The sequence below is a fragment of the Mesoplodon bidens genome (genome assembly GCF_964165515.1).
Source record: "Mesoplodon bidens genome assembly, chromosome: 14".
NCBI classification, from domain to species: Eukaryota; Metazoa; Chordata; class Mammalia; order Artiodactyla; family Ziphiidae; genus Mesoplodon; species Mesoplodon bidens.
Window position 1 is genome coordinate 15223598 of NC_138170.1, and position 71292 is coordinate 15294889.

The window sequence follows — 71292 nt, forward strand, 5'->3', positions numbered from 1 at the left end:
GCCCTCTGCCCTCCCTGGAGCACATGGCCTGCGATTTTCCTTGAACACAGCACTTTGTGACTTTGACGTAAACTTCAAACACAGCCCCCTTTCCTGTCTTCGCATCAAGGAAATAAGCTGAGTTTCAGAGAAAGGCGCCTCCAAGAGCACATCAGGCCTTCCGGGCCAGTCCCTGCCCAGCTTGGCCGCTGTGCTCCGCTGGGGTGTCCAGGTGAGTGGCTGGCCTCCGGCCTCCTGCCTCTTTCTTGCCAGCACGGCCACCGCAGGGGCTTCCGGGGCAGCCGGCAGAGGGTGACTCAGATTCCCCACCCCCTCCACCCCGAGTGAGAGACCCTGGTGGGGTATGATCTCCTTACCCCTTGCCAGGGTGTGTGAGTGGGTGGTTAGCCGGTGGTGGCTTCAGGCTGGGGGCTCGGGCTGCAGAGAAGCCCAAGTTAGTTTCTCGGACCCCAGTTCTTCATCTAGAACCAGCTGTCTGTCGGCTTTGGGACCAGAGACCTTGCAGGTGGCCTGTGCCTCCACACCCGTCAGCACATCCCCAGGTAAGTCATCCCGGATGGAGCAGCACCCAGGGGTGGCCTGGGTCTGGTGAAGGATGACAGAGTCAGGAGGACACGGGTACCAGAAGGGCTGTAGGACCGTGGTGGGTGACATCCAGCTGGGAAAGGAAGCATACACGACCTGTGGCCACCCTGAGGGAAGGAGGTCTCCCTCCAGAGGTCCCGCCGAGTGGTAGTGGACGCCTATATCCAGGGGCCACAGAGGTGCCTGCTCAGTCCCTAGCCTCCTGCAGGGCCCCGTCAGTGCAGCAACTTTGACTTCAGGAAGCAGAGAAAACTCCAGAGAAAGCAAACATGGGCTCTGTCCCCCAGGCCTGTGAATATGAGGGTGGCTCAACAGGGCTGTGAACTTGAACATCAAAATGCCGGATGATCCATGAGGGGACCCAGGACAGGCTCCAGCCATTTTTAGGGGGAGCTCAGGTTAAAGGGGAAACAGAGATGTGAAGAAGGAAACAGCTCGAATCCTGCTCAACTGCTGTGTGTCCTTGGCAAGTTGCTTGGCCTCTCTGAATCTCACTTTGCCCATCTGTTCAATGCAGATGCAAATGTTGGCAACTAGTAGGTGCTTGGCTCCTGACTGTTGGGTGAGAGGTTGGGAAAGGTGTCCCAAGCAGGAAAGGGTCTTGGCAGAAAGGAACAGGGGTTCATGTGGTGAACGGCTCAAGATGAGCTTTGTTACTCTTGTCTTAGCCAGGGCAGCAAGCACACAGTAGGTGCTTAATAAAGCTTTGCTGAGAGATTAGGGTCGAGGACTCCTGTGATGGAAGGTCCTTGGGTGTCACCTGCGAGGGCTCTTCCCCTGCCAGTGCAGAGCTGCTTTTTCCTGTTGTCGCCTGTCTTCCAGCCTCGCCACACAGCCCTGGCAGGGACGCTGGGCAGGCAGGCGGCCCAGCTGGATGGTGTTTCGTGTACACTCTGGAGCCAGGAGACCGATTTGAGGCCTGGCTCTGCCACCTACTGTGTGTGCCGTGTGACCTTGGGCAATTTCCTCCTTCTCTGTGTCTTCAGGTGCCAAATCCACAAAACCTCTACACACAGCCTTCTCTTGAGGATTGGGTGAGTGAATTTCTCTAGAGTGCCTGGCACACAATAGGTGCTGTATAAGCGTATTGCTAAAGTCCTAATTATGATCACTAGCTCTGGGCGGCCTTATAGCGCCCGGAGACTCTCCTGGGAGCTGCAGCAACCAGACCTCTCCATGCTGGCTGCTCCCCGCCGCACCCCAAAGCATAGCGTTAAGGACGTGCTTCTTAACTGGAGCCAGTTTTGCCTCCCCCATGCCTGCTGGGGACATTCAGTGCCATCTGGAGACATTTTTGCTTGTGACTCAGAGGGTGTTACTGGCCTCTAGTAAGACAGAGGCCAGGGATGCTGCTAAACACCCTACAATGCACGGATAGCACCATGCGGTCCCCACTGTCAGGCTCTGTCCTCCTGACTCATCCCACGTTTTCTGTCCCCTAAGTCTTTTCCCATCTCCTTTTACACAGAGCCTGGCACCCAGAGAGGGATAGCTCCTTGCAGAGGTTACACAACCCTTAGAACCCCAGCAGCAGAGATTGAAATCGCTGGGGAGTGGTGGCAGTGGGGACTGATCTCGTGGCATTATTCAGTCAGTTGGTCAACAGATAGAGTCTGTTTGAGGCCTGAGGACCTGCTTCCAACCCCCAACAGGACAGCACTCTTTGCCCTGACAGCTGAAGGCAGCTCAAAGTGCAGCGACACCTGGACCAGGCAGGCGTGGGAGCCCCTGGGGACCCAGGTCAGAGCCGTGGATTCCATTCTCCTAATGGCCACGCACTAGAGTGGCTAGTGCTGGCTGCTGGTCAGAGAGACCTGAGTTCAAATGCTGACTGCCACTCACAGGCTACATGATTCTGAACATGACATTAACCTCTCTGAGCCTCAGTTTCTTTAGCTGAGGAATGGGGATAACAGTTCCCACTTGATGGAGTTGCGGTGAGGATTAGATTAAATGGATAATGCTCGGAAGAGGTGTCGTAAAGTCTGCGGTACAGAGGCTATTGTTATTGTCGCCTGCTTGACAAATATATGTCGGGAGGAAGCAGGGGCTATCGTGAAAACAAGACAGGCATAGGCTCTGCCTTGGGAAGCTCATGCTGGACAGAGACGGTGGAGCAAACAGACAGTGATCATACGTGGCCACCAGGGCTGTGATGCGGGAGGACGGGGCCCTGGGAGAACAGAGGAGGTGCCTGACTCAGCTGGGGAGGGAGGGGGGAAATCATGGAACACTTCTGGGTGGAAGGGACAGCTGAGGGGGCCCTGATGCATGTGGCCTGGAGAAGGATGGGGGCGCTGTTCCAGGCAGAGGGAACAGCCTGTGCGAAATCTCCTCCGATTGGTCCGACTGGTCCTCTCCTCTCCCACCACTGGTTAGTGGAGGAAGCCGCTAGGTCCTCCATTCACTCTTCTCTCCTAGGGAGGCCCCCACAGCCCCTCATCCCTCATCAGGCTGCCAAATTCCAAGGACCCGCAGAGGGGTCTCCACCCACCACAGCGGGCTGCATACCTTCCCAGGTACCCAGTATCAGTAGCCTCTGCCCACCACAGACATTTATGGGGCACCTACGATGTGCCTGGCTGCTATAGGCAGGGGAACGAGACCATATCCACTCTCACCGTGCTTACATTCTAGCAGGGGACAAAGATCCTGTGGCAACAAGTTGACAGTACATCACAGTTTCAGTGGTAAAGAGCAGTAACGCTGGGTCAGGGATAGAGAGAGAAGGGGAGGCGATTTTAGAGAGGGAGGTCAGGGAAGGCCTCTTGGAGGAGGAGGTGACATTTACACAGAGACCAGAATGAAGTGAGGGGTGTTGGGGGAAGTGTGTTCAGGCAAAGGGAACAGCCAGTGCAAAGGCCCTGAGGTTGGACCAGGCCTGATTTGTTCCAGTGCTCTGAACAAGTAACATAAGGAGGCCCGTGTGGCTGGTGGGGAGTAACTGAAGGCAAGGAGGTGATGGGGCAGACTGGGCAAGGCCACTGTAAGAACCTGGGCTTTAACCTTGAGTGACGTGGGAGTCCCAGAGGGCTGCGAGCAGAGAAGGAGGGCTAGGACAAGGGCGGGCCAGGCCCCATGCTCAGCGCTCGGTGAGCCTTATCTCACGGAATCCCCGCAGCCCTGCAGCGCTGGGTACCTTCACTGGTGCTGTGTTCCAGGTGGGTCTGGCGAGCATGACTCCCTGCCCAGGACCACACTGCTACTACCCAGTAGATCCATGATTCCATGATCAGATCTGACGCCCTGGTGTCAGGAACAAGATAAGGAGCCTGTTGCCATCCATGGCACAGTGCTAACTGCTGTCTTTGTGACTTGGAACGTAACCAAGATGGCATTTTGTTAGCTGACAAATGTCTGTGCTGCCTCTGTTGGTGGCCTGCGGACTGGGGAGCAGGAAGGGTGGCTTTAGTGGGGACTTGGGGTCTCGAGAGGAGGCATGGGCAGTGAGGGGCTGCACCCCCATTCCTTGGGTGGGGACACGATGTCTGGCTGTGGGTGGCACCTGGGGCCTCCAGACCTGCCAAGTCCAGTTGGATCGTCTCATTCTGTTGGCAGCCTGACTGCCTCAGTCTTCCCTCTGGTGTCTCATGGTAGACATTTCACTGGGGCTTTGGATGCTGAGTCTGTTCTGTGGAACAGCGGCACTTCCAGGCCCTGCTACTTAGGTGTGGGGCTTAAACAAAGCTAAAAAGCGTTGTCCTTTCGTGGCAGGTCTTCTCAGAGCCTTTAATATGCAAATATGCTTTCCACAGCTTTTGTAAATGTAGTTGATCTCTTGACCCATTTTTTCCTTCAAAGTATGTTTGGGGCGTCCTCTGTGTCTGGAACAGTATAATTTAACCCTGCCTGTCCCCAAAAAGGATGCTTGAAGGGTGGAATTTCAGGCAGATCCCTCTAGCCAAGGATCAAACTTTCCTCCCCTTTCCCCAGGGCCTGGGCTGTGAGAACAAGGCTGGGGTCCCGTGGTCTCTTTGTGGAGCTGCAAACCATGGGAAGGCCAAATGAGCATCTCTGAACTCACGAGGACCTCGCAAGCTTAAGGGGAGGATGGAGGGGGTCAGCCCAGGCAGGAGTGGGGTGGGGAAGTCTCATGGTGGGCATGTCTCTGAGGAAAGCCATGCATCCTGCAGGGACATGGCTCAGGACAGAAACATCTGATCCTCCAGGAGGCTGCAGACCGGCCAGGCTCCTCTGAAAGCTGTTGCTATTACTGTTGTCGTTGTTATTGGCAAAGGGACAGGGAAGTGGGGATAAAGCTGAGAATGCACGGGGAAGGCTTCTGCCTCTGGGACACCTTGGACTCAGGTCCGAGATGGCCAATCATGGCTTCTGGCCCTGGACTGGGTCTCAAGGGCCAGCCTCTCCCCACTCCCGCTTCTGCACTAATCTGCCTCCGGCTACCCAGGCTGCACCTGTGGCCACCACAGGGTGGAGCTTCTCAAACTGTGTTGTTGACAGTTTCCTGCCACAGCTTCCTGCCCCAGAGACCAGCTTCACTACCCCCACTCCTCCCCGTGGTCCCTGGACAAACCCTCTCTTCGCTGCCTTGTCTTAGGTCCTGATACCCTGTGGGGAGCAGGGCCGTGAGTCTGCCAGGCAGGGCTGGCTGGACTGGGGGAGCGGAGAGAAGTGGGGAGGGTATATCCGGTGGAGCACACTGCATGGATTAAAGCATGGAAGTGAATTTGAAGGAAGGCTGATAGTGCAGCCTGGCTGGAGCAGAGGGAGGGCCGAGGAATTTAGTTTGATTCAATTATGTAGGCAGGAGGGAGCCACAGCAGGTTTTTGAGCAAAGGAGGCCGTGGGGAAGAATCGCCTAAAAGCAACTTGGAGATCCCGGAGCTTCAGCTCATGTGGGAAACAGACTGTGGGGTTCAGCCGACCACAGTCACCTTGTGAGTTAGATCTGGATCTCAGGTTTTATTAATAGACACAGCAGGTGGAGATCAAAGGCTGCACAAACCGACCTCAGGGGAGAGATCTGGATGAGACAGGTGGCAGTGGCAACATGGGCAGCCACAGACGGGATGGCCCAAGTAGTGGACGGGGGTTGGAGAAGGAGAGAGAGCAGGAACCGTCAGAGGGGAAGGCGGCAAGCCAGGGGGCTGGCAAAGGACCCAAGAGTGTGGGGGTGGGTCACAGTGTCCATCACGCAGGCGACCCAGCCTGGAAGAGGGCATGAAGTGCTTGCCTGGTGCCCATCATGTGGTGATATCGTGCTCCCTGCAGCTGGAGGGCAACCTGGTGGAGGTGAGGGGAGCAGCCTGTGAGGCTGGATGAGACAGAGGGAATCAAGGAAGTGAGGCAGGAGTGCAGGCAGCTGTCTCTTTCCTATTTCAGTTAATATTTGTAGTGCCTGGTGTGTCTATACCTTCCAGCTCCCTTTCTCCCCTTTTATTTTATTTTTTATTTTTTTTATTATTTTTTTTTGCGGTACACGGGCCTCTCACCGCTGTGGCCTCTCCCATTGCGGGGCACAGGCTCCAGACGCGCAGGCTCAGCGGCCATGGCTCACGGGCCTAGCCGCTCCGCGGCATGTGGGATCCTCCCGGACCGGGGCACGAACCTGTGTCCCCTGCATCGGCAGGCGGACTCTCAACCACTGCGCCACCAGGGAAGCCCCTCCCCTTTTAATTAAAAAAAAATTAAGGTATCATTTACATACAGTAAAATTCACCCCTTTTAGTGAAACATTCTGTGAGATTTGACACATGCATACAGCTGAGACACTGCGATCTCAGTCAAGGTATAGGCTATTGCCCTGAATTCCCTCATACCCCTTTGCAGGGCATCCACATCCCGTCACCCCTGCTCCCCACCGGGACTGCCGCTTCCGGCAGCCACTGCATGGCCCTGCAGTTTTTTGTTTCGTTTTGTTTTTATCCCTTTTACGTTATTTATTTATTTATGTATACAGCAGGTTCTTATTATCTATTTTATACATATTAGTGTATACATGTCAATCCCAATCTCCCAGTTCATCCCACCACCACTGCCCCCTCCCCCGCTTTCCCCCCTTGGTGTCCATACGTTCGTTCTCTACATCTGTGTCTCTATTTCTGCCCTGCAAACTGGTTCATCTGTACCATTTTTCTAGATTCCACATATATGTGTTAATATACGGTATTTGCTTTTCTCTTTCTGACTTACTTCACTCTGTATGACAGTCTCTAGGACCATCCACATCTCTACAAATGACCCAATTTCGTTCCTTTTTATGGCTGAGTAATATTCCATTGCATCTTCTTTATCCACTTGTCTGTCAATGGCCATTTAGGTTGCTTCCATGACCTGGCTATTGTAAATAGTGTTGCAATGAACATTGGGATGCATGTGTCTTTTTGAATTATGGTTTTCTCTGGGTATATGCCCAGGAGTGGGATTGCTGGGTCATATGGTAGTTCTGTTTTTCGTTTTTTTAAGGAACCTCCATACTGTTCTCCATAGTGGCTGTATCAATTTACATTCCCACCAACAGTGCAAGAAGGTTCCCTTTTCTCCACACCCTGTTCTACAGTTTTGAATGGAATCATATGGTTTGTAGACTTCTGAGTCTGGCCCCTTTCACTTAACCTGACGCCTATGAGAGTCATTAATGTGTGTATCAGCATTTCCTTCCATTTCAGGCTGAGTAGTGTCCCACTGCGGGGATATACCACACTTTATCTATTCATCTGTTGGGAAACATTTGAGTTGTTCCTACATTTGGGCAGTCGTGAATAGAGCTGCTATAAACATTCCTGTGCAGGTGTTTGTGTGAACGTAAGTTTCCATTTCTCTAGGATGAATACCTAGGAGCCCTTCTGACTCTTTTAAAACACTCTTCTGGGATGGTGACCTGCATCTCCAGGTCCCCGATTAATCACCTGCCTGTAACTATCGTGACATCCAAGACCCCCACAGCCCTGGCTCTCCCAACCCCAGCATCAGACGCTATCTGGTTAGAACGCAGATTATGGCCCCTCCTCCAGCTGCGCTGATTCAGACCTCACCTGATTCCTGCTCTAGTATCTTCCTCTTGGCCCCAGTGCCCATCCTTGCATGTTCCTGAACGCCCAGGGAAAGGCAGCCTTTCTCAATCCACAAAAGCTTGCTTTGCACCCCCTGCTTACAATTGCTTAAGTAAGAAGGGTACCCAAGGACCCTTCCTTGAATGCAAAACTATGCCTGGGTGGCCTTAAGTGGGCCCATCTCAGTAGAGAAACGACCAGAAACTGTTAAGGGGAAATATTTTTTTTCAACATTATCTAAAAACTTACAAATATACAGAAAACGGGAACAATTAGTTGTACAAATTATCCACCCCCTAGATTCTACAATGGACATTTTGCTATATTTGCTTTATCACATACAGTTAATCCTCATTATTATTGGATTCCATATCTGCCAGTTCGCCTACTTGCTAAAATTTATTTGTAACCCCCAAAACCAATGCTCGCTGCGCTTTTGCGGTCATTGGAGGGCGTGTGCAGAGTGGTGTGAAATTTGAGTCAACCGACGTGCTGGTTCTGCGAGGCTGAGCAAGGTGATGCTTTGCTTTCTCCATTCAGCTCATACTGTAAATAAGTCTCTTTCTCACAGTGTATTTAGTGCCACATTTTTGTGCTTTTCGTCGGTGATTTCAGTTTAAATGGCCCCCAAGGACAGTGCTGAGGTGCTGTCTAGTGTTCCTAAGTGCAAGAAGGCTGGGCTGTGCCTCACAGAAAAAGTATGTGTTGGCTAAGCTTATAGTTATAGAGCTGCTGGCCAAGAGCTCAATGTTAATGAATCAACAATATAATTATGTTAAGTTGTCTTTAAACAGAAGTACATAAAACAAGGTTATGTACTGATCGGTTGATGAAAATATTGTGACCAGAGGCTTCAAGGAACCTAACACTGGATTTCTTCTAGAAGCAATGGCTCAGTACTTCCTAATTCAATACTTTATAGAAATACTGCGAATAGCAAGACTCAGCTTTATCAATCTGCTTATCCATCCATCCATCAACATTATTTTTTGGATGCCTTTCAAAGTGAATTACAGTCATCACTACCCATCACACCTAGATATTTCTGCACGCAGATCGTTGACCAGGGTTCAATATTTTATGGTTCTTTTTTTTACTGAGGGGCCCAAATACAATAAAATGAACAACTCAAGTTGGTACATTCTCTGAATTTTTTTTTTCATTTTCACATTAATTTACTTTTACATTCTCTGAATTTTGAGCAATTCAGACACCTGTGTAACACAACACTTCTCAAGATATTGGACATCACCATCACCCTAGAAAGTTGAAGGTGGATAATTTCAGGTTAGATATCTTCCCCCCCATATAGGGTCATACTTTCCAAACCTCATTTTGTTTAATGACTGTATCACAGTTCACATTGGAGTTAAATCCTAATGTATTTAACCAGTCCCCTATTAATGGATATTCAGATTAGTTTATGCTTTCTAGACACTCGTTCATGGAGGCAGAGGGGGCAGGGCTAAGGGGAATTTCTAAGGTTGCTGGGAAAGGGTCAGAGGAAAGAGTCGGGAAGGCTAATGGAGTCAAGGTCCTTTAATGAGCAAAGTTGTTCCAGCTTCCGGGCCCTGGCACTTGCTTTTCCTTCTGCCTGACGTGCTCCTCTCCATGCTTTTTTTGTGTGTGTGTGGTATGCGGGCCCCTCACCGCTGCGGCCCCTCCCGCTGTGGAGCACAGGCCCCGGACGTGCAGGCCCAGTGGCCACGGCCCACGGGCCCAGCCGCCCCGCGGCACGCGGGATCCTCCTGGACCGGGGCACGAACCCGCGACCCCCGCATCGGCAGACGGACCCTCAACCACTGCGCCACCAGGGAAGCCCCCCTCCATGCTTTTTGAGAAGTGGGCTCCGCCTTTTCCTTCGGATCTCAGCTCAAATGCTACCTCCGCAAAGAATGTGACCATCCCAGCTACAGTGGCTTCTTCCCTCTTGATCTCACTCTATTTATTTCCTTTAGAACACTGACCTCAATCTGTAATTATTTTTGTCTATCCTTGTTTATTGCATCCCCTCTCCCTCAGACTGTTATCTTCAGGAGGGCAGGGACCATGTCTCTTATTCACCCATATCTCCAGCCTGAAACACAGTAAGAATTCAACACGTGTTTGGGAGGTGGATGACTGGTTACAGGTGCTGTTGTGTGGTGGCGAGTGGGGCGCTCCGTACTAGGTCTGAGAAGTCAAAGGCTGGTTTGGGACTCCCCAGTCTGAGTCCCCTAGGCTGAGCCTCCTTTCCAAGTTGACTCCGGCACACATCAGGCTCTGCACGATCAGCACACTCAGCTGTGCCGCACGGATGCCCTTTAATGCGGGCTCTCTCCTACTATCTCTGGGTACAATGGACGGGTTCAGGAAGGGAAACCGAGGCCCTGACGTGCCCCCAATCCCGCTCTGAACCCGCAGAGTCTGAAGAGGCGCAGGGGCCCGCACCCTGCTCAGGGCAGCGGCGGCGATGCCGGACCCCGCGGCGCACCTGCCCTTCTTCTACGGCAGCATCTCGCGCGCCGAGGCCGAGGAGCACCTGAAGCTGGCGGGCATGGCCGACGGGCTCTTCCTGCTGCGCCAGTGCCTGCGCTCTCTGGGCGGCTATGTGCTCTCGCTCGTGCACGACGTGCGCTTCCACCACTTCCCCATCGAGCGCCAGCTCAACGGCACCTACGCTATTGCGGGCGGAAAAGCGCACTGCGGCCCCGCTGAGCTCTGCGAGTTCTATTCGCGCGACCCCGACGGGCTGCCCTGCAACCTGCGCAAGCCGTGCAACCGGCCGTCGGGGTTCGAGCCGCAGCCCGGGGTCTTCGACAGCCTACGCGATGCCATGGTGCGCGACTACGTGCGCCAGACTTGGAAACTAGAGGTGAGAGCTCGGGGCCGAAGGGGCGGGTCTTGGGAGGGCGGGGCCGGAGGGGCGGGCCTTGGGAAGGCGGAGCCGGGAAGGGCGGGCTCTTGGGGCCGAGGGAGCAATGGAACTGGGGGAGAGTGGTGGTCTTCGCCAGCCTGTATTATGCTGTGCTGCGCCCGTTTTAGATGCTGGAGGGTTGGGGCCTGACTGGGGGCGGGCCTGGGAGGAGGCCTCGGAGGCAGGGGCCTGAGCGATGCTATGGTGCTTGTCCGAGGCAGATGGCTAGGTGGAGGTCACGCTGAGTCCAGAGGAGGCGAGGCTTGGGCTGGGAGAGGGGCCTGAGAGGATGGTGGGGGCGGTGCTCTGGGGTAGGCTGGCCGGCAGGGGCGGTGGGTTGTGGTCTTCGACAGCATGCAGTCCACCACGGGGCACGATTACCAGTGTCAGATCTTCAAGCTGGAGATGAGCTTGGGGCCGGCTAGAAGGCGGGGCCTGGGCCGTGGCCCTGGATGGGCGGGGCCTGGATGGCTCGGGGCGGGACCATAGAGATGAGGGGGCGTGGCTTTCCTTAACAGCCTAAATGACTCACCCCCTAGGTGCCCTTGGGTGGGTGGCGTGTCTCATGTGGAAGAGGCAATTGGGAGGGTCCAGGAGACGGAAGAGGTGTCCTGTGGCCGCGAGACACAAGTCTCCACTCTCCCGTTCTTCCCTAGGGCGAGGCCCTGGAGCAGGCCATCATCAGCCAGGCCCCTCAGGTGGAGAAGCTCATTGCCACGACGGCTCACGAGCGGATGCCCTGGTACCACAGCAGCCTGACGCGCGAGGAGGCGGAGCGCAAACTCTACTCAGGCTCACAGACAGACGGCAAGTTCCTGTATGTGAGGCTTGGAACCTGGGGCTGTGGGGCGGTGAGGCTGGGGCAGATCTCAGTGTGCAGGTGGGCGGTGAGGGGTGTGCCTGCTCTCACAAGTGTGAGTGGGTAGTGCTTTTCTGAATGTGCGCAGGGACGTGATATGCGAAAGGGGCAGCAGTGGTGAGGACTTCAGAGTTGGGCGGCTTGGGTTGGAATCCAGCGTCTGCTACTTACCAGCTGGGAACGCTGGGCAGGTATCGGAGCTGCCTACTTGGATTTCCTCTCCTGCATTCACCAAATATTTGTTGAACAGTTACCACATGCACTGTTCCGGGCGTTGAGGACAGATGAATCGCTAAAACATAGAGTATGTCAGACGGTGGCAAGTGCTGTATGTGGAGCTGGGGAGGGGGCCTCCACGTTGAGCTTAGGTGGCCAGAAAAGGCCTCTCCGATCGGGTGGCTTCTGCGTAAAGAACCGAAGGAGGTGAGAAGTGGGCTGTGAGCTCTCTGGGAGAAGGTGTTCCTGGCAAGAACACAGACCAGGAGGAGGTTCTTGGCACGTTCCAGAAGCAGCAAGGAGGCCAGTGTGCTTGGAGCTTAGTAAGTGAGGACTGGAGTGGGAGGGGGAGAAGGCAGGGAGGTGACTTTGGCTTTGACCCTGAGTGAGGTAGGAGCGCTGGGAGAGCGTTGAAGCAACTCCCTCTAACTGCACTGTGGATGGTGGTAGTACCTACCCAAGGGTCTCTTATGGGATCGCAGGAATTAATATGTGTAAAGCAATAGTATAGTACCTGGCATATAGTAAAAATGCACTAAGTGTTATTCTAAGTGGGTGAATGTGTGTATCTCTGCCTGAGCATGAGCCACAGCTGAACCATGTGGCTGTTCGTGAGTTTGTTATTATGAAAGGGTCCGTCTAAAGCCCCCTGCTGGGGCTGCTGCTTTCTGGTCTGGACATGGGTTCGTTGTATAGCAGATGTTATCCAGATGTCAGCTGAGGCCACTCAGGCCTTGAGATATGGAGAAACTTGGTGCCTGTCTCTTTCCTGTGACCTCAGGAAGTCTAGCATCCTCCCCTTGAGATGTTAATTCTCAAGGGTCTCCCTTCTCATGGTTGCTTCTTGGCCTGAGATCCTGCCTGGCTGAATCCTTGCTCTCACCCACCTCCCCGCCGGGCTGTTCCCTCTCCTGGGGCCATCCCACTTGGAGGAACTGACCCCTTTCCCTTGACTTCTCCCACCCATGTGAGGTTTGAGCATGTGTACCAGATTACCTGCAGGTCTCCCACAAGATGCAGGTCCCTCTACAAGGCTCTACTGTCAGCTGATAAAATAATTTTTTTTTCACCCTGCCTAACAGATTTAGGCCGTAAATTTAGGCTGTAATTGCATGTTACAGATAATACTCAGCTGCAAGGACGGCTTGTGAACAAATTAAGATAGGTCTGTTTTCTCTAAGAGGGAAACTCAACTTTGCATTTGTATCAGTTAGCTTTTGCTGTGTAACAAGCTGTCCCAAGACTTACTGACTCAAAACAACAGTTTGTTACTTCTCATGATTCTGTGAGTCAGCTGAGTAGTCCTTCTGCTGTAGGTCAGCTGGGCCGGGACTGAATAGATTGGGATAACCATGGCTCTGGCTATTGGCTCAGCATCGCCTGGGCAATAGGGATGGGTAGGCTGCAGTACTGTCATCATCGAGCAGGCTAGCCTGGACTTGTTCACATGGTGGTGGTTGCAGGGTTCCCAAGGACAGTCCGAGAAGGCAAGTTACAATGCACAAGCACTGTTCAAGCCTCTGCTTGTGTAACGTTACTGATGTCCTCTTGGCCAAAGCAAGCCACTTGGCTCAGACCAGAGTCACTGTGGGGCAGGGACTACCCAAGGGAGAGGAATTGAGGCAGCCAGTTTTACAAACAGTCTATCAGAGGATTAGAACAAGGAGGCCATAATGAGGGTGATGCGCATCTCAAATGTGGGCATTTGGGGCATCTTTCCTTTGGGACTAGGAACTTGAAGGCAGAGCCTGCATCTGGTCCTTCTAGAGGGCTCCACCTTCTAGAACCTAGTGATGGCTGGTACTTGTCCAGATGTTTGTTACCTGCTTCATCAGGATGCTGCACGCTCCCCCCCTCAAGCGTGATGCTCACCAAGACCTTTTCGACCATTGGTCACACACCTCCCCACGTTCACATCTCACTTGCTCTTGCACAAGTTACCCCAGGTACCTGAGTGTCCAGGGGCTCTCCCCAAGCTGGACACAACGAAGGAGTGTCCTCCAACTTGCCTGTTGGTGCAGCCAATTCTTTCTCCTTGTAGCTGCTTTCTCCTTTGTAACATGTAATTTCATTTTTCTTTCTTTTTACAATCTAGGTTCCCTTCTCTGGTTTCATCTCATGTCCCCAATTCAGCCTTTCATCACCTCACGGTCTTTGCCTCTCTTTTGTCTTGGTTTTTCTTTCCTCCCCACCCCTCCCTTCCCCCATCTCTCCTTCCTACCTCACACAAACACACATACTCATAGAGATAATGATTCCACCATTCCAATGGTTTAAAACTTTCTCCCAGATTCCCTAAGGCCCCCGACAGTATCAAAAGATTCTGGGGGGAGGGGGTGGAAGAAGTGAGTAGAAGGTGGAGCAGGGGGGGGATTCTGAGCCCCATCCCAACTCAGCTTTTTTTTTTAATTAATTAATTAATTAATTTTTGGCTGTGTTGGGTCTTTATTGCTGCATGTGGGCTTCTCTAGTTGTGGCGAGCAGGGGCTACTCTTCCTTGTGGTGCACGGGCTTCTCATTGTGGTGGCTTCTCTGGTTGTGGAACATGGGCTCTAGGTGCGTGGGCTTCAGTAATTGTGGCACACGGGCTCCAGTAGTTGTGGCGTACGGGCTCTAGAGCGCAGGCTCAGTAGTTGTGGAGCATGGGCTTAGTTGCTCTGCAGCATGTGGGATCTTCCTGGACCAGGGCTCGAACCCATGTCCCCTGCATTGGCAGGAGAATTCTTAATCACTGCGCCACCAGGGAAGTCCCCCCAGCTCAGCTTTGACGTGTTTCATATCTTAAGTGTCTATGGAAGATGTTGCTTGACAAAGAATTCCACTGCCCAAAGGAAAAGTTTGCAAACTTTCTCCATTAACACAGCAGAGTTTATAACAGGCTTGGAGTTAACCAGTCTGTTGGGATAAGAGGAATCTCTGGAGAAGCAGGGCCAGCGGCTGTAGGTGCTTTGGATATCGAGGTGGCTTGAAGTCTCAGAGGTGGGTAGGACCAGCACTGGCCACAGAAGGCTGAGGCTGAGGGAGCTAGGATCTGGGTACAGTGTAGAGACTGGGGCTGATGCTGGGGTTCAGAAGCAGTTGGAGCAGTGACATTATATGAGGGACAGTGGCTCATGCAGGAAAATGTCAAGAGACCAGAAGCCACCACCATGAACCAGACTCCTGGAAAATTAGGCAGGGCATGCTTCTGACAGAAGTAGATTTTTCTTGTGGTTCCTGTTGTCAATAACTGCTTTCTCAGTCTCTGGGTAGTTAGGGGCTGAAGGTCAAAGCTGTAGGCGCAGAACCTCTCATGGGGCAGGGGTGAAGGAACATCCCTGATGCATCATGATGCCTGGGACAAGCCCAGGACTTGTCTAGTTCTGTGGTAAGGGTGCGGGTGTGATAGAAAGACACACCACCGTGGCCTGGAATGCTTACCAGTGACCACTGCTCAGAGCTGCTGATGAATGGATGGAATTATACCTAATGCTGTCAAAGCTCGCTTCCTTTCTGCATAATTGTAGCATCTGTGGGACTGGTTGATTCGACTTGAAAAGACACTTGAACCCTGGAAAGGGCCTTCAAGAACATATTGTTAATTGTTTCTTAATGGATCACTGACCCCTTTGGGAATTTTAGTGAAGCTGAACCCTTCTCACAATCCCCAAAACATTTTTACCCCAAAGATTATGCCTACAGTTATATGAGATCATGGTTGATCCTGAACCTCATCTTTGGAGCCCTAAAGTCTGGGTTAGTTCTGTTTTTTCATTTTACATGTGAGGAAACTGAGGCACACAGAGAAGAAGCAACGTGCTGTGTCTGGGCTGGGTGTCAGTCCCATGTAGCAATTAATTGGAGAGTCAGAAATGGATTTGCATCCTGGCTTTACCCATAATCAACTGTGCAGTTTAGGCAAGAGGTGTAGCGTTCTTGAGCCTCAGCTTCCTCCTCTGCAAAATGTGGATAATAATAGGACAAGGTAGGTATCTTGCGGAGAATGCTGTGAAGATTAAATGACAAATATGTGGAGAATTTAGAACCAGTATCTTAATAAATGGTAGCTCTTATTTTTTTCACTGTTATCAGGTTCTATATATTATTTTTAAAGTGGAGGGAATTCCCTGGCAGTCCAGTGGTTAGGACTGCATGCTTCCATTGCAGGGGGCACAGGTTTGATCCCTGGCTGGGGAATTAAGATCCCGCAAGTCTCATGGCATAGCCAAAAAAAAAAAAAAAAGTGGAGATACAAGTTGATTTCTTAGCCTGTACCTCTAGTTTAAGTTCAGGCTTGAACTCCAAGGATGAAGAACTGCCACCACCTGGTGGTTTTTTGGTAAATAAAGTAGAATTTGTGACATTGAAATATATATGATGACCACACCAGTATAGTAGTCTTTGCCTACGTGGGATTGGTGGCTGCTCTTTTGTGAACTCACATGTCTCTTTCCAAAGACAGTGTATCAGTTAGCCTTTGCTGTGTAACAAACCACCCTAAACTGTTGTATCTTAAAATAACATTCATTTATTCACCCTTGATTCAATGGTTTGGCTATTTGGGCTTAGTTCAGCTGGGTGGTTATTCAGCTGGTTTCTTTTGAGCTCACTCGTGTGGCCGCAGTCAGCTGAAGGATTGACTGGGTCTTGATGGTCTGGGATGGCCTCACTCACATGTCTGGCAAATGGCAGCCTGGGATGCCTTGGTTCTCCTTCATAGGGCTTCTCCAGCAGGCTAGTGTGGTCGTTGCAGGGCTGCTAGGAGAAGCAAGAAAGGGCAGGCAAGCCCCAGTGTCAACCACTTTTCCAGCCAATCCTTGTGTCCTGTTTGCTAATGTCTTTTTTTTTTTTTTTTTTTGCGGTAGGTGGGCCTCTCACTGTTGTGGCCTCTCCCGTTCCGGAGCACAGGCTCCGGATGTGCAGGCTCAGCGGCCATGGCTCACGGGCCCAGCCGCTCCGCGGCATGTGGGAATCCTCCCGGACTGGGGAACGAACCTGTGTCCCCTGCATCGGCAGGCCAACTCTCAACCACTGTGCCACCAGGCACAGTGCTAATGTCTTATTGACCAAAGCAAGTCACATGGTCAATCCCTGATTCAGGAGATATAGAACTAGATTCCACTTATTGATGGGAAGAAAGGTCTAATATTGTGCTGTTTTTTTTCAATATTCCACACACGTTTGCTGGTGAGCGGCTGAGCACTGAGTTTTTTTATTTTTTGTTTTTTTGAATTTTTGAATTTTATTTATTTATTTTTTATACAGCAACTTCTTATTAGTTATCTATTTTATACATATTAGTGTATACATGTCAATCCCAATCTCCCAATTCATCCCACCCCCACCCCCACCACCACTTTCCCCCCTTGGTGTCCATACGTTTGTCCTCTACATCTGTGTCTCTATTTCTGCCCTGCAAACCGGTTCATCTGTACGATTTTTCTAGGTTCCACATATATGTGTTAATACATGATATTTGTTTTTCTCTTTCTGACTTACTTCACTCTGTATGACAGTCTCTAGGTCCATCCACGTCTCTATAAATGACCCAAGTTCGTTCTTTTTTATGGCTGGGTAATATTCCACTGTATATATGTACCACATCTTCTTTATGCATTCGTCTGTCGATGGGCATTTAGGTTGCTTCCATGACTTGGCTATTAGAAATAGTGCTGCATTGAGCATTGGGGTGCATGTGTCTTTTTGAATTATGGTTTTCTCTGGGTATATGCCCAGGAGTGGGATTGCTGGATCATATGGTAATTCTATTTTTAGTTTTTTAAGGAAACTCCATACTGTTCTCCATAGTGGCTGTATCAGTTTACATTCCCACCAACAGTGCAAGAGGGTTCCCTTTTCTCCACACCCTCTCCAGCATTTGTTGTTAGTAGCTTTTCTGATGATGCCCATTCTAACTGGTGTGAGATGTTACCTTATTGTAGTTTTGATTTGCATTTCTCTAATAATTAGTGATGTTGAGCAGCTTTTCATGTGCTTCTTGGCCATCTGTATGTCTTCTTTGGAGAACTGTCTATTTAGGTCTTCTGACCATTTTGTGATTAGGTTGTTTGTTTTTTTTAATATTGAGCCACATGAGCTGTTTATATATTTTGGAGATTAATCCTTTACTATTGATTCATTTGAAAATATTTTCTCCCATTCTGAGGGTTGTCTTTTTGTCTTGTTTGTAGTTTCCTTTGCTTTGCAAAAGCTTTTAAGTTTCATTAGGTCCCATTTGTTTATTTTCGTTTTTATTTCTATTACTCTAGGAGGTGGATCAAAAAAAATCTTGCTGTGATTTATGTCAAAGAGTGTTCTTCCTATGTTTTCCTCTAAGAGTTTTATGGTGTCCAGTCTTACATTTAGGTCTCCAATCAATTTTGAGTTTATTTTTGTGTATGGTGTTAGGGGGTGTTCTAATTTCATTCTTTTCCATGTAGCTGACCAGTTTTCCCAGCACCACTTATTGAAGAGACAGTCTTTTTGCCATTGTATATCCTTGCCTCCTTTGTCATAGATTAGTTGACCATAGGTGCGTGGCTTTATCTCTGGGCTTTCTATCCTGTTCCATTGATGTATATTTCCGGTTTTGTGCCAGTACCATATTGTCTTGATTACTGTAGCTTTGTAGTATAGTCAGAAGTCAGGGAGTCTGATTCCTCCAGCTCCGTTTTTTCCCCTCAAGGCTGCTTTGGCTATTCGGGGTCTTTTGTGTCTCCATACAGATTTTAAGATTTTTTCTTCTAGTTCTGTAAAAAATGCCACTGGTAATTTGATAGGGATTGCATTGAATCTGTAGATTGCTTTGGGTAGTATAGTCATTTTCACAATATTGATTCTTCCAATCCAAGAACATGGTATATCTCGCCATCTGTTTGTGTCATCTTTGATTTCTTTCATCAGTGTCTTATAGCTTTCTGAGTACAGGTCTTTTACCTCCTTAGGTAGGTTTATTCCTAGGTATTTTATTCTTTTTGTTGCAATGGTGAATGGGATTGTTTCCTTAAATTCTCTTTCTGATCTTTTGTTGTTAGTGAATAGGAATGCAAGAGATTTCTGTGCATTAATTTTGTATCCTGCAACCTTACCAAATTCATTGTTTAGCTCTAGTAGTTTCCTGGTGGCATCTTTAGGATTCTCTATGTATAGTATCATGTCATCTGCAAACAGTGACAGTTTTACTTCTTCTTTTCCAATTTGTATTCCTTTTATTTCTTTTTCTTCTCTGATTACTGTGGCTAGGACTTCCAAAACTATGTTGAATAATAGCGGTGAGAGTGGACATCCTTGACCTGTTCCTGATCTTAGCAGAAATGCTTTCAGTTTTTCACCTTTGAGAATGATGTTTGCTGTGGGTTTGTCATATATGGCCTTCATTATGTTAAGATAGGTTCCCTCTATGCCCACTTTCTGGAGAGTTTTTATCATAAATGGGTGTTGAATTTTGTCAAAAGCTTTTTCTGCATCTATTGAGATGATCATATGGTTTTTATTCTTCAATTTGTTAATATGGTGTATCACATTGATTGATTTGCATGTATTGAAGAATCCTTGCATCCCTGGGATAAATCCCACTTGATCATGGTATACGATTCTTTTAAAGTGTTGGTGCATTCTGTTTGCTAGTATTTTGTTCAGGGTTTTTGTATCTGTATTCATCAGTGATATTGGTCTTTAATTTTCTTTTTTTGTAGTACTTTGTCTGGTTTTGGTATCAAGGTGATGGTGACTTCATAGAATGAATTTGGGAGTGTTTCTTCCTCTGCAATTTTTTGGAAGAGTTTGAGAAGGATGGGGGTTAGCTCTTCTCTAAAGGTTTGATAGAATTCACCTGTGAAGTCATCTGGTCTTGGATTTTTTTTTATTGGAAGATTTTTAATCACAGTTTGAATTTCATTACTTGATTGGTCTGTTCATATTTTCTATTTCTTCCTGCTTCAGTTTTGGAAGTTTACACCTTTCTAAGAATTTGTCCAGTTCTTCCAGGTTGTCCATTTTATTGGCATAGAATTGCTTGTAGTAGTCTCTTAGGGTGCTTTGTATTTCTGCAGTGTCTGTTGTAACTTCTCCTTTTTCATTTCTAATTTTATTGATTTGAGTCCTCTCCCTCTTTTTCTTGATGAGTCTGGCTAAAGGTTTATCAATTTTGTTTATCTTCTCAAAGAACTATCTTTTAGTTTTATTGATCTTTGCTACTGTTTTCTTTGTTTCTATTTCACTTATTTCTGCTCTGATATTTATGATTTCTTTCCTTCTGCTAACTTTGGGTTTTGTTTGTTCTCCTTTCTCTAGTTCCTTTAGGTGTAAGGTTAGATTGTTTATTTGAGATCGTTCTTGTTTCTTGAGATAGGCTTGTATTGCAGTAAACTTCCCTCTTAGAATTGCTTTTGCTGCATCCCATAGGTTTTGGATCATCGTGTTTTCATTGTAATTTGTGTCTAGGTATTTTTTTATTTCCTCTTTGATATCTTGAGTTATCTCTTGGTTATTTAGTAACGTATTATTTAGCCTCTATGTGTCTGTGTTTTTTACGTTTTTTTCCCTGTCATTGATTTCTAATCTCATTGTGTTGTGGTCAGAAAAGATGCTTGATGTGATTTCAATTTTCTTAAATTTACCGAGGCTTGGTTTGTGACCCAAGATGTGATCTATCCTGGAGAATGTTCCGTGTGCACTTGAGAAGAAAGTGCAATCTGCTGTTTTGGGATGGAATGTCCTATAAATATCAATTAAATCTATCTTGTCTATTATGCCATTTAAGGCTTTTGTTTCCTTATTAATTTTCTGTCTGGATGATCTGTCCATTGATGTGAGGTGTTAAAATACCCCACTATTATTATGTTACTGTCGATTTCCTCTTTCATAGCTCTTAACAGTTGCCTTATGTATTGAGGTGCTCCTATTTGGGTGCATATATATTTATAATTGTTATATCTTCTTCCTGGATTGATCCCTTGATCATTATGTAGTGTCTTTCCTTGTCTCTTATAACATTCTTTATTTTAAGGGTTATTTTTTCTATATGAGTATTGGTACTCCAGCTTTCTTTTGATTTTCATTTGCATGGAATATCTTTTTCCACCCCCTCACTTTCAGTCTGTATGTGTTCCTGGGTCTGAAGTGGGTCACTTGTAGACAGCATATATATGGGTCTTGTTTTTTGTATCCATTCAGTGAGCCTTTGTCTTTTGGTGGGAGCATTTAATCCATTCACATATAAGGTAATTATTGATATGTATGTTTCTGTTACCGTTTTCTTAATTGTTATGGGTTTGTTTTTGTAGGTCCTTTTCTTCTCTTGTGTTTCCCACTTAGAGAAGTTCCTTTAGCATTTGTTGTGGCGCTGGTTTGGTGGTGCTCAATTCTCTTAGTTTTTGCTTGTCTGTAAAGGTTTTGATTTCTCCGTCGAATCTGAATGAGATCCTTGCCAGTTAGAGTAATCTTGGTTGTAGGTTCTTGCCTTTCATCACTTTAAATGTATTGTGCCACCCTCTTCTGGCTTGTAGAGTTTCTGCTGAGAAATGAGCTGTTAACCTTATGGGAGTTCCCTTGTATGTTATTTGTCATTTTTCCCTTGTTGCTTTCAATAATTTTTCTTTGTCTTTAATTTTTGTCAGTTTGATTGCTATCTGTCTTGTTATGTTTCTCCTTGGGTTTATCCTGCCTGGGACTCTCTGCACTTCCTGGACTTGGGTGGCTATTTCGTGTCCCATGTTAGGAAAGTTTTTGACTATAATCTCTTCAAATATTTTCTCGGGTCCTTTCTCTCTCTCTTCTCCTTCTGGGACCTCTATAATGCAAATGTTGTTGCATTTAATGTTGTCCCAGCGGTCTCTTAGGCTATCTTTATTTCTTTTTATTCTTTTTTCTTTATTCTGTTCCATGGCAGTGAATTCCACCATTCTGCCTTCCAGGTCACTTATCCATTCTTCTGCCTCAGTTATTCTGCTATTGATTCCTTCTAGTATAGTTTTCTTTTCAGTTATTGTATTGTTCATCTCTGTTTGTTTGTTCTTTAATGCTTCTAGGTCTTTGTTAAACATTTCTTGCATCTTCTCGATCTTTGCCTCCATTCTTTTTTTTTTTTTTTTTTTTTTTTGCGGTACACGGGCCTCTCACTGTCGTGGCCTCTCCCATTGTGGAGCACAGCCTTTGGACGTGCTGGCTCAGTGGCCATGGCTCACGGGCCCAGCCGCTCCACGGCCTGTGGAATCCTCCAGGACCGGGGCATGAACCCACGTCCCCTGCATTGGCAGGCGGACTCTCAACCACTGCACCACCAGGGAAGCCCTGCCTCCATTCTTTTTCTGAGGTTCTGGATCATCTTCACTATCATTATTCTGAATTCTTTTTCTGAAAGGTTGCCTATCTCCACTTCATTTAGTTGTTTTTTGGTGTTTTGTCTTGTTCCTTCATCTGGTACAAAGTCCTCTGCCTTTTCATTTTCCCTGTCTTTCTGTGAATGTGGTTTTCTTTCCACAGGCTGCAGAATTGTAGTTCTTCTTGCTTCTGCTGTCTGCCCTCTGGGCACTGAGTTTTTGTTGTCAGTTCAAAACTTAAGGTTTTGACCTTATGAAGTATTTTCACTTCTCAAAAGAAGAGAACTCGTAGTTAGAGACAATCACCTCCAGGCCAGCCCACCAGTCTAGTTATGGAAGCTCCTTCCTTTCTGTGGGACATTTGCATTTCTTGGTTTGTTGTGGGATTCTCTTCCTTGCCTCTGGGGCTCCCCTGTTGCTCCCCACCCTGTTTCCTATCTCTCCACGTGTCCAGGTAGGCTGCCCTGGTCACTATGTCAGCCTTCACTGCATTGTTCTTTGGGGAACTTGCTGTCTGGCAATGGATGGGATATTCACAGCCACCCCTCCATCCCTCACTCATGTTTTGCCATGGAGATTTAAGGGACATTTCTCTGTCTCTTTGGCCTAAGGAAGGGTTGCAAGGTGGGCTCATGTCTGTCTTGTTCACCACTGTACTCCTGCCCTTAGAATAGTGCCCGACATATGGTCAACACTTAGTAAATATTTGTCCAGTGAATTAATATCCATGGGCAGGGCCCAAGCCCTGAGAGTTTACACTCTGATGGTGCCCACCTGTGGGTCATCCCATGGCTATTTCCTGCTGTGCGCTCCCAGCCAGCTCTTGTGTAACTTAGTTCAATCCCCTAGATTATTGGTCTGTTGTCTACAGTGTCCACAGAGCCTGAGACCACCTCCAGAAACAGCTGCCCCTCCCTCCTCCATTAAAAATCTACACTTAACCCTGGAATAGAAACTTGTGCCAGGAACTCAAGGCAAAACTATTTTGTGGGAGATGCTGACTAGTTTTACAATGGGATGGGAGGGTGCAGGTGGCCCTAAATTGGTCTGTGTGTGTGTGTGTGTGTGTGTGTGTATGTGTGTGTGTGCATGTGTGTGTGTGGTTGGACAGGTTCTTACTGCATGAAGGCACCATCTTTTAGGGGCTTAATTCTGATTGATAGACATGGAAGATTTATTTGTTTTGGCAAATTTCCAGAAGAGGACAATCAAGGGTTTCATTCTTTTAAAGGTCATCTGTTATGATAACTGGTGGGTCTCTTGTGATGGCAAGGTGACTTGTTCTGATGTGTACGAAGGTGCCCTGTGATCTAGCCATGGACTTGCACTTACCTTTATTACTCTACGTATAGAAACAGCTTTGTCTCCCCAAGAGAATGGTCTTAAGTCTGTGTGTCCCCCGTGAGTGGCTCTGTGCCCACCATAGATGAAAAAATATCCCTCCATGAATCGCCAACTGTCTCCCCGCCCCACACCTGTGGCAAAGTGTCCAGCCATGGGTGGCCTGGTATTCAGCCATGGAGGACCAGGTATCCCCCAGTGTACGGCCAGGTGTTCCCCCCTGAATGGCCAAGTGTGCAGCTGTGGGTGGCTGAGTATCAGGCCATGCAGGGCTGAATGTCCACCGTGGGTGGCCCAGTATTCCCCTGTGGATGGCCACATGCCTGCCCTTGGACGACTGTGAACATGGCCATTCTCCTCTCTGCTCACCCCAGCGCCCCCTCCGCCAGCCCCAAGCACGGCCTGTTACCAGTAGGTCTGGAGGTTGCGTGGGGCCTGACCTCAGCTCCCGCAGCCCCTGCCACTTCTCCATGAGGCTCTGGGGTACAGAGCCCATAGGGCGTGTGTGTGGGAACTGGGGCCTAAGTAGGAGGGCACCACGGGGGAGGGGGCCCATGTGGTTGTAGGGGTGACACCCCCTCCTTCCCCCGCCAGGCTGAGACCCCGGAAGGAGCAGGGCACCTATGCGCTGTCTCTGATCTACGGGAAGACTGTGTACCACTACCTCATCAGCCAGGACAAGGCGGGCAAGTACTGCATTCCCGAGGGGACCAAGTTTGACACGCTCTGGCAGGTAGGCCGCCCACACACCCTGTTGTGGGGAGAGGCTGCAGCGGGGTGCTCAGGCTCCTGGGGAGGAGGGGAGCCCCGGCCCTGACGCTCCTCCCTGCAGCTGGTGGAGTACCTGAAGCTGAAGGCTGACGGGCTCATCTACTGCCTAAAGGAGGCCTGTCCCAACAACAGCGCCAGCTCAGGTGAGCGGGGCAGCAGGGGGCAGGGGTGAGCGGGAGACCCCAGCCCCCACCCCCTCACTGTCCCTTCTGCTCCCCCAGAGGCCACTGCTCCCACACTCCCCGCCCACCCATCCACGTTCACCCAGGTGAGTGAGTAGCACGGTAGACTTGGGGCCTTGGGGATGGAGCTGGGTGGGCAATGGGTCCTGTTCCCAGGGTGGGGCTCTGGGCAGGAGATGGGGGGAGAGTGGGGCTGCCGTGGGCCAGAAGAGGGTACCCCCAGCACCATCTCTGCGAGTCCTCAGAGGATGTGGGTCTCATGAGAGGGGCTGGGTGCCCCCAGCTCTGGCCCTGCTGACCCTTGCTGACCCCATAACCTTTAGCCTCAGAGACGGATCGACACGCTCAACTCAGATGGATACACCCCCGAACCAGGTGAGTCGGCAGAGATGGAGGTATGTAGGGGTTCACGTCAGACCAAGAGCAGGGTCCTGGCTGGGCCCTGGGGTGTGTCAGGGGAGGGACGTGGGCCAGGCCTGACCTGTGGCGGTGGGCCTGGTTGCCCTGTGCATGCACTGTGCCTGCAGGTGTCCACGTGGGCACATGCATCATGCCCGCCTGTGAGCATGTGCCCGGGGGCATGCTGACATGCAGGGGAGTAGACCTGGCCGTGCCTGGGCCACCCCGGGTACAGACACACATCTGTTAAGCACCTACTATCTGCCAGTCGTGCTCCAAGCTCACTGGGTGTATGAGCTTTGCTGAATCCTCCCGACAAGCCACATGAGGCGGTCATGGTAATTATTCTCATTTTACAGAAGAGAAAGGAGGGCCGGGAACTGTCATGTCCCGCAGCTAGGCAGTGGTGGAGCTGGGGTTTGGACCCAAGGAGGCAGGCTCCAGAGCCCAGGTCCCTAAGACGCACTGTCGCAGATGCTCGTGTGTTTCATGTGTGGATGTAAGCCTGTGCACGTGTGTGCAGAGAACATACACGGTTGCCTGTGCACAGAGAGGCTCATCTGGAGCCCTTGTACACATGGCTGCGTGGTGCATACGTAGACCTGGGCAGGCGTGACACGGGTGCATACGTGTCAGTGCACGCACACCCATAGGTGTGCACGCTTCAGCTGGCACTATATTGGTTACTTGTGCAGACACGCCTTTGGACCTCCATCACACACCGAGACATGGGTGAGAGTGTATGTGGGTGTTATGTGTGAACACACAGGGGCACGTGTGTGCACACTCTAGCCAGTGCACACATGGTTACATGTGCACATTAGACTCCTCTTGGACATGACTTCCCAGCTCACCCACAGATGGGACCAGGAGCGCACACAAATGCACACACACACATGAACACACACGTGTGCCCGTGTGCCCATGCATGCTCTGGATGGTGCACCACGTGCCTTGCGGCACACGTGCCTGGGGGGCACTGAGGCTGCCCTGCCCTGCTCAGCCCCCATCCCTCTCCCCGCTCCTGACTTGGGAGCACACGCCTGTGTGTGTGCCCAGCATGCCTAGCGTCCTCAGAGAAGCCGCGATCGATGCCCATGGACACCAGCGTTTACGAGAGCCCCTACAGCGACCCCGAGGAGCTCAAAAACAAGAAGCTCTTCCTGAAGCGCGAGAACCTCCTCATGGCTGACATAGAACTTGGCTGCGGCAACTTTGGCTCCGTTCGCCAGGGCGTCTACCGCATGCGCAAGTAGGCTGCCCAGCCTTGGCTGGGGAACCACTGTGGGAGGGGCAGAGGGGGCGCTGCCTCCCAAGGCCTTGGGGGTTGGAGCCAGGATGTGACTTCAGGTTGCCTGGGAAACAGACGCTGGGACTGGAAATTGCCTGCTAGGCGGGGTTACCTGGGGGAGCCCAGGGTGGCACCCGAGAGGGAGTGAGAGGGGCACGTCTGGGGCAGGGAGAAGTTGGGCTGAGCTGCAGATGCAACAGAGTCCCCCTTGTCCACCCCATCGGCTGGTCATTGGATACAGGCTGGTCACTTGGTACAGGCTGCCCCTGGGCAGGGTGACACTTTGAGCCGGTTCTTTTCAGCGAGGGGCAGTTCCTGGGAGGGTCTTGGCTGTGAGCTGGGAGCTACAGGGAGGACTGGGCAGCAAACCACAGCATCTGCTACACAAGTCCAGGGAGAGGAGAGGCAGGTCGGGTGGGGGTGAGGGGGCCAGGGCAGGCCCGTGCCAGCTCACGCGTGTCCCTCCGTGCGTCACGGCAGGAAGCAGATCGACGTGGCCATCAAGGTGTTGAAACAGAGCACGGAGAAGGCGGACAAGGACGAGATGATGCAGGAGGCGCAGATCATGCACCAGCTGGACAACCCCTACATCGTGCGGCTCATCGGCGTCTGCCAGGCCGAGGCCCTCATGCTGGTGATGGAGATGGCGGGCGGCGGGCCGCTGCACAAGTTCCTGCTTGGGAAGAAGTGAGCCTCTGGGCCGGCCAGGTGTTTGGGGCTGGGGGTGGGGGGGAATGATCCTGTCCACCCACGGGTGTGTTCCACACTCATTTCCCCGCGTTTATAGACACACTTACAGCTGCTGCCCACACTCACGCCCATGACAGATCTGACCCCAGGTTTGACTTTTGGCTCTGCCACTAACCGGTGTGACCCCAGGTGGGTTTCTTAATTCATCTGTGCCTCAGTTTCCTCATTTGTACCACGGCGATGCACAGTATTTATGTCCAGGGGCTCTTGTGAGGGTCAAATGAGTTGATGTCTATCAATAGAAAGTGCTCAGGACGGTGCCTGGCGTTGCCTATAGGAGCTTTGTAAGTGTTAGCTGTGTCACAACTGCCACCTCTGTTCTCTCGGCCAATTCATGACGCACAGGAAGTTGCCGATGGTTGATGGTCTTTGACGTAAAGCAGGGTTGGAAAACTGCAGCCAGGCTTGTTTTGTACAGCCTGATTTCGCATTTTTAAAGGTCTATGAAAAAAACAAAGAGGACTGTGTGGCAGAGACCATATGTGTCCTGCAAAGGCTGAAATATTTACTCTCAGGCCCTATAGAGAAAAAGTTGGCCCATTTCGAATCCAAAGAAATTGGTTTCATTTGTGTTCCCTCGTGCCTCAAACTCTTACCCTGACGACACGATATTTTACACTCGCAGAGGCACGTGACCTTGAACCCAAGCTCTTGCTGGAGTGCGTGCCTTCACGGGTCCCAGCTCATGTACTCAGTTATCCCATGGGTGTTTACTGGGCAATTTCTCTGTGACAGGGACCATTACCAGCACTTGGGATTATCAGCAAACAAAGAGACAAAGTTCTCTGCCCTGTATTTTGGTTGGGAAAGAGAGGCTTTAAATAATCATTATAATACCATAAAGTATAGAGTATGTTGGAAGGTAAGTACTATGGAAAGGGGGGTTGGGAGTGTCAGGGTAGGAGGTGAGAAGTGAGAAGGTGAGGCAGCCAAGTGCAGCTCTGGGGGAAGAGTGGCCCAGACAGAGGGCACAGCCGGTGCAAAGGTCCTGAGGCGCCTGGTGTGGTAGAGGAACTGTGAGTAGGGCCCCGAGGCTGAAGCAGAGTGAGTGCAGGGGAGCGGGGAGCTGACGTGGGCAGGGAGGTGATGGAGCAGATGGTGCAGGGCCTTGTGGGCCGTGGGGAGGACTTGGACATTTACCCTGAGTGAGGTAGGAGCCCTGGACGCTGTGAGCCGAGGAGGGGCAGGACCTGACTCCAGTGTGGGAAGGACAGACCGTGCCGGGTGAGGGCAGAGGTGGCTGTTCTGGGCCAGGCTGGCCATGATAATGGCCGGGTCAGGGTGGCAGAAGCAGACGTGGAGAGAAGTAGGGGGATTCTGGAGGGATTTTGAAGTCAGGGCTGCCAGGGTTTGCTGATGGATTGGATACTGGGTGTGAGGAAGAGGAGCTGAGGGCAAGACCAGTGCTTCTGAGTAAATGAAAAGATGGAGAGAGAGGAGCGTGTGTGTGCGTGTGTGTGTGTTGCATGCGCGCGTGTGTTTGTACAGTCAGGAACGTGGCTTTGTCTTTATTTATTATCTTTGAGATGCCCGTGAGACCCCCTGAGGGCACACAGAGGACGCAGGTAAATGTGTTAAGTCTGGGAATCCCAGTATATGGATGAAATTTAGGCCTCGAGCCTGGATGAGGGCAGAGGTTTGTGCCTGTTTTGCTCACGCCGTGTCCCCCCCGCCCCATTCCTGGCACACAGCAGGTGCCCAATAAGCACCTGTTGAACAGAGGCTCAGCTGGGTCAGAGAAGTGGGCTTTGCCCCCTTGGGGACTTGGGCTGTCCCCTCCCAGCTGCCCCTGCCTTCCCCTGCACCCCAGGGAGGAGATCCCCGTCAGCAACGTGGCGGAGCTGCTGCACCAGGTGTCCATGGGGATGAAGTACCTGGAGGAAAAGAACTTTGTGCACCGCGACCTGGCAGCCCGCAACGTCCTTCTGGTCAACCGGCACTACGCCAAGATCAGTGACTTTGGTCTCTCCAAGGCACTGGGAGCTGACGACAGCTACTACACCGTGAGCCCCCGGCCCTGGGGTGCCCAGGTGGAGGAGGCGGTGGTGTGGAGGGTCCCCGAGCCCTGTCCCGGCAGCATCTCCCACCCTCCAGGCTCGCTCGGCGGGGAAGTGGCCGCTCAAGTGGTACGCGCCTGAGTGCATCAACTTCCGCAAGTTCTCCAGCCGCAGTGATGTCTGGGGCTACGGGGTCACCATGTGGGAAGCCTTCTCCTATGGCCAGAAGCCCTACAAGGCAGGTGTGGGCAGAGGCGGGCGGACAGCTGGGTGGGAAGAGGGGCCAGGGGGGAGGGGGCCCTGGTTACTCACATGTGTACTTGGCTCTGGCTTGAGCAGAAGATGAAGGGCCCCGAGGTCATGGCCTTCATCGAGCAGGGCAAGCGGATGGAGTGCCCACCAGAGTGTCCACCCGAAATGTACAAACTCATGAGCGACTGCTGGACCTACAAGTGAGTGCCAGCGGGCAGGAGGGTACCTGGCTGAACTGACACCCAGGCCTGGGGCAGGAGGTCGTGGTGTCCAATAGTCCAACTAACTCATCCCACCCAAAGACTCACCCAATTCATGGCCTTTCCAACCCTCGGTACCTTTATTCCCCCTGCATCTATGCTCAACTCTCCAACAGACTGACCCTACAAAGCTCCACTGGTCCAGCACCCCAGCACCCTACCTGTGGACACCCACTGCTCCAGCATCTAAAACCTCAGTCTCCCACAAGCCAATACTCAAATGATCCTGCAACACTCAGACAAGTCAGTACTGTTACCCGAACTATGATACCAGTACTCAGGGCATGCGATAATACTCCATTATATAATTCCTGTTTCCCATCAGCCAACATTCAACACCTAATTACCCATTCAGGCCAACACCAAAGCACCCAGATACTCAATGCCCTCCCACCTCTGTCTGCTCGAAGCCCGGTGCTTGAACACGCCAACTCCTAACACCAACAATACCTCCCCTTCCCATCACACAACAGGCAACCTGCACCCAAACAAGCTATTACCCTACACTAATCCTGCAATGCACGGGCATTCCAATACTTGATACCTTTCCTACCCCAGCATCCATTATTCCACTGGCCAACACCTTTCACACGGACACCCAAACACCCAAGCACTCCAATAAATACACACCCTACTTATGATAAATAAATAAGAAATGATCAGCCCATCCCTTCTCCACCATGTATTAACTCAACCTCTATCAGGAAACCATACACCAACACCCCAATACCCAAAGAGGCTAGCATCTAACACCCCAACGCAATACATGGATATTCCACACGCATCCCATTAATACCCTGACTCTCCACAAGCTGAACCCATCCCCCACACGGCAGTGTTCCTCTCCTTCGCGGGCAGCATATTTGCATCCGTGTGAGTCCGCACCCAGCACCCAAATACCCTGACCAAATACACATGCTCAGTACATCAACGTTCAACATCCCAGCTCCCCGTGGCCAACAGCTGTCACCCCTACACTCAGGGAGCTCCCTTCCCTAAGTCTTGGCCAGTCAACACTCAGTATATGGTTCCCCTCCATCCTGGATGTCAGCTCTTCAACTAGGCGATACGGCATCCCCGGAATTCTAGTCCTCTCACACCCAGGAGACCCCTCTATTCCCCGATACCCGCCCCCCCCAGCCCCACTGCTTTCTGAGCCCCATGCATGTCCTCCCACCAGCTGAATTTGGGTTCTGGGGGTGTGGTCAGCAGTCTGGATCTCCCCGACCCCTCACAGGTGGGAGGACCGTCCAGACTTCCTGACCGTGGAGCAGCGCATGCGCACCTACTACTACAGCTTGGCAAGCAAGGCCGCAGACCCTGCCGCGTGCGGAAAGGGGGCCGAGGCTGTGTGTGTCTGAGCTCCAGCCTGCCGGCCCCTACGCCCCAGCTTTTCCTCCTGTGTCCTCAGCTCCCTTCCAGGACCTCCAGTCTGGCTGAGCCCAGCTCAGTTTCTCTCCCTCACCACCAGCTGGGCTGTGAGAACGGGGACAGCTCAGGCCTCCGGCCCACACTGGTCCAGTATTCCCTGCCCGGTCACCTGGCCCCTCTGGCTGGGGTCGGAGGCCGAGACCCAGGCAAGGTGGTCCTGGGCTGGAATCTACTGGAAGGCCCTGAGCTGAGGGGGCGTTGCTTACAGCAAGGACCCTCCTTCCTCTGGGCCCAGAAGGGCGGACTCTCGGAGTCCTCAGGTGGCGAGACCCCAATCATTGGAATAAACGCAGCTTCCCTCCCGTCTGAGATTCCTCATCTTTCCGGGGTGAGGCCGGGGGGACCAGGAAAGGGGCTGGGTCATCGGAAGGGGTCCATGAGAAGTGCCTGAAGGTGCAACGCACACGGGCGTTCCAGTATTTGATACAGCTTTTCTCGTGTGGGCCTGGGGGCTGGCTTTCCCGCCCTTGTGCCCTGGGGGCATCTTTACCAGCGTGAGGGGCTGCAGCAGGTGAGCGTGGGGATTTAGGGGCCGCGTGCCTGCTGGCCACTCAGCTCCCCGAGCCTCACGGATGGCGTGAGTCAGGTGCTGCCCGTGTTCGCGGCGTGTTTTCATCACCTGGAGAGAGTGTAACCCACGCTGATCCCGCCCCAGCCCGTGCATTTTACAGTCTCTTCAGGAGATTCTATCATTCGGGCCCTTCTCAGCTGCCTCCCCTTCCTCCCTGGGACCAGACAGTCTCAGCTGGGAATCCTTATCACCTGATGCCCCGAGGGCCGGCCCAGTCCCGCTCAGGAGAAGACCGGGCTCCAAGCGTGTGCGGCCTCGGTGTCCCCACATGAGGAACTGGGGTGTTGGAGCACAGGTCGGGTGAAGTGGAGCCAGGCCCCTGCTTTTCTTTCCGGACTTGCTCCCCCGTGCTCGGCGGCAGTTGGCCCCCATGCCCTGTAACGCCTCCTCCTCTTGGCCTGGCCCCGAAGAGCCGCGGGCTCCAGGGCGGCCATGCAATGCACTCAGCGCCAGGGAGAGGCAAGGAGATTTTCTGCGGCTTCTGAGAAGGTAGATTTTCTTTCTTTTTGTTTGTGGAGCTCTAGAAAGCCTGGGGCTGTTCTGTGGCACTGTGGGATGGGGTGTGGGGACTGGGGCTTGCGGCCCAGGCTGGTGACGCCCGAGAGGAGACCCCAGAACCTTGGTGATGTGAGTGCGTTGTCGAAACCAGGAAATTGCCATTGGGCTTATTAACTTAGGTACGGACCTTGCTCTGATTTTACCGCTCACGGAGTTTTACTAGTTCATGTGTAAGCTTCATGTTAGCGTATTCCTTAATGAACTTTGTATTCTACCTGGAAAGTAGTTCAGAGAGCCCCCAGTTATAGAGTCAACTCCAGACACACGAAGACTCTCAGCTCCGTGTTTGTTTGGAGACTAAATCTGTAATGGTTTGGAATTGTTTGAGGGTCTCCAAGCCCTGCCAGTCGATATCTTCCTGCATTTATACGCGAAACAGACAAGCAGAGCACAGCGATTGTAAAGATTAAGACACAAACTCAGTTCCTTCCATTTTGTCATTCTCTGCAGCCACTTGAAGATTTTGTTTAAAATGTAAAACAGTGAAGTATGCAAGCCATGCGATATATTTTGAGTTGGTAAATGCACATATTAGTTCATAAGCTAACTGTATTACTGACGTTGAATAGCACCAATAAAATGCAGAAATTGTTTTTTAACTGTCTTAAAACTAATGAAGAAACCAAGAAAAATTACATCAATGGTACAATTTCGTGGCTTCCGAAATTGTGCTGTTTGCAGATATTTCAGTTTAATTAAATCCACGTGTTAGTTCCTGGATATTTATTTACGTTGTTACATAAAGTATTATGTCAGAAGGGAAATACATTTTCGGCGCCTGCCTTTCTTTTGTGGTCATCATTATTATTTGTTTCATGTTATGATTATTGCCGAAGATAACGTTATTTTATGGGGAGGAGGTGTTATAAGTGATCCGTTCTGAGGGTCAAATACATTGAGAACGCTATGTGCTCGCAATAAAGGACTGTTGAATGAACCAACAAAGGAGGGTGTAGTTCTCCCTAGGTACCACCAGGTGGCGGCGTTCCCTAAGTCAAGACCGCTCAGCTGCTCCAACCCGGCTCTGGCCTCCTGCCCCACTTTGGCCATCTTCTGCCTGGAGCAGGACCCCAGGCTCTTCCCTGGTCTCACAGGCCCCTAGTCCCGTCCCCTGCAATCCGTTCACTCCAGAACCGCTTGAAGGGTCTTCTCTACTAGCAGCTGTGACCAGTTCCCTCCATCCTCTTCCAGGGTTCCCCAAACGTATTCATGCTGACTCTCACCTCTGGGCTTTTGCATCTGCTGTTCCCTCTGCCTGGAATTATTTTCATCCCCACTTGACTAATGTCCACAAGGAAAACTTATCCTTAAAGTATGAGTAAGTTACTGGGGGAAGTTTCTTAATCTCTCTGTGCCTCAGGTTCTTTGGGTGGTTTGTCCAGAAGAGAAGGTAAATCCAGGTCAAGGAGTTAGAAAACCTGCAGGGGAGTGTCCTGGGATGTAAAGAGAGAAAGGCCTCCCCTTCCTCCTGCCCTCCAGGGGTAGGGGGCTGTGGCTTTGGCCACCCGAAGCCTCCTTGATGGGTCCCCAGTGGCTGGACCACAGGGTCTTCTGCACTCCGCGCCCTCCCTGGTGGGGCTGTTTGTACTGTGCTGACCCCCTGAGCCAGCCTCTGGTCCCTGGGAAGACACCGGGTGTGTGTATCAGGGGGTCAGTGCCGGCCGGGTAGCTACGAGCTGCAGGTGTGGCCTGGGTGTCACCTTTATGGAAGTGCTGGTGACTTTCTCCCACAGTGAGGAGCTTGGAGGCCGCATGCGTCTCACGGGACTCACGGTGACACAGCCGGGAGGGAAGCATTGTGTGCAGGTGGGGGCCTGGCTGAGCCCACTGCCCTTCAGGGGGCCGCGGGGGTCCTTGGGGTGGCGTCCAGCATTACTTGCCCCGCCCGTTTCAGCCTCTCTTCCCGGCTGTGTCTTCCCCACTCTCTCTCCCTCTCTGCTCCGTCTGTATTTCTCTGTGATAGTCTTAAGTCCCTTAAGAAGAAAGCGCCTTCTCCCCTCTGCCTCTTTCTGTGTCTCTCTCTGTCTCCTTGTCTCTGCCCCTATCTCTCTATCCACTGTTGTCTCTGTTGCCCCTTTTGACCCCATCCTTGGGCTTCTCAACCCTGAGGTCCCTCCCCTCTCCTCCTCCCTGGGTTCTGCTTCTTCTGACCCCAGTGCCCCGAGAGGGAGAAGGAGGCTGCTGCCCGGGGAAGGGGCAGGGGACAGACCAGGGCCAGGTGCCCAGCACAGCTGCTTCGTGGAGCATCAGACCCCAGTGCTGAGCTCCAGTTTGGAAGGGTCTCTCTCACAACCGTCTGGTCCTCATGGCCACCTGCTACCCGTGGGCCACGTCTTCCCTTCTTGCCCTTTCTCATCACCAGACTCTGACCTCCTTCCTGTTTCTTTGTTTCTTCTGTGGGGGTCACCCCCCCCCCCAACCGCCAGTCCTGTGGCCCATGGCCCGGCTGTCTACATGCAGCAGCTGCTGGTTGTGCCTGTTGTTCGCCAGCCACAGCCTTCTTGCTGCTAACTGAGTGCCAGTCCTAGGCCTCGTGCACCTCCGCAAAGGCTGTGTTATCTTTGGTCCTTATATTATTGTTGTGCTGGGCAGGGGGTGCGCTTGGGGACTTGGAAGACAGCGCTTCGGGGGCCAGGGAGTGTCCGGCCACTGTGTGGCTCTAAGGGTAGGTGTTCTTGGGCTTGGTGGTAGACGTGGGTGAGGCTTCTTACCGGGGAGTCGGGCTTTGCTGTGGGGGTCTGACTGTCGTGGGTAAGCAGTTGCTGTAAAAATCTGGGGAAGCTGCGCTGGTACAAGGCTCTGGCTGCTGGGCCTGTGTGGGGTGTTCCATGCCCTGGTGCCATGTGTTGTTCCTGAGCTGGGCTGTTGGGGGATCAGTGGTTGTCCTTGGCTTGGGGAGTCTGGCTGCTGGGGTGCCTTGTTCCCCACAGTTGACAGCTGAGGTCTGGGACGGCTGCTGGGGAGTTCCAGCTGCTGACTTAGTGGTGAGTATGTGTTGCAGGTGGTCAGTGCTGACAGGCCTCGGGCAGTTGTCTGCTGGAGTCTGGGTGTTGTGTGGGGCGTGTCTTGGGGGTGTGGTTAGTGGAGATCAGCTCCCCGCATCTTTCCTTCTTCCTGTGTCTTTTGCTCTCTGTCCACATCTCTCTGTTTCCATCTTGCTCTCCATCTGCACTTCACACTTTCACGCACACGTGTTGAGCACTTACTGTATGTGTGTATCAGTTGTAGCAGGTCTCTGGGGGCTCTGGGCCCTGCTCACAGGGGAAGAGGTGGGACCCCCTCCCATGAAGACTGGCCCTGGGGCTGGAATCGTTGGTTCAAGTGGGGCAAAAGGGCTGGATGCTGTGTCAGAGGCCCCTTGATCAGGCTCCTTCCCTTGAACTGTAAGCCCCAGTCTGAGGTGGCTTGGACAGGCCTTGGATTTGTGGGGTCAGTGGGGGTCTCAGCCACAGACTTTGGGCCGGTGCATTGACTTTCCCCTAGGGACAGAAGAGTTGTGGGGATCAGGATAGAAAAGAGCCATGCTGATACCTCGTGAGGAGAGTGTTTCAGGCGGCGGGAAGAGCTCGTGCAAAGGCCCTGGGGCACAACAAGGAGGCCAGTACAGCTGGGCAGGGTGAGCAAGGGTCGGGCGGGAGGGATGGGGCCAGAGTGTGCAGGTTTTGGCTTCAGTCCAACTGAGGCGTGCACCCCTGGGGCTCGGCACACACAAGACTCTGAGCACAGACTAGCCCAGGCTCCACACATGCCTCCTGCGTGAGGCCTATTGTCCTGGCGGATGTAGTGTTGGTTGAGGCCAGGTGGGACTCATTCTAAGGCTTTCTTGTACCAGAAGCGTTTTCAGAGTGAGAGCCACGGCCCCCAAGGGCTTCTGAGGAATGGACTGGGCTACCCAAAGCTGTGGGAACAGCCCCTTTGAAAGCCCCCCGTCCCCCGCCAATCTCCCCTGGGCAGCCTTCCGAGCAAGAGGGGGGAATGCAAGACACAAGGAGTAGCTTGGGGCATAGGGCGCTGGACAAAGGCCTGGAAGGAGGACTGTCTTTGGCCTAGGTTCCCTGGGTGTGAAGCACAGGGGCTGAGGGAAGCAGTTTCTGATATCTCCTTGCATAACTTCCCGTGATGAGCAGCTCATTACCTACCAAGGCAGCCCAGGCTGGTTCGTGAACTAGAATTCGTAGAATGTTCTTTCAAATGCTGACCAAAACCTGGACCTCCACCCCTCTCTCCATGGTCCCGAGGCCACCCAGAACTCATGTGTTTCTCCACATATTTCACTCCTCCAATATTTATCATGTGCCTCTTCTGGAGATGTGTGTCATGGGTACAGAGACCCCGAGTAATTGCTGTGGTGATGGTGGAAGGCCATGGGGCCCTGGTGGTCCAGAAGTGGCTCCTGACCTAGCTGAGAGAGGGTCAATCTGGTGGTCTTCCTGTCGGAAGTAACGTCTAAGCTGAGTCCCCTGTAGGATGAGTGAGATTTGGCCATGGAAGAGGTGACGAAAGAGTGTTCCAGGCAAAAGCCGCAGCACATGGAAGGGAGAGAACATCCTTTTGGAAACCAAAAGAGGTTTTGAATGGCTGGAACACTGTGTTTGCAGGGTGCTGCTGAGGCCAGCAAAGGGATCACAGAAACCTCAGAGCAGTGACCCTGTGGGAGACAAGTGACCTTTTCTTTTGTATTTTCTGGTTGCTCTACAAGGAAGCAACTTATTCCCCCACTCTCCAATGGCTGCAGCCTTCCTAGCATGGGTTCTTTTTTTTTTTTTTTTAATCCATTTTGAGTTTATTTTTGTGTATGGTGTTAGGGAGTGTTCTGATTTTATTCTTTTACATGTAGCTGTCCAGTTTTCCCAGCACCACTTACTGAAGAGACTGTCTTTTCTCCATTGTATATCCTTGCCTCCTTTGTCAGAGATTAGTTGACCATAGGTGCATGGCTTTATCTCTGGGCTTTCTATCCTGCTCCATTGATCTATATTTCTGTTTTTATGCCAGTACTATATTGTCTTCATTACTGTAGCTTTTTAGTATAGTCTGAAGTCAGGGAGTCTGATTCCTCCAGCTCCGTTTTTTTCCCTCAACACTGCTTTGGCTATTCAGGGTCCTTTGTGTCTCCATACAAATTTTAAGATTTTTTGTTCTAGTTCTGTAAAAAATGCCATTGGTAATTTGATAGGGATTGCATTGAATCTGTAGATTGCTTTGGGTAGTATAGTCATTTTCACAATATTGATTCTTCCAATCCAAGAACATGGTATATCTCTCCATCTGTTTGTGTCATCTTTGATTTCTTTCATCAGTGTCTTATAGTTTTCTGAATACAGGTCTTTTACCTTCTTACGTTGGTTTATTCCTAGGTATTTTATTCTTTTTGATGGTATTATTAGCAGAGATTATAATGTTTTTTAAGTTTATTTAATATTTTAATTTTTTTGGAGTATAGTTGATTTACAATATTGTGTTACTTTCAGGTATACAGCAAAGTGATTCATTTATACATATACATATGTTCATTCTTTTTTAGATTCTTTTCTTATATAGGTTATTGCAGACTATTGAGTAGCCTGCAATAACCTATTGCTACACAATAGGTGTATTGTGTAGTATCATTGTGTAGTATTGCTACACAATATTGCTATACAATAGGACCTACTGTGCTACAGAGTAGGTCCTTGTTAGTTATCTATCTTATATATAGTAGTGTGTGTGTGTTCATCCCAAGCTCCTGATTTATCACTCCCCACTATGTTTCCCCTTTGGTAACCATAAGTTTGTTTTTGATACCTGTGGGATGATAATGTTGAAGTTAATTTAGGCAAACATGGTGGTAAGGGTGAGCATGGCAATGACCCTCCCCCCGTTATCTCAAAGGCCTCATTTTCCTTCATCCTTGACCCTGCCCACTTTTATCAAGGATCCAGGCAGTGACTCTTGGAGGCATCTTCCAGCTGGGGAACTGGAGTGAAACAAACAATATCCAGGACCACAACACCATTTGGGAAGGCTGCTGCAGACTGGAGCCCACACTAGGATACTTCAGGAAGCTCCTGAATCTTCTAGGGACCTTCTCTCTTGCCTATCCCAGGTCATCCACAACTATGGCCACGGAGGCTATGGGCTCACAATCCACTGGGGCTGTGCCCTGGAGGTGGCCAAGATCTCTGGGAAAATCCTGAGCAATGAACGGGGTGATGAGCGCGCCCACCCTTGCCATGCCACTGCAGGTGCCCAGGACCAGAGCTCGGGTTGCCGTGGGGTAGACCTGAAACACAGCCGCCAAAATGGTCGCACTGAGAAAATGCCCTAGCATGGGTTTTATAACTTTTTCCTCTTCTTTAAAATTGAAGTGTAGTTCATGTACAATATTATATAAGTTACAGGTGTACAGTATAGTGATTCACAATTTTTAAAGGTTATACTCCATTTATAAAATACTGGCTATATTCCCTGTGTTGTAGAATATATCCTTTTAGTTGTTTTATGAATTTTATTTATTTTTTTATACAGCAGGTTTTTATTAGTCATCAATTTTATACACATCAGTGTATACATGTCAACCCCAATCTCCCAATTTGTCACCCCCCCCCACCCCCCTGGTGCTTTCCCCCCTTGGTTTCCATACGTTTGTCCTCTACATCTGTGTCTCTATTTCTTCCCTGCAAACCGGTTCATCTGTACCATTTCTCTAGGTTCGACATATATGCATTAATATACGATATTTGTTTTTCTCTTTCTGACTTACTTCACTCTGTGACAGTCTCTACATTCATCCACGTCTCAACAAATGACCCAATTTCTTTCCTTTTTATGGCTGAGTAATACTCAATTGTATATAGGCACCACATCTTCTTTATCCATTCATCTGTCAGTGGGCATTTAGGTTGTTTCCATGACCTGGCTACTGTAAATAGTGCTGCAGTGAGCACTAGAGTACATGTGTCCTTTTTGAATGATGGTTTTCTCTGGGTATATGCCCAGCAGTGGGATTGCTGGGTCATATGGTAATTCTATTTTTACTTTTTTAAGGAACCTCCATACTGTTCTCCATAGTGGCTGTATCAATTTACATTCCCACCAACAGTGCAAGAGGGTTCCCTTTTCTCCACACCCTCTCTAGCATTTGTTGTTTGTAGATTTTCTGATGATGCCCATTCTAACTAGTGTGAGGTGATACCGCATTGTAGTTTTCATTTGCATTTCTCTAATAATTAGTGATGTTGAACAGCTTTTCATGTGCTTCTTGGCCATCTGTATGTCTTCTTTGGAGAAATGTCTGTTTAGGTCTTCTGCCCATTTTTGGATTGGGTTGTTTGTTTTTTTAATATTGAGCTGCATGAGCTGTTTATATATTTTGGAGAGTAATCCTTTGTCCGTTGATTTGTTTGCAAATATTTTCTCCCATTTTGAGGGTTGCCTTTTCCTCTTGTTTATGGTTTCCTTTGCTGTGCAAAAGCTTTGAAGTTTCATTAGGTCCCATTTGTTTATTTTTGTTTTAATTTCCATTACTCTAGGAAGTGGAGCAAAAAATCTTGCTGTGATTTATGTCAAAGAGTGTTCTTCCTATATTTTCCTCTATGGGTTTTATAGTGTCTGGTTTTACATTTAGGTCTCTAATCCATTTTGAGTTTATTTTTGTGTATGGTGTTAGGGAGTGTTCTGATTTCATTCCTTTACCTGTAGCTGTCCAGTTTTCCCAGCACCACTTATTGAAGAGACTGTCTTTTGGCCATTGTATATCCTTGCCTCCTTTGTTATACATTAGTTGACCATAGGTGTGTTGGTTTATCTCTGGGCTTTATATCCTGTTCCATTGGTCTATATTTCTGTGTTTGGCCAGCACCATATTGTTTTGATTACTGTAGCTTTGTGTATAGTCTGAAGTCAGGGAGTGTGATTCCTCCAGTTCTGTTTTTTCCCTCAAGTCTGCTTTGGCTATTCGGGATCTTTTGTGTCTCCATACAAATATTAAGATTTTTTGTTCTAGTTCCATAAAAAATGCCATTGGTAATTTGATAGGGATTGCATTGAATCTGTAGATTGCTTTGGGTAGTATAGTCAATTTCACAATATTGATTCTTCCAATCCAAGAACATGGTATATCTCTCCATCTATTTGTATCATCTTTAATTTCTTTCATCAGTGTCTTATAGTTTTCTGCATACAGGGCTTTTGTCTCCCTAGGTAGATTTATTCCTAAGTGTTTTATTCTTTTTGTTGCCATGGTAAACGGGAGTGTTTCCTTCATTTCTCTTTCAGAATTTTCATCATTAGTGTGTAGGAATGCAAGAGTTTTCTGTGCATTAATTTTGTATCCTGCAACTTTACCAAATTCATTGATTAGCTCTAGTAGTTTTCTGGTGGCATCTTTAGGATTTTCTACATATAGTATCATGTCATCTGCAAACAGTGACGGTTTTACTTCTTCTTTTCCAATTTGTATTCCTTTTATTTTTCTTTTCTGATTGCCGTGGCTAGGCCTTCCAAAAATATGTTGAATGAGAGTGGCGAGAGTGGACATGCTTGTCTTGTTCCTGATCTTAGTGGAAATGCTTTCAGTTTTTCACCATTGAGAATGATGTTTGCTGTGGGTTTGTTGTATACGGCCTTTATTATGTTGAGGTACGTTCCCTCTATGCCCACTTTCTGGAGAGTTTTTATCATAAATGGGTGTTGAATTTTGTCAGAAGCTTTGTCTGCATCTATTGAGATGATCATATGGTTTTTATTCTTCAGTTTGTTAATATGGTGTATCACATTGATTGATTTGCGTATATTGAAGAATCCTTGCATCCCTGGGATAAATCCCACTTGATCATGGGGTATGATCCTTTAATGTTTTGTTGGATTCTGTTTGCTAGGATTTTGTTGAGGATTTTTGCATCTATATTCATCAGGGATATTGGTCTGTAATTCTCTTTTCATGTAGTATCTTTGTCTGGTTTTGGTATCAGGGTGATGGTGGCCTCATAGAATGAGTCTGGGAGTATTCCTTCCTCTGCAGTTTTTTGGAAAAGTTTGAGAAGGATGGGTGTTAGCTCTTCTGTAAATGTTTGATAGAGTTCACCTGTGAAGCCATCTGGTCCTGGACTTTTGTTTGTTGGAAGATGTTTAATCACAGTTTCAATTTCATTACTTGTGATTGGTCTGTTCATATTTTCTATTTCTTCCTGCTTGAGTCTTGGAAGTTTACAGCTTTCTAAGAATTTGTCCATTTCTTCCAGGTTGTCCATTTTATTGGCATAGAGTTGCTTGTAGTAGTCTCTTAGGATGCTTTGTATTTCTGCGGTGTCTGTTGTAACTTCTCCTTTTTCATTTCTAATTTTATTGATTTGAGTCCTCTCCCTCTTTTTCTTGATGAATCTGGCTAATGGTTTATCAATTTTGTTTATCTTCTCAAAGAACCAGCTTTTAGCTTTATTGATCTTTGCTATTGTTTTCTTTGTTTCTATTTCATTTCTTTCTGCTCTGGTCTTTATGATTTCTTTCCTTCTGCTAACTATGGATTTTGTTTGTTCTTCTTCCTCTAGTTCCTTTAGGTGTAATTTTAGGTTGTTTATTTGAGATTTTTCTTGTTTCTTGAGGTAGGCTTGAAGAGCTATAAACTTCCCTCTTAGAACTGCTTTTGCTGCATCCCATAGGTTTGGGATCATCGTGTTTTCATTGTCATTTGTGTCTAGGTATTTTTTGATTTCCTCTTTGATTTCCTCAGTGATCTCTTCGTTATTTAGTAACGTATTGTTTAGCCTGCATGTGTTTCTTTTTTATGTATTTTTCCCTGTAATTCATTTCTTATCTCATAGTGTTGTGGTCAGAAAAGATGCTTGGTATGATTTCAATTTTTTTAAGTTTACTGAAGCTTGATTTGTGACCCAAGATGTGATCTATCCTGGAGAATGTTCCATGTGCACTTGAGAAGAAGGTGTAATCTGCTGTTTTTGGATGGAATGTCCTATAAATATCCATTAAATCTATCTGGTCTCTTGTGTCATTTAAAGCTGCTGTTTCCTTATTTATTTTCATTTTGGATCTTCTGTCCATTGGTGTAAGTGAGGTGTTAAAGTCTCCCACTATTACTGTGTTCCTGTCGATTTCCTCTTTTATAGCTGTTAGCAGTTGCCTTATATAAGTATTGAGGTGCTCCTATGTTGGGTACATATATATTTTTAATTGTTCTATCTTCTTCTTGGATTGCTTCCTTGATCATTATGTAGTGTCCTTCCTTGTCTCTTTTAACATTCTTTATTTTAAAGTCTATTTTATCTGATATGAGTACTGCTACTCCAGCTTTCTTTTGATTTCCATTTGCATGGAATATCTTTTTCCATCCCCTCACTTTCAGTCTGTATGTGTCCCTAGGTCTGAAGTGGGTCTCTTGTAGACAGCGTATATACTGGGTCTTGTTTCTGTATCCATTCAGCAAGGCTGTGTCTTTTGTTTGGAGCATTTAATCCATTCACGTTTAAGGTAATTATTGATATGTATGTTCCTATGACCATTTTCTTAATTGTTTTGGGTTTGTTTTTGTAGGTCCTTTTCTTCTCTTGTGTTTCCCACTTAGAGAAGTTCCTTTAGCCTTTGTTGTAGAGCTGGTTTGGTGGTGCTGAATTCTCTTAGCTTTTGCTTGTCTGTGAAGCTTTTGATTTCTCTGTAGAATCTGAATGAGATCCTTGCTGGGCAGAGTAATCTTGGTTGTAGGTTATTCCCTTTCATCACTTTCAGTATATCTTGCCACTCCCTTCTGGCTTGTAGGGTTTCTGATGGGAAATCAGCTGCTAACCTTATGGGAGTTCCCTTGTATGTTATTTGTCATTTTTCACTTCCTGCTTTTAGTAATTTTTCTTTGTCTTTAATTTTTGCCAACTTGAGCACTATGTGTCTCACCCTGTTTCTCCTTAGGTTTATCCTGCATGGGACTCTCTGTGCTTCCTGCACTTGGGTGGCTATTTTGTTTCCCATGTTAGGGAAGTTTTCAACTATAATCTCTTCAAATATTTTCTCGGGTCCTTTCTCTCTCTCTTCTCCTTCTGGGACCCCTATAATGCGAATGTTGTTGCATTTAATGTTGTGCCAGAGGTCTCTTATGCTGTCTTCATTTCTTTTCATTCTTTTTTCTTTATTCTGTTCCGCAGCAGTGAATTCCAGCATTTTGTCTTCCAGGTCACTTATCCATTCTTCTGGCTCAGTTATTCTGCTCTTGATTCCTTCTAGTGTAGTTTTCTTTTCAGTTATTGTATTGTTCATCTCTGTTTGCTTGTTCTTTAATTCTTCTAGGTCTTTGTTAAACATTTCTTGCATCTTCTCGATCTCTGCCTCCATTCGTTTTCTGAAGTCCTGGATCATCTTCACTCTCGTTATTCTGAATTCTTTTTCTGGAAGATTGCCTATCTCCATTTCATTTAATTGTTTTTCTAGGATTTTATCTTGTTCCTTCATCTGATACATAGCCCTCTGCCTTTTCATCTTGTCTATCTTTCTGTGAATGTGGTTTTTGTTTCACTGGCTGCAGAATTGTAGTTGTTCTTGCTTCTGCTGTCTGCTCTCTGGTGGTAGAGGCCTCTAAGAGGCTTTTGCAAGTTTCCTGATGGGAGGGACTGTTGTTGGGTAGAACTAGCTGTTGCTCTGGTGGGCAGAGCTCAGTAAAACTTTAATCTGCTTGACTGCTGATCCGTGGGGCTGGGTTCCCTCCCTGTTGGTTGTTTGGCCTGAGGAATCCCAACACTGGAGCCTACCGGGGCTGTTTGGTGGGGCTAATGGCGGACTCTGGGAGGGCTCACGCCAAGGAGTACTTCCCAGAACTTCCACGGCCAGTGTCCTTGTCCCTTGGTGAGCCACAGCCACCCCCTGTGTCTGCAGGAGACCCTCCAACACTAGCAGGTATGTCTGGTTCAGTCTCCTATGGGGTCACTGCTCCTTCCCGCTGGGTCCTGATGTGTACACTACTTTGTGTTTGCCCTCCAAGAGTGGATTCCCTCTTTCCCCCAGTCCTGTCGAAGTTCTGCATTCAAATCCCGCTAGCCTTCGAAGTCTGATTCTCTAGGAATTCCTCCTCCTGTTGCTTGACCCCCAGGTTGGGAAGCCTGACTTGTGGCTCAGAACCTTCCCTCCAGTGGGTGGACTTCTGTGGTATGAGTGTTCGCCAGTCTGTGAGTCACCCACCCAGCAGTTATGGGATTTGATTTTACTGTGATTGCGCCCCTCCTACCATCTCATTGTGGCTTCTCCTTTGTCTTTGGTTGTGGGTTATCTTTTTTGGTGAGATCCAGTGTCTTCCTGCCGATGATTGTTCAGAATTAGTTGTGATTCTGGTGTTCTTGTAAGAGGGAGTCTGTAGCTTATTTTATACATAGTATTTGTACCTCTTACTCCCCTCCCCCCTCCTGCCCCTCCCCCCTCCCCTCTCCCCACTGGTAACCTCTAGCTTGTTCTCTATATCTGTGAGTCTGCTGCCTTTTTTTTGTATTTGCTAGTTTGTTGTATTTTTTAGATTCCACATATAAGTGACATTGTACAGTATTTGTCTTTCTCTGCCTAACAGTTCACTTAGCATAATGCCCACCAAGTCCATCCATGTTGCTGCAAATGGCAAGATTTCATTCTTTTTTTCTATGACTTAATGGGATTCCATTGTGTGTGTATATATACATCCCATCTTCTTTATCCATATATCTGTTGATGGATACTTAGGTTGATTTCATTCCATATCTTGGTAATTATAAATAATGCTGCTATGAACATTGGGGTACATTATCTTTTTGAAATGGTGTTTTTGGTTTTGTTTTTCAGATATATGCCCAGGAGTGGAATTGCTGGGTCATATGGTAATTCTATTTTTAGTTTTCTGAGAAACCTCCATACTGTTCTCCATAGTGACTGCACCAATTTACATTTCATCAACTGTGTATGTGTACGAGAGTTTCCTTTCTCCACATCTTCACCAATGTTTGTTATTTGTGTTCTTTTGATGATACCATTCTGACAGGTGTGAGGTGATATCTCATTGTGGTTTCCGTTTCCATTTCCCTGATTAGCGATGTTGAGCAGATTTTCACCTGCCCATTGGCCATCTGCATTTCCTCTTTAGAAATATCTGTTCAGATCTTCTGCCCATTTTAAAATCAGGTTTTTTTTTTTTAATGTTGAGTTGTTTGAGCTATTTACATATGTTAGATATTAATCCCTTATTGGTCATAGAGTTTGCAAATATTGTCTTCAGTTCAGTAGGTTGTCTTTTCTTTTTGTCAATGGTTTCCTTTGCTATGCAAAAGCTGTTAAGCAAAACCGATAATGAGAACCTTGGAGCAGTGACCCTCCTGGGACACAAGTGGTCTTTGGTATTTCTAGTTGCTCTTCCAGTAAGCAACTTATCCCCTTTTCCCCCACCTCCTGCCCCCCACCCACTTCCCCCCACCTTGTTCATCCCATGGCTACATCCTTCCCAGCATGGGTTTTTTTTTTTTTTTCTTTTTGTTTTGTTTTTAATTTTTAGGTGTGAGAGTGGTATTGTGATTGTGGTTTTTTGTGGTATGCGGGCCTCTCACCGCTGTGGCTCTCCCGTTGTGGAGCACAGGCTCCGGACGCGCAGGCTCAGCAGCCATGGCTCACGGGCCCAGCCGCTCCGCAGCATGTGGGATCCTCCCAGATCGGGGCACGAACCCTCGTCCCCTGCATCGGCAGGCGGACTCTCAACCACTGCGCCACCAGGGAAGCCCCCAGCATGGGTTTTATAATTTAAAAAATCTTCTCAAACTTCAGGTAGGGAAGATTATGTCTTATTGTGTAAATGAAGACAAATTAACATTTCTTTTGTAAGTGGCATGGTCACACAATGCTTTCAGATATGCCTGTGAGTACTGTGAGGCCTCATACCCACCAGAAAATGTGCGTCATCTCAGGAGCGAAAGAACAGCTCTGTGCTCTGGCCATGTGGGTGGGGAAGTGATGTAGCAGTCTCCCCGCTCTCTTTTGACTCATATCTTTTTCTTCTCCTTTGACATCCCTTTGCAGTTTTAAATTTCTCTCTCCTGTGTGCGAAGAATAACTCTTCCCCCCATAGACTCACCCAATTCATGGCCTTTCCAACCCTCGGTACCTTTATTCCTGCTGCATCGATGCTCAACTCTCCAACAGACTCACCCTACAAAGCTCCACTGGTCCAGCACCCCAGCACCCTACTTGCGGACACCCACTGCTCCAGCATCTAAAACCTCAGTCTCCCACCAGCCAATACTCAAATGATCCTGCAACACTCAGACAAGTCAGTACTGTTACCCCAAATATGATACCAGTACTCAGGGCATGGGATAATACTCCATTATATAATTCCTGTTTCCCATCAGCCAACATTCAACACCTAATTACCCATTCAGGCCAACACCAAAGCAACCAGATACTCAATGCCCTCCCAACTCTGTCTGCTTGAAGCCTGGTACTTGAACACGCCAACTACTAACACCATCAATACCTCCCCTTCCCATCACACAACAGGCAACCTGCACCCAAACAAGCTATTACCCTACACTAATCCTACAATGCACGGGCATTCCAATACTTGATACCTTTCCTACCCCAGCATCCATTATTCCACTGGCCAACACCTTTCACACGGACACCCAAACACCCAAGCATTCCAATAAATACACACCCTACTTATGATAAATGAATACGGCGAAATCATCAGCCCATCCCTTCTCCACCATGTATTAACTCAACCTCTATCAAGAAACAATATACCAACACCTCAATACCCAAAGAGGCTAGCATCTAACACCCCAACGCAATACATGGATATTCCACACGCATCCCATTAATACCCTGACTCTCCACTAGCTGCACCCATCCCCCAATGGCAGTGTTCCTCTCCTTCGCGGGCAGCATACTTGCATCCGTGTGAGCCCACACCCAGCACCCAAATACCCTGGCCAAATACACATGCTCAGTACATCAACGTTCAACATCCCAGCTCCCCGTGGCCAACAGGTGTCACCACTACAGTCAGGGAGCTCTCTTCCCTAAGTCTTGGCCAGTCAACCCTCAGTATATGGTTCCCCTCCATGCTGGATGTCAGCTCTTCAACTAGGCGATACGGCAACCCCGGAATTGTAGTCGTCTCACACCCAGGAGACCCCTCCATTACCTGATACCTGCCCCCCACCCCAGCCCCACTGCTTTCTGAGCCCCATGCATGTCCACCCACTAGCTGAATTTGGGTTCTGGGGGTGTGGTCAGCAGTCTGGATCTCCCCGACCCGTCACAGGTGGGAGGACCATCCGGACTTCCTGACCATGGAGCAGCGCATGCGCACCTACTACTACAGCTTGGCAAGCAAGGCCGCAGACCCTGCCGCGTGCGGAAAGGGGGCCGAGGCTGTGTGTGTCTGAGCTCCAGCCTGCCGGCCCCTACGCCCCAGCTTTTCCTCCTGTGTCCTCAGCTCCCTTCCAGGACCTCCAGTCTGGCTGAGCCCAGCTCAGTTTCTCTCCCTCACCACCAGCTGGGCTGTGAGAACGGGGACAGCTCAGGCCTCCGGCCCACACTGGTCCAGTATTCCCTGCCCGGTCACCTGGCCCCTCTGGCTGGGGTCGGAGGCCGAGACCCAGGCAAGGTGGTCCTGGGCTGGAATCTACTGGAAGGCCCTGAGCTGAGGGGGCGTTGCTTACAGCAAGGACCCTCCTTCCTCTGGGCCCAGAAGGGCGGACTCTCGGAGTCCTCAGGTGGCGAGACCCCAATCATTGGAATAAACGCAGCTTCCCTCCCGTCTGAGATTCCTCATCTTTCCGGGGTGAGGCCGGGGGGACCAGGAAAGGGGCTGGGTCATCGGAAGGGGTCCATGAGAAGTGCCTGAAGGTGCAACGCACACGGGCGTTCCAGTATTTGATACAGCTTTTCTCGTGTGGGCCTGGGGGCTGGCTTTCCCGCCCTTGTGCCCTGGGGGCATCTTTACCAGCGTGAGGGGCTGCAGCAGGTGAGCGTGGGGATTTAGGGGCCGCGTGCCTGCTGGCCACTCAGCTCCCCGAGCCTCACGGATGGCGTGAGTCAGGTGCTGCCCGTGTTCGCGGCGTGTTTTCATCACCTGGAGAGAGTGTAACCCACGCTGATCCCGCCCCAGCCCGTGCATTTTACAGTCTCTTCAGGAGATTCTATCATTCGGGCCCTTCTCAGCTGCCTCCCCTTCCTCCCTGGGACCAGACAGTCTCAGCTGGGAATCCTTATCACCTGATGCCCCGAGGGCCGGCCCAGTCCCGCTCAGGAGAAGACCGGGCTCCAAGCGTGTGCGGCCTCGGTGTCCCCACATGAGGAACTGGGGTGTTGGAGCACAGGTCGGGTGAAGTGGAGCCAGGCCCCTGCTTTTCTTTCCGGACTTGCTCCCCCGTGCTCGGCGGCAGTTGGCCCCCATGCCCTGTAACGCCTCCTCCTCTTGGCCTGGCCCCGAAGAGCCGCGGGCTCCAGGGCGGCCATGCAATGCACTCAGCGCCAGGGAGAGGCAAGGAGATTTTCTGCGGCTTCTGAGAAGGTAGATTTTCTTTCTTTTTGTTTGTGGAGCTCTAGAAAGCCTGGGGCTGTTCTGTGGCACTGTGGGATGGGGTGTGGGGACTGGGGCTTGCGGCCCAGGCTGGTGACGCCCGAGAGGAGACCCCAGAACCTTGGTGATGTGAGTGCGTTGTCGAAACCAGGAAATTGCCATTGGGCTTATTAACTTAGGTACGGACCTTGCTCTGATTTTACCGCTCACGGAGTTTTACTAGTTCATGTGTAAGCTTCATGTTAGCGTATTCCTTAATGAACTTTGTATTCTACCTGGAAAGTAGTTCAGAGAGCCCCCAGTTATAGAGTCAACTCCAGACACACGAAGACTCTCAGCTCCGTGTTTGTTTGGAGACTAAATCTGTAATGGTTTGGAATTGTTTGAGGGTCTCCAAGCCCTGCCAGTCGATATCTTCCTGCATTTATACGCGAAACAGACAAGCAGAGCACAGCGATTGTAAAGATTAAGACACAAACTCAGTTCCTTCCATTTTGTCATTCTCTGCAGCCACTTGAAGATTTTGTTTAAAATATAAAACAGTGAAGTATGCAAGCCATGCGAGATATTTTGAGTTGGTAAATGCACATATTAGTTCATAAGCTAACTGTATTACTGACGTTGAATAGCACCAATAAAATGCAGAAATTGTTTTTAACTGTTTTAAAACTAATGAAGAAACCAAGAAAAATTACATCAGTGGTACAATTTCGTGGCTTTCGAAATTGTGCTGTTTGCAGATATTTCAGTTTAATTAAATCCACGTGTTAGTTCCTGGATGTTTATTTACGTTGTTACATAAAGTATTATGTCAGAGGGAAATACATTTTCGGCGCCTGCCTTTCTTTTGTGGTCATCATTATTATTTGTTTCATGTTATGATTATTGCCGAAGATAACGTTATTTTATGGGGAGGAGGTGTTATAAGTGATCCGTTCTGAGGGTCAAATACATTGAGAACGCTATGTGCTCGCAATAAAGGACTGTTGAATGAACCAACAAAGGAGGGTGTAGTTCTCCCTAGGTACCACCAGGTGGCGGCGTTCCCTAAGTCAAGACCGCTCAGCTGCTCCAACCCGGCTCTGGCCTCCTGCCCCACTTTGGCCATCTTCTGCCTGGAGCAGGACCCCAGGCTCTTCCCTGGTCTCACAGGCCCCTAGTCCCGTCCCCTGCAATCCGTTCACTCCAGAACCGCTTGAAGGGTCTTCTCTACTAGCAGCTGTGACCAGTTCCCTCCATCCTCTTCCAGGGTTCCCCAAACGTATTCATGCTGACTCTCACCTCTGGGCTTTTGCATCTGCGGTTCCCTCTGCCTGGAATTATTTTCATCCCCACTTGACTAATGTCCACAAGGAAAACTTATCCTTAAAGTATGAGTAAGTTACTGGGGGAAGTTTCTTAATCTCTCTGTGCCTCAGGTTCTTTGGGTGGTTTGTCCAGAAGAGAAGGTAAATCCAGGTCAAGGAGTTAGAAAACCTGCAGGGGAGTGTCCTGGGATGTAAAGAGAGAAAGGCCTCCCCTTCCTCCTGCCCTCCAGGGGTAGGGGGCTGTGGCTTTGGCCACCCGAAGCCTCCTTGATGGGTCCCCAGTGGCTGGACCACAGGGTCTTCTGCTCTCCGCGCCCTCCCTGGTGGGGCTGTTTGCACTCTGCTGACCCCCTGAGCCAGCCTCTGGTCCCTGGGAAGACACCGGGTGTGTGTATCAGGGGGTCAGTGCCGGCCGGGTAGCTACGAGCTGCAGGTGTGGCCTGGGTGTCACCTTTATGGAAGTGCTGGTGACTTTCTCCCACAGTGAGGAGCTTGGAGGCCGCATGAGTCTCTCGGGACTCACGGTGACACAGCCGGGAGGGAAGGCTTGTGTGCAGGTGGGGGCCTGGCTGAGCCCAGTGGCCTTCAGGGGGCCGCGGGGGTCCTTGGGGTGGCGTCCAGCATTACTTGCCCCGCCCGTTTCAGCCTCTCTTCCCGGCTGTGTCTTCCCCACTCTCTCTCCCTCTCTGCTCCGTCTGTATTTCTCTGTGATAGTCTTAAGTCCCTTAAGAAGAAAGCGCCTTCTCCCCTCTGCCTCTTTCTGTGTCTCTCTGTCTCCTTGTCTCTGCCCCTATCTCTCTATCCACTGTTGTCTCTGTTGCCCCTTTTGACCCCATCCTCGGGCTTGTCAACCCTGGGGGTCCCTCCCCTCTCCTGCTCCCTGGGTTCTGCTTCTTCTGACCCCAGTGCCCCGAGAGGGAGAAGGAGGCTGCTGCCCGGGGAAGGGGCAGGGGACAGGCCAGGGCCAGGTGCCCAGCACAGCTGCTTCGTGGAGCATCAGACCCCAGTGCTGAGCTCCATTTTGGAAGGGTCTCTCTCACAGCCGTCTGGTCCTCATGGCCACCTGCTCCCCGTGGGCCACCTCTTCCCCTCTTGCCCTTTCTCATAACCAGACTCTGACCTCCTTCCTGTTTCTTTGTTTCTTCTGTGGGTGTCACCGCCCTGCACCCCCCCCCCAACGCCAGTCCTCTGGCCCATGGCCCGGCTGTCTACATGCAGCAGCTGCTGGTTGTGCCTGTTGTTTGCCAGCCACGGCCTGCTTGCTGCTAACTGAGTGCCAGTCCTAGGCCACGTGCACCTCCGCAAAGGCTGTGTTATCTTTGGTCCTTATATTATTGTTGGCTGGGCAGGGGGTGCACTTCCGGCCACGGAAGACAGCGCTTTGGAGGCAAGGGAGTGTCCGGCCACTGTGTGGCTCTAGGAGTAGGTGTTCTTGGGCTTGGCGGTAGAGGTGGGTGAGGCTTGTTACCGGGGAGTCTGGCTTTGCCGTGGGGGTCTGACTGTCGTGGGTAAGCAGTTGCTGTAAAGATCTGGGGTAGCTGCGCTGGTACAAGGCTCTGGCTGCTGGGCCTGTGTGGGGTGTTCCATGCCCTGGTGCCATGTGTTGTTCCTGAGCTGGGCTGTTCGTGGGTCAGTGGTTGTCCTTGGCTTGGGGAGTCTGACTGCCGGGGTGCCTTGTTCCCCACAGTTGACAGCTGAGGTCTGGGACGGCTGCTGGGGAGTTCCAGCTGCTGACTTAGTGGTGAGTATGTGTTGCAGGTGGTCAGTGCTGACAGGCCTCGGGCAGTTGTCTGCTGGAGTCTGGGTGTTGTGTGGGGCGTGTCTTCGGGGTGTAGTTAGTGGAGATCCGCTCCCCGCATCTTTCCTTCTTCCTGTGTCTTTTGTTCTCTGTCCACATCTGTTTCCATCTTGCTCTCTCCATCTGCACTTCTCACTTCCACGCACACGTGTTGAGCACTTACTGTATGTGTGTATCAGTTGTAGCAGGTCTCTGGGGACCCTGGGCCCTGCTCACAGGGGAAGAGGTGGGACCCCCTCCCCTGAAGACTGGGCCTGGGGCTGGAATCGTTGGTTCAAGTGGGGCAGAAGGGCCGGATGCTGTGTCAGAGGCCCCTTGATCAGGCTCCTTCCCTTGAACTGTAAGCCCCAATCTGAGGGCGCTTGGACAGGCCTTGCATTTGTGGGGTCAGGGGGGTCTCAGCCACAGACTTTGAGCAGGTGAAGGGACTTTCCCCTAGGGACAGAAGAGTTTTGGGCATCAGGAGAGAAAACAGCCCTGCTGATACCAGGTGGGGAGAGTGTTCCAGGCGGCGGGAAGAGCTCGTGCAAAGGCCCTGAGGCATAACAAGGAGGCCAGTGCAGCTGGGCAGGGTGAGCAAGGGTCAGGCGGGAGGGGTGGGGCCAGAGTGTGCAGGGTTTTGGCTTCAGTCCAAGTGAGGTGTGCACCTCTGGGGCTGGGCACACACAAGGCTCTGAGCACAGACTAGCCCAGGCTCCACACATGGCCCCTGTGTGATGCCTAGTGTCCTGGCGGATGTAGTGTTGGTTGAGGCCAGGTGGGACTCATTCTAAGGCTTTCCTGTACCAGGAGCCTTTTCAGAGTGAGAGTCACGGCCCCCGAGGGCTTCTGAGGAATAGACTTGGCTACCCAAAGCTGTGGGAACAGCCCCTGTGGCCTCCCCACTACCTAATCTCCCCAGGGCAGCCTTCCGAGCAAGAGGAGGGAATACAAGGCACAGGAGTAGCTTGGGGCATAGGGCGCTGGACAAAGACCTGGAAAGAGGACTGACTTTGGCCTCGGTTCCCTGGGTGTGAAGCACAGGGGATGAGGGAAGCAGTTTCTGACATCTCCTAGCATAACTTCCCGTGATGAGCAGCTCATTACCTACCAAGGCAGCCCAGGCTGGTTCATGAACTAGAATTCTTAGAATGTTCTTTCAAATGCTGACTAAAACCTGGACCTCCACCCCTCTCTCCATGGTCCCGAGGCCACCCACAACTCACCTCTTTCTCCACATATTTCAGTCCTCCAGTATTGATCATGTGCCTAGTCTGGAGATGTGTGTCATGGGTACACAGACCCATAGTAACTGCTGCAGTGATGGTGGAAAGCCATGGGGCCCTGGTGGTCCAGAAGTGGCTCCTGACCTAGCTGAGAGGCGGTCAATCTGGTGGTCTTCCTGTCGGAAGTAACGTCTAAGCTGAGTCCCCTGTAGAATGAGTGAGATTTGGCCATGGAAGAGGTGACGAAAGAGTGTTCCAGGCACAAGCCGCAGCACATGGAGGTGAGAGAACATCCTTTTGGAAACCGAAAGAGGTTTTGGGTGGCTGGAAGACTGTGTTTGCAGGGTGCTGCTGAGGCCAGCAAAGGGATCACAGGAACCCCGGAGCAGTGACCCTGTGGGAGGCAAATGGCCTTTTCTTTTGTATTTCCTGGTTGTTCTACAAGGAAGCAACTTATTCCCCCACCCTGCCATGGCTGCAGCCTTCCTAGCATGGGTTTTATAACTTTTTCCTCTTCTTTAAAATTGAAGCATGGTTGATGTACAATATTATATAAGTTACAGGTGTACAATATAGTGATTCACAATTTTTAAAGGTTATACTCCATTTATAAAATGTTGGCTATATTCCCTGTGTTGTACAGTATATCCTTGTAGCTTTTTGTTGAATTTTATTTAATTTTTTTATACAGCAGGTTCTTATTAGTCACCAGTTTTATACACATCAGTGTATACATGTCAATCCCAGTCTCCCAATTCATCACACACACCCCTAACTACCTGCTGCTTTCCCCCCTCCTGTTCATACGTTTGTCCTCTACATCTGTGTCTCTATTTCTGCCCTGCAAACCATTTCATCTGTACCATTTCTCTAGGTTCCACATATATGCGTTAATATACGATATTTGTTTTCCTCTTTCTGACTTACTTCACTCTGTATGACAGTCTCTACATTCATCCACGTCTCAACAAATGACCCAATTTCTTTCCTTTTTATGGCTGTGTAATATTCCATTGTATATATGTATCACATCTTCTTTATCCATTCGAATGTCACTGGGCATTTAGGTTGCTTCCATGACCTGGCTATTGTAAATAGTTCTGCAGTGAACACTAGAGTGCATGTGTCTTGTTTGAATTATGATTTTCTCTGGGTATATGCCCAGCAGTGGGGTTGCTGGATCACATGGTAATTCTATTTTTAATTTTTTAAGGAACCTCCATACTGTTCTCCATAGTGGCTGTATCAGTTTACATTCCCTCCAACAGTGCAAGAGGGTTCCCTTTTGTCCACACCCTCTCTAGCATTTGTTGTTTGTAGATTTTCTAATGATGCCCATTCTAACTAGTGTGAGTTGATACCGCATTGTAGTTTTCATTTGCATTTCTCTAATAATTAGTGATGTTGCGCAGCTTTTCATGTGCTTCTTGGCCATCTGTATGTCTTCTTTGGAGAAATGTTTATTTAGGTTTTCTGCCCATTTTTGGATTGGGTTTTTTGTTTTTTTAATATTGAGCTGCATGTGCTGTTTATATATTTTGGAGAGTAATCTTTTGTCCATTTATTTGTTTGCAAATATTTTCTCCCATTTTGAGGATTGTCTTTTCATCTTGTTTATGGTTTCCTTTGCTGTGCAGAAGCTTTGAAGTTTCATTAGGTCCCATTTGTTTATTTTTGTTTTAATTTCCATTACTCTAGGAGGTGGATCAAAGAAAACTTGCTGTGATTTATGTCAAAGAGTGTTCTTCCTATAATTTCCTCTAAGGGATTTGTAGTGTCCGGTTTTACATTTAGGTCTCTAATGCATTTTGAGTTTACTTTTGTGTATGGTGTTAGGGAGTGTTCTGATTTTATTCTTTTACATGTAGCTGTCCAGTTTTCCCAGCACCACTTATTGAAGAGACTGTCTTCTGGCCATTGTATATCCTTGCCTCCTTGGTCACAGATTAGTTGACCATAGGAGCGTGGGTTTATCTCTGGGCTTTATATCCTGTTCAATTGGTCTATATTTCTGTTTTTGTGCCAGTACCATATTGTTTTGATTACTGTAGCTTTGTAGTATAGTCTGAAGTCATGGAATGTGATTCCTCCAGTTCCGTTTTTTTTTCTCTCAAGACTGCTTTGTCTATTCGGGGTCTTTTGTGTCTCCATACAAATATTAAGATTTTTTGTTCTAGTTCCATAAAAAATGCCATTGGTAATTTGATAGGGATTGCATTAAATCTGTAGATTGCTTTGGGTAGTATAGTCATTTTTACAATATTGTAAAGCCACGAACATGGTATATCTCTCCATCTGTTGGTATCATCTTTAATTTCCTTCATCTGTGTCTTATAGTTTGCTGCATACAGGTCTTTTGTCTCCCTAGGTAGATTTATTCCTAGGTGTTTTATTCTTTTTGTTGCCATGGTAAATGGGAGTGTTTCCTTCATTTCTCTTTCAGATTTTTCATCCTTAGTGTGTAGGAATGCAAGAGTTTTCTGTGCATTAATTTTGTATCCTGCAACTTTACCAAATTCATTGATTAGCTCTAGTAGTTTTCTGGTGGCATCTTTAAGATTTTCTACATATAGTATCATGTCATCTGCAAACAGTGACAATTTTACTTCTTCTTTTCCGATTTGTATTCCTTTTATTTCTTTTTCTTTTCTGATTGCCGTGGCTAGGCCTTCAAAACTGTGTTGAATGGGACTGGTGAGAGTGGACATCCTTGTCTTGTTCCTGATCTTAGTAGAAATGCTTTCAGTTTTTCACCATTGAGAATGATGTTTGCTGGGGGTTTGTTGTATACGGCCTTTATTATGTTGAGGTAGATTCCCTCTATGCCTACTTTCTGGAGAGTTTTTTATCATAAATTGTGTTGAATTTTGTCAAAAGCTTTTTCTGCATCTATTGAGATGATCATATGGTTTTTATTGTTCAATTTGTTAATATGGTTATCACATTGATTGATTTGCATATATTGAAAAATCCTTGCATCTCTGGGATAAATCCCACTTGATCATGGTGAATGATCCTTTAATGTGTTGTTGGATTCTGTTTGCTAGTATTTTGTTGAGGATTTTTGCATCTATATTAATCTGGGATATTGTTCTGTAATTCTCTTTTCATGTAGTATCTTTGTCTGGTTTGGGTATCAGGGTGATGGTGGCCTCATACATTGAGTCTGGGAGTATTCCTTCCTCTGCAGTTTTCTGGAGGAGTTTGAGAAGGATGGGTGTTAGCTCTTCTGTAAATGTTTGATAGAGTTCACCTGTGGAGCCATCTGGTCCTGGACTTTTGTTTGTTGGAAGATGTTTAATCACAGTTTCAATTTCATTACTTGTGATTGGTCTGTTCATATTTTTTATTTCTTCCTGCTTCAGTCTTCACCTTTCTAAAATTTGTCCATTTCTTCCAGGTTGTCCATTTTATTGGCAGAGAGTTGCTTGTATTAGTCTCTTAGGATGCTTTGTATTTCTGTGGTGTCTGTTGTAACTTCTTCTTTTTCATTTCTGATTTTATTGATTTGAGTCCTCTCCCTCTTTTTCTTGATGAATCTGGCTAATGGTTTATCAATTTTGTTTATCTTCTCAAAGAACCAGCTTTTAGTTTTATTGATCTTTTTATTGTTTTCCTTGTTTCTATTTCATTTATTTCTGCTCTGGTCTTTATGATTTCTTTCCTTCTGGTAACTTGGGTTTTGTTTGTTCTTCTTTGTCTAATTCCTTAGGAGTAAGGTTAGATTGTTTATTTGAGATTTTTCTTGTTTCTTGAGGTAGGCTTGTACATCTATAAACTTCGCTCTTAGAACAGCTTTTGGTGCATCCCATAGGTTTTGGATCGCCGTGTTTACATTGTCATTTGTCTCTAGGTATTTTTTGATTTCCTCTTTGATTTCTTCAGTGATCTCTTGGTTATTCAGTAACATATTGTTTAGCCTCCATGTGTTTGTGTTTTTTACATTTTTTTCCTGTAATTTATTTCTAATCTCATAGTGTCGTGGTCAGAAAAGATGCTTGATATGATTTCAGTTTTCTTAAATTTACTAAGGCTTGATTTATGACAAGATGTGATCTATCCTGGAGAATCTTCTGTGCGCACTTGAGAAGAAAGTGTAATCTGCTGTTTTGGGATGGAATGTCCTATAAATATCCATTAAATCTCTCTGGTCTCTTGTGTCATTTAAAGCTGCTGTTTCCTTATTTATTTTCATTTTGGATCATCTGCCCATTGGTGTAAGTGAGGTGTTAAAGTCCCCCACTATTTTTGTGTTACTGTCGATTTCCTCTTTTATAGCTGTTAGCAGTTGCCTTATGTATTGAGGTGCTCCTATGTTGAGTGCATATATATTTATAATTGTTATATCTTTTTCTTGGATTGCTTCCTTGATCATTATGTAGTGTCCTTCCTTGTCTCTTGTAACCTTCTTTATTTTAAAGTCTATTTTATCTGATATGAGTACTGCTACTCCAGCTTTCTTTTGATTTCCATTTGCATGGAATATCTTTTTCCATCCCCTCACTTTCAGTCTGTATGTGTCCCTAGGTCTGAAGTGGGTCTCTTGTAGACAGCATATATAATGGGTCTTGTTTCTGTATCCATTCAGCAAGGCTGTGTCTTTTGTTTGGAGCATTTAATCCATTCACGTTTAAGATAATTATCGATATGTATGTTCCTATGACCATTTTCTTAATTGTTTGGGTTTGTTTTTGTAGGTCCTTTTCTTCTCTTGTGTTTCCCACTTAGAGAAGTTCCTTTAGCCTTTGTTGTAGAGCTGGTTTGGTGGTGCTGAATTCTCTTAGCTTTTCCTTGTCTGTAAAGCTTTAGATTTCTCTGTAGAATCTGAATGAGATCTTTGCCAGATAGAGTAATCTTGGTTGTAGGTTCTTCCCTTTCATCACTTTCAGTATATCATTCCACTCCCTTCTGGCTTGTAGAGTTTCTGCTGAGAAATCAGCTGTTAACCTTATGGGAGTTTCCTTGTATGTTATTTACGTTTTTGCATTGCTGCTTTCAATAATTTTTCTTTGTCTTCTATTTTTGGCAATTTGAGTACTATGTGTCTCACCCTGTTTCTCCTTAGGTTTATCCTGCATGGGAGTCTCTGTGCTTCCTGCACTTGGGTGGCTATTTTGTTTCCCATGTTAGGGAAGTTTTCAACTATAATCTCTTCAAATATTTTCTCGGGTCCTTTCTCTCTCTCTTCTCCTTCTGGGACCCCTATAATGCGAATGTTGTTTCATTTAATGTTGTGCCAGAGGTCTCTTAGGCTGTCTTCATTTCTTTTCATTCTTTTTCTTTATTCTGTTCCGCAGCAGTGAATTCCACCATTCTGTCTTCCAGGTCCCTTCTCCGTTCTTCTGCCTCAGTTATTCTGCTATTGATTCCTTCAAGTGTAGTTTTCTTTTCAGTTATTGTATTGTTCATCTCTGTTTGCATGTTCTTTCATTCTTCTAGGTCTTTTAAAAACATTTCTTGCATCTTCTCGATCTCTTCCTCCATTCGTTTTCCGAAGTCCTGGATCATGTTCACTATCATTATTCTGAATTCTTTTTCTGGAAAGTTGCCTATCTCCACTTCATTTAATTGTTTTTCTAGGACTTTATCTTGTTCCTTCATCTGGTACATAGCCCTCTGCCTTTTCATCTTGTCTATCTTTCTATGAATGTGGTTTTTGTTTCACTGGCTGCAGAATTGTAGTTTTTCTCGCTTCTGCTGTCTGCTCTCTGGTTGATGAGCCCTCTGAGAGGCTTGTGCAAGTTTCCTGATAGAAGGGACTGGTGGTGGGTAGAGCTGGCTGTTGCTCTCCTTGTCAGAGCTCAGTAAAACTTTAATCCGCTTGACTGCTGATCCGTGGGGCTGGGTTCCCTCCCTGTTGGTTGTTTGGCCTGAGGAATCCCAACACTGGAGTCTACCCGGGCTGTTTGGTGGGGTTAATGGTGGACTCTGGGAGGCCTCACGCCAAGGAGTACTTCCCAGAACTTCCGCTGCCAGTGTCCTTGTCCTCACGGTGAACCACAGCCACCCCCCACCTCTGCAGGAGACCCTCCAACACTAGCAGGTATGTCTGGTTCAGTCTCCTATGGGGTCACTGCTCCTTCCCCCTGGGTCCTGATGTGTACACTACTTTGTGTGTGACCTCCAGGAGTGGAGTCTCTGTTTCCCCCAGTCCTGTTGAAGTCCTGCAATCAAATCCCGCTAGTCTTCAAAGTCTGATTCTCTAGGAATTCCTCCTCCCGTTGCTGGACCCCCAGGTTGGGAAGCCTGACTTGTGGCTCAGAACCTTCCCTCCAGTGGGTGGACTCCTGTGGTATAAGTGTTCGCCAGTCTGTGAGTCACCCACCCAGCAGTTAAGGGATTTGATTTTACTGTGATTGCGCCCCTGATACCAACTCATTGTGGCTTCTCCTTTGTCTTTGGATGTGGGGTGTCTTTTTTGGTGAGTTCCAGTGTCTTCCTGCCAGTGATTGTTTAGCAGTTAGTTGTGATTCTGGTGTTCTTGCAAGAGGGAGTCTGTAGCTTATTTTATGTATAGTATTTGTACCTCTTACTCCCCTCCCCCATCCTGCCCCTCCCTGCTCCCCTCTCCCCACTGGTAACCTCTAGCTTGTTATCTATATCTGTGAGTCTGCTTCTTTTTTGTTATATTCGCTAGTTTGTTGTACTTTTTAGATTCCACATATAACTGACATTGTACAGTATTTGTTTTTCTCTGTCTGACAGTTCACTTAGCATAATGCCCACCAAGTCCATCCCTGTTCATGCAAATGGCAAGATTTCGTTCTTTTTTTCTATGACTTAATGGGATTCCCTTGTGTGTGTATATATATATATATCCCATCTTCTTTATCCATTCATCTGTTGATGGATCCTTAGGTTGATTCCATTCCATATCTTGGTAATTATAAATAATGCTACTATGAACATTGGGCTACCTTAACTTTTTGAAATTTTTTTATTTATTTATTTTTTTTTAGATATATGCCCAGGAGTGGAATTGCTGGATCATATGGTAGTTCTATTTTTAGTTTTCTGAGAACCCTCTATACTGTTCTGCATAGTGATTGCACCGATTTACATTTCGTCAACCATGTATGTGTATGAGAGTTTCCTTTCTCCACATCTTCACCAATGTTTGTTGTGTTCTTTTGATGATACCATTCTGACAGGTGTGAGGTGATATCTCATTGTGGTTTCGATTTACATTTCCCTGATGATTACCGATGTTGAGCAGATTTTCACGTGGCCCATTGGCCATCTGCGTTTCCTCTTTAGAAAAATATCTCTTTAGCTCTTCTGCCCATTTTAAAATCAGGTTGTTTTTTTTGTTGTTGAGTTGCTTGAGCTATTTATATATGTTGGATATTAATCCCTTATTGGTCATAGAGTTTGCGAATATTGTCTTCCATTCAGTAGGTTGTCTTTTCTTTTTGTCAATGGTTTCCTTTGCTATGCAATAGCTTTTAAACAAAACTGATAATGAGAACCTTGGAGCAGTGACCCTCGTGGGACACAAGTGGCCTTTTGTATTTCTAGTTGCTCTTCCAGGAACAACCTATCCCCTTTCCCCCCACCCCCTGCCCCCCACCCACTCCCCTTCCCCTTTGTTCTTCCCATGGCTGCATCCTTCCCAGCATGGGTTTTATAATTTAAAATATCTTTCAAAATTCAGGTGGGGTAGATTATTTCTTATTGTGTAAATGAAGACAAATTAATATTTCTTTTGTAAGTGGCATGGTCAGACAATGCTTTCAGATATGCCTGTGAGTACTGTGAGGCCTCATACCCACCAGAAAATGTGCATCATCTCAGGAGCGAAAGAAAAGCTCTGTGCTCTGGCCATGTGGGTGGGGAAGTGATGTGGCAGTCTCCCCGCTCTCTTTTGACTCATACTTTTTTCTTCTCCTTTTATATCCCTTTGTAGTTTTAAATTTCTCTCTTCTGTGTTGGAGGCTGGTGTCTCTGTTGGTGCCTGTAGCTTTGTTCTTAGTATCTCGTTTGTGTTTGAGCTCAAAGGACAGGGCTGTGAATCCCCAGGAAGTGTTCCATGTGAGAAAACTCTCATGTGCTGAATGTCTTATATATCCCAATTTAATTTTGAAAACATCTGTCTATGGTGGGGACCTTTATCCCCACATAACAGATGAGGAAACTGAGGCTCAGGGAGGTTAAGACACAAACCCAGCATCCAATGACCAATATGGAAGAGGCAATTCTTTTATTTTTAAAATTTTTTTATGATTATTTTTTATTGTAGTATAGTTGATTTACAATGTTGTATTAATTTCTGCTGTACAGCAAAGTGACTCAGATATATCCATATATATATATTCTTTTCCATTATAGTTTATCATAGGATATTGAATACAGTTCCCCGTGCTATACAGTAGAACCTTGTTGTCCATCCATTCTATATGTAATAGTTTGCATTTACCAACCCCAAACTCTCAGTCCATCCCTCTGCACCCCTCCTCCCCTTTGCCAACCTCAAGTGTATTCTCTATGTCTGTGAGTCTGTTTCTGCTTCACAGATGGGTTCATTTGTGTCATATTTTAGATTCCACATATAAATGATATCATGTGGTATTTTTCTTTTGAAGAGGCAATTCTATTGGTTGCTTTTCTAGGCTTTACTTAACCAACTCCTCTTCAGACATTAAGATTCTGTTTAATTTAATTCAAGTTCCAGAGGAGAGGGCTGCTAACTCTCCACCTTGAAGAGAAACCTATTGTCTCACCCCACCCAGTCAAGGAATAGAAGCCCTCTCTCTCAACTAGAAAGGGGCCATGGAGTTCAGTCCTTACACCAGCCTTCCACTTCAGGGAGAGGTAAGAGAAACAAGAAAGAGAGAGGAAAACAGAACATCAATTCTCCTCAGAGAACTTAACTCCTGAGTCCAGCCTTGGTTCTAGTTCCCTATCTATCATCAAAATCTGATGTGACCTTGTTAAATTCCTTCCCAGCTCTGGGTCCGTTTCCCCATCTATTGAGTTTTTAATTCTATCAATTATACTCTTTATATCTAACTCTGAGCTCTTTTATATCTGCCTGTTTCTGTTTCACAGTCTCCTGTTCTTGTTTTATGTCAGTTTTTCCTTCCTTTTTCTCTTTGAGTGATTTAACTATATTTGATGTGAAGCCCTCTTTAGATTGTTCTTTTTCTCTGTTTCCTCAGATGTAAATTCTTCTAGTTGGGGAGTTTGTGGGAACTCCATGAAGTGGTTGTGAATCCATCATCACTTCTGGGTATTTCTCCCATGTGCACCTGGGCAGGACTGTATAAGAGCATGTGTTCTTGACCTCATATATTAGGTGCTCCTGAGCTGGTCCCAGGCCCCCATGGGTGGGTGAGGGCCTCAACCCTTGTCATTGGGTACCTCTGCTATGGTTTCTTGTTCGTGTTAGTGTTTTCCTGTCATTTCTAAGTGTTTGGAGTGGAATGGGTAGTTTTCGGTGTGTACCTGGTTGGCTATTTTGAATGAAAGTTCAATTGTATCGTCTGTAAACATTTCACAGATGAGGAAATGGAAGCTCAGAGAGGTAGCCTGACTTGCTCAAGTACACACAGCTAGAAAGGAGAATTATAATCTGGTTAAGCCCTCTGCATCTGGCAGCCTGGGTACTAATCTCGGCTCTGTTTCATTGCTGACTCTGTGTTCTTTAGACACTTTTTTTCCTCTGTGAGCTGAAGAAGCTGACCTCTACCCTTCAGCATTCAGAACAAACTCAAAACTGTGTCCTTGGCAGAAGTGAAAAAAACTGACAAGGTTTAACCTGGTATATTAGAAAAGGTGTGAGTTCTGGAGCCTGGTTTTATGACCTCAGGTAGGTCACTTAGCCTCTTGTAGTGTCAGTTTTCTCATGTATAAAATGGGGATAATAATCACACTTACCTTTCTGGGTGGTGATGAGTGTGAAGTGAGAAAATGCATGAGTTTGGCACATAGTAGGTGCTTAATAAGTATTCCTTCCTTCCTTCCATGGAGGAAAGCAGACTGGGGGTAGGGGAGTGGAGGACTGGGACAGATAATCCATCAAATCCCTCAGGGTGTTGGGAGCCAGAGCCAGAGAGGTTCTCCAAAGACAGAACAGAAAATATCAGGGAAGGTCCAGGGAAGGCAGATTTTAGCTCCATTTTAGGAAAATAATGAGAACTTACCCAATCTGGAAGGAGTTGATTTTAGTGGAAATGAGTTCCCCATCGCTCAAGGTGGGCAGAGAGTCCAGAAATAAACCCATACATCTATGGCCAATTGATTTTTTTAAATTGAAGTATGGTTGATTTACAATAGTGTGTTAGTTTCAGATGTATAGCAAAGTGATTTATTTATATATATGTGCGTGTGTATATATATGTATATATTTCTCTTCTTTTTATTCTTTCCCATTATAGGTTATTACAAGATATTGAATATAGTTCCTTATGCTATATAGTAAATCCTTGTTTGTCTATTTTATATATGGTAGTGTGTATCTGTTAATTCCATACTCCTAATTTATCCCTCCCCCCTTCCACTTTGGTAACCATAAGTTTGTTTTCTATGTCTGTGAGTCTGTTTCTGTTTTGTAAATAAGTTCATTTGTACTATTTTTTAGATTCCACATAGAAGTGATATCATATAATATTTGTCTTTGTATGATTTACTTCACTTAGTATGATAATCTTTAGGTCCATCCATGTTGCTGCAAATGGCATTATTTCACTCTTTTTCATGGCCGAGTAGTATTCCAGTGTGTGTGTGTGTGTGTGTGTGTGTGTGTGTGTGTATACACACCACATCTTCTTTATTCATTCATCTGTTGATGGACACTTAGGTTGCTTCCATGTCTTGGCTATTGTAAATAGTGCTGCTGTGAACGTTGGGGTGCATGTATCTTTTTGAATTCAAGTTTTTGTCTTTTCTGGATATATGCCCAGGAGTGGGATTGCTGGATCATATGGTAACTCCAGTTTTAGTTCTCTAAGGAAACTCCATACTGTTTTCCATAGTGGCTGCACCAATTTACATTCCCACCAACAGTGTAGGGGGGTTCTCTTTTCTTCACACCCTCTCCAGCATTTATTATTTGTAGATTTTTTGATGATGGCCATCCTGATTGGTATGAGGTGATACCTCATTGTAGTTTCGATTTGCATTTCTCTAATAATTAGTGATGTTGAGCATCTTTTCATGTGCCTGTTGGCCATCTGTATGTCTTAGTTGGAGGAATGTCTGTCTTCTGCCCATTTTTTGACTGGGTTGTTTGTTTTTTTGATATTGAGTTGTATGGGATGTTTGTGTATTTTGGAAATTAAGCCCTTGTCAATTGTATCCTTGGCAAATATTTTCTTCCAGTCTCTAGGTTGTCTTTTCATGTTGTTTATGGTTTTCTTTGCTGTGCAAGAGCTTATGAGTTTGATTCAGGTGTCATTTATTTTTGTCTTTATTTCTTTTGCCTTGGTAGAGTAACCTAAGAAAATATTGCTATGATCTATGTTAGAGAATATTTTGCCTATTATCTCTTCTAGGAGTTTTATGGTGTCCCACCTTTTATTTAAGTCTTTAAGCCATTTTGAGTTTATTTTTGTGTATGGTGTGAGGGAGTGTTCTAATTTCATTGATTTTTATGTCCAACTTTCCCAATACCAATTGCTGAAGAGACTGTCTTTTCTATATTGTATATTCTTGCCTCCTTTGTTGAAGATTAATTGACTATAGGGGTGTGGGTTTATTTCTAGGCTCTCTATTCTGTCCCATTGATCTATATGTCTGGTTTTTGTGCCAATACCACACTGTTTTGATTACTGTAGCTTTGTGGTATCGTCTGTATGGACAATTGATTTTTGAAAAGGGTGCTAAGTGCATTTATTGGGAGAGAGAATAGTCTCTTCAACAAATGGTGCTGGGACAACTGGATAAACCATGCAGAAGAGTGAAGTAAGATCTTTACTTCACACCATATATAAAAATTAACTGAAAGTGGGCCAAACACCTAAATACAAGAGTTAAATCATAAAATTCTTAAGAGAAAACATAGGGGTAAATCTCCATGACCTTGGATTTGGTAGTGGATTCTTAGATATGATGCTAAAATTATAAGAACAAAAGAAAAATAGATAAACTGGTCTTCATCAGAATCAAGAAGTTTTGTGCATCAAAGGACATTATCATGAAAGTGGAAAAACAACCCACAGAATGGAAAGTAATATTTACAAATCATATATCTGATAGGGATTTAAAATCCAGAATATATAAAGAACATCTACAATTTGACAACAAAAAGACAATTAACCCACTTAAAAACTGGACAAAGAACTTGAATAGACTTTTCTCCAAGGAAGATATAAAAATAGCCACTCCAAAGAAGATATAAAAGTAGCCAGTAAATACGTGAAAAGATGCTCAACATCATTAGTCATAAGGGAGATGTAAATCAGAACCACAATGAGATACCATTTTATATCTACTAAAATGGCTAGAATAAAAACATTTAAAAATGAAAAACCAGAAAATAACAAGTGTTGGTGAGAATGTAGAAAAATTGGAACCCTCATATATTACTGGTGGGAATGTAAAATGGTGCAGTACTATGAAAAATTATTTGGTGGTTCCTCACAAAGCTAAACATAGAATTACCAAATGATCCATAAATTCCACTTCTGGGTATATACCATAAAGAATTGAAAGCAGGGACTCAAGCAGATACTTGTACACTAAAGTTCATAGCAGTATTATTCACAATAGCCAAGAGGTAGAAACAACCCAAATGTCTATCAGCGGATGAATGGATAAACAATATGTAGTGTATACATATCATGGACTATTTCTTAGCCATATAAAGGAATGAAGTCTTGGTACAGGCTACTACATGGATAAAGCATTATGCTAAGTGAAATAAGCCAGACACAAAAGAACAAATATTGTTTGATTCCACTTATGTGAAATATCTAGAATGGGCAAATTGAGAGAGATAGAAAGTAGATTAGATATCACCAGGGGTTCAGGGGAGTGGGGAACAGAAACTCTATGTAAGTCCAATGAGGATCAAGATAAAGCAGAATGTTTCCTGCTTGGAGTACTTCTAATGACGTCTATCCTTGCCACAGTTGTGTTTATGAGACCTGTGTTGTTAGGTTTCAGTTTGAGCAAAGAAGTGAACAGAACATTCAGAGGAGGTTAAGGGCATGAGGGTATTGATGATGGACCAAAATGGAGGTGCCCTGGTAGCTGGAGCGAGGCAAAATATGGGGTCAGATTAAGTCAGTGGCTTCCACATTTATTATTATTATTTTTTTACATCTTTATTGGAGTATTATTGCTTTACAATGGTGTGTTAGTTTCTGCTTTATAACAAAGTGAATCAGTTATACATATACATATGTTCCCATATCTCTTCCCTCTTGCGTCTCCCTGCCTCCCACCCTCCCTATCCCACCCCTCTAGGCGGTCACAAACCATGGAGTTGATCTCCCTGTGCTATGCGGCTGCTTCCCACTAGCTATCTATTTTATGTTTGGTAGTGTATATATGTCCATGCCACTCTCTCACTTTGTCACAGCTTACCCTTCCCCCTCCCCATATCCTCAAGTCCATTCTCTAGTAGGTCTGTGTCTTTATTCCCATCTTAGCCCTAGGTTCTTCATGACATTTTTTTTTCTTAGATTCCATATATATGTGTTAGCCTATGGTATTTGTCTTTCTCTTTCTGACTTACTTCACTCTGTATGACAGACTCTAGGTCCATTCACCTCACTACAAATAACTCAATTTCATTTCTTTTTATGGCTGAGTAATATTCCATTGTATATATGTGCCACATCTTCTTTATACATTCATCCGATAATGGACACTTCGGTTGCTTCCATCTCCTGGCTATTGTAAATAGAGCTGCAATGAACATTTTGGTACATGACTCTTTTTGAATTATGATTTTCTCAGGGTATATGCCCAGTAGTGGGATTGCTGGGTCATATGGTAGTTCTATTTGTAGTTTTTTAAGGAACTTCCATACTGTTCTCCATAGTGGCTGTACCAATTCACATTCCCACCAGCAGTGCAAGAGTGTTCCTTTTCTCCACACCCTCTCCAGCATTTATTGTTTCTAGATTTTTTGATGATGGCCATTCTAACCGGTGTGAGATGATATCTCATTGTAGTTTTGATTTCCATTTCTCTAATGATTAATGATGTTGAGCATTCTTTCATGTGTTTGTTGGCAATCTGTATATCTTCTTTGGAGAAATGTCTATTTTGGTCTTCTGCCCATTTTTGGATTGGGTTGTTTGTTTTTTTGTTATTGAGCTGCATGAGCTGCTTGTAAATTTTGGAGATTAATCCTTTGTCAGTTGCTTCACTTGCAAATATTTTCTCCCATTCTGAAGGTTATCTTTTGGTCTTGTTTATGGTTTCCTTTGCTGTGCAAAAGCTTTGAAGTTTAATTATGTCCCATTTGTTTATTTTTGTTTTTATTTCCATTTTTCTAGGAGGTGGGTCAAAAAGGATCTTGCTGTGATTTATGTCATAGAGTGTTCTGCCTATGTTTTCCTCTAAGAGTTTGATAGTTTCTGGCCTTACATTTAGGTCTTTAATCCATTTTGAGCTTATTTTTGTGTATGGTGTTAGGGATTGTTCTAATCTCATACTTTTACATGTACCTGTCCAGTTTTCCCAGCACCACTTATTGAAGAGGCTGTCCTTTCTCCACTGTACATTCCTGCCTCCTTTATCAAAGATAAGGTGACCATATGTGCGTGGGTTTATCTCTGGGCTTTCTATCCTGTTCCATTGATCTATATTTCTGTTTTTGTGCTAGTACCATACTGTCTTGATTACTGTAGCTTTGTAGTATAGTCTGAAGTCAGGGAGCCTGATTCCTCCAGCTCTGTTTTTCATTCTCAAGATTGCTTTGGCTATTCGGGGTCTTTTGTGTTTCCATACAAATTGTGAAATTTTTTGTTCTAGTTCTGTGGAAAAATGACTTACACTATGAAATACAATTTTCAGCATGACTCAGTAAACACATATTTTATAAAAAGTCAGTGGTAAAGTAGGGGGACTGAAAAGGGTATTGAAGAATCAGAAGTTAGTGGCTTCTAGGAGATTCCTAAAAATCCTCAGTTTAAGATTTCCATAAGGGATGGATGTCCAATAGCCAGGAAAAAATGATGTATATTATTGATCTGGGAAACATGAATCTAAGGATCAGTACTTTCAAATCGAACTGTTCTGGTAGTTGTTAACAGTATCAGAGATCATGTGGAGGTGGGTGACTTTTAAATGTAGTTTATATCTGTTGAGATAAAGCTGGGGGTAGTATCTGAGTTCCTTGTAGTAACTAATCATATCTGTTTATAATAAGGCAGGATCTAAGATTGTGGGTGAAATTTCCAAACCCTATTACTAATTAATAAGGAGATGGGGAGAAAGCAATACTAAGGAAATAATTCTTATGATGTTGATGATGGAACTTAAAGTCAATACTGCCACGTCACAGAAGGTAATTTGCTGTTTTGGTAACAGTATTTGTAATTAACAACTAAAAACTCAGCCCACTTGGAAAGTTTAAAGCAGGTTTTATGTGATCAAAAAGAAGCTCGGGGGCTTCCCTGGTGACGCAGTGGTTGGGAGTCTGCCTGCCGATGCAGGGGGCACGGGTTCGTGCCCCGGTTCGGGAGGATCCTGCGTGCTGTGGAGTGGCTGGGCCTGTGGGCCATGGCCGCTGGGACTGCGCGTCCAGAGCCTGTGCTCCGCAGCGGGAGAGGCCACAACAGTGAGAGGCCTGCGTACCGCAAAAAAAAAAAAAAAAAAAAAAAAGGCTCTTTTTGTTGTTGTTGTTTTTTAATATGTCATAGCTATTTCTTCTTCCTTTCCCTAATTTATTTACATTTGCTTTTCTTATTGTTTGGAATTCCCTGTGGTAAGGAGGTAAGTGGGATGCACTCAGAATACAAGCTGTGAATTATCTGGTCTTTCTTCTCCCTGGCCAAGGGCTGGTCTTCTGAACTGCAGGTGTGTTATTGTCTATGAAGCAGAAATATCAGGATCTTTTAAAATTAATGATTATACTGGATTGACCCCTTTGTGTCCATAGCAGTCTAGGTTGTATGTATCACACAGAAGGTGTTCTGGGGTCTTATGGGTCTTAGTATTTCTTTCTCCCCAAAATAATAAGCTGGACTTCATTAAAATTAGAAAACTTCTGCTCTGTGAAAGACAATGTCAAGAGAATGAGAAGACAAGCCACAGGCTGGGAGAGATTATGTGTAAAAGACACATCTGATAAAGGCCTGTTATCTAAATTATACAAAGAATTTAAAAAATTCAACAGTAAGAAAATGAACAACTGGATTAAAAAATGAGCCAAAGACCTTAACAGATACTTTATCAAAGAAGATATACAAATGGTATATATAGCATATGAAAAGATGCTCCACATAATATATCATCAGGGAAAAAATGCAAATTAAAACAAGAATGAGGGACTTCCTTGGCGGTCCAGTGGTCCGCGCTTCCACTGCAGGGGGTATGGGTTTGATCCCTGGTTGTGGAACTGAGATCCTGCATGCCACACAGCATGGTCAAAAAATAAATAAAAATTTGAAAAAACAAAAAATTAAAATAAAATAAAAACAACAATGCGATACCACTACACACCTATCAGAATGACCAAAATCTGGAACACTGACAACACTAAATGCTGGTGAAGATGTGGAGCAACAGGAACACTCATTCATTGCTGGTGGGAATGCAAAATGGTACAATCACTTGGGAAGACAGTTTGGTGGTTTTGTACAAGACTAAACATACTCTTACCATACCATCCTGCAGTCACACTTCTTGGTATTTACCTATAAGAGTTGAAAACTTATGTCCATACAAAAACCTGCACATGGATGTTGATAGCAGCTTTATTCATAATTGCCAAAACTTGGAAGCAACCAATATGTCCTTCAGTAGGTGAATGGATAAACCGTGGTACATCCAGACATTGGAGTATTATTCACTGCTAAAAAGAAGTGAACTATCAAGACATGAAAAGACATTGAGGAGCTTTGGGAATTCCCTGGCAGTCCAGTGGTTAGGACTCTGTGCTTTCACTGCTGAGGGTTCGGGTTCAATCCTTGATCTGGGAACTAAGATCCTGCAAGCTGTGCAGCATGGCCAAAAAAAAAAAAAAAAAAAGCCATAGAGGAGCCTTAAATGTATATTATTAAGTGAAAGAAACCAATCTAAAATGGTTACATACTGTATGATTCCAACATCTGGAAAACGCAAAACTATGGAGAGTAAGAATTTTACCCAGGGGGTAGGGGATGGGGAGGGATGAATAGGTGGAGCACAGAAGATCTTTAGGGCAGTGAAAATACTCTTTGGTATTATAATGATGAATACATGTCATTATACATTTGTCCAAACTCATAGACTGTACAACAGCAAGAGTAAACCCTAATGTAAACTATGGACTTAGATTATGACGTCTCAATGCAAGTTTTAATTAATTGATTAATTAATTAAGGTTATTTATTTATTTAGGCTGTATTAGGTCTTTGCTGCTGCACGCAGGCTTTCTCTAGTTGTGGCGGGCAGGGGCTACTCTTTGTTGTGATGCACAGGCTTCTCATTGTCGTGGCTTCTCTTGTTGCAGAGCACGGGCTCTAGGTGCACAGGCTTCAGTAGTTGTGGCACGTGGGCTCAGTAGTTGTGGCACATGGGCTTAGTTGCTCTGCGGCATGTGGGATCTTCCTGGACCAGGGCTTGAACCCCTGTCGCCTGCATTGGCAGGTGGAATCTTAACCACTGCACCACCAGGGAAGCCCTCAATGCAAGTTTATAAATTGTAACAAATGTACTACTTTGGTGGGGGATGTTGATAATGGGGGAGACTATGCATGTGTGGGCAGGGGTTATACAGAAAATCTCTATACCTTCCCCTTGATTTTGTTGTGAATCTAAAATTGCCCTAAAAATAAAACCTTAATAAACAAACAAACAAACCCTAGAGGCAACATCAAACTTAATGTTGAGAAACTGGATGCTTTCCCCCTAAGATGGGGAACAAGACAAGGAAGTCCTCTCTCATCTTTCATATTCCTCTTATACTGGAAGCCCTAATTAGTGTAACAAGACAAAGAAAGGAAATTTTAAAATATACATATTTTGTTTCTTCACAGACGACATGATTCCCTATGCAGAAAATCCCAAAGAATCAACCAAAAAACCACCCCCATCCCCAACTCTTGGAACTAATAAGAAGGTATAGCAAATTTTCAGGATACAAGATTAATATACAAAAGTGAATTGATTTCCTATATACCAGCAATAAACACTTGGAATTTTAAATTAAAAAACAATATCACTTATAATAGCACACAAAATTTAAAATGTAATAAAATATGTATAATATCTATATGAGGAAAACTACAAAACTCTGATAGAATAAATCAAAGAAGATCTAAATAAATAGATATTCCTTGTTCATTGGAAGATATTCCTTGTTCATTGGAAGATGCAGTATTGTTAAGATGCCATATGTCTGTCAATTTATCTATATATCCAACACAATCCCAATCAAAACTCCAATAAGCTGTTTTGTAGCTATGATTCTAAAGTCTATGTGGAGGGCTTCCTTGGTGGTGCAGTGGTTAAGAATCTGCCTGCCAATGCAGGGGACACAGGTTCAAGCCCTGGTCCGGGAAGATCCCACATGCCACTGAGCAACTAAGCCCGTGAGCCACAACTACTGAGCCCACATGCCGCATCTACTGAAGCCCGCGTGCTCTAGAGCCCATGCTCCGCAACAAGAGAAGCTACCGCAATGAGAAGCCCACACACT

General features: G+C 47.0%; 1 protein-coding gene across 1 annotated transcript; it reads left to right on the plus strand.

Annotated features, from left to right (window-relative positions):
• The first annotated feature begins 351 nt into the window (after positions 1–351).
• Positions 352–30614, plus strand: ZAP70 (zeta chain of T cell receptor associated protein kinase 70). Its single transcript, XM_081254877.1, has 13 exons — positions 352–542; positions 10002–10452; positions 11151–11311; positions 23803–23941; positions 24041–24122; positions 24201–24247; positions 24485–24536; positions 25620–25812; positions 26332–26538; positions 28412–28604; positions 28696–28836; positions 28938–29050; positions 30348–30614. Exons 2-13 carry the CDS (start codon positions 10051–10053, stop codon positions 30469–30471), a joined length of 1854 nt encoding a protein of 617 aa, XP_081111003.1. The 5' UTR covers positions 352–542; positions 10002–10050; the 3' UTR covers positions 30472–30614.
• The last annotated feature ends 40678 nt before the right edge of the window (positions 30615–71292 follow it).

Coding starts and splice junctions, on each gene's coding strand:
- ZAP70 (XM_081254877.1), top strand. CDS start 10,051: ATGCCGGACCCCGCGGCGCACCTGCCCTTCTTCTACGGCAGCATCTCG. Junction 10,453..11,150: donor GCCAGACTTGGAAACTAGAG/GTGAGAGCTCGG, acceptor GTTCTTCCCTAG/GGCGAGGCCCTGGAGCAGGC. Junction 24,123..24,200: donor CAACAACAGCGCCAGCTCAG/GTGAGCGGGGCA, acceptor CTGCTCCCCCAG/AGGCCACTGCTCCCACACTC.